This window comes from Bombus pascuorum, unplaced genomic scaffold, assembly GCF_905332965.1.
Source record: "Bombus pascuorum unplaced genomic scaffold, iyBomPasc1.1, whole genome shotgun sequence".
Lineage (NCBI taxonomy): Eukaryota > Metazoa > Arthropoda > Insecta > Hymenoptera > Apidae > Bombus > Bombus pascuorum.
Window position 1 is genome coordinate 253,766 of NW_026869729.1, and position 72,089 is coordinate 325,854.

At 37.5% G+C, this 72,089-nt stretch overlaps 2 protein-coding genes and 6 pseudogenes across 2 annotated transcripts; 7 read left to right on the forward strand and 1 right to left on the reverse strand.

The window, feature by feature from the left end:
* Nucleotides 1-10,613: 10,613 nt before the first annotated feature.
* On the reverse strand, nucleotides 10,614-11,368 carry LOC132915580 (conserved oligomeric Golgi complex subunit 4-like). Its single transcript, XM_060975426.1, has 3 exons — nucleotides 11,249-11,368; nucleotides 10,980-11,165; nucleotides 10,614-10,913 (listed from the first exon to the last, which is right to left on the reverse strand). Exons 1-3 carry the CDS (start codon nucleotides 11,366-11,368, stop codon nucleotides 10,656-10,658), a joined length of 564 nt encoding a protein of 187 aa, XP_060831409.1. The 3' UTR covers nucleotides 10,614-10,655.
* A 5,879-nt stretch (nucleotides 11,369-17,247) lies between these two features.
* On the forward strand, nucleotides 17,248-18,534 carry LOC132915581 (uncharacterized). The gene has a single exon (XM_060975428.1). The coding sequence runs from the start codon at nucleotides 17,248-17,250 to the stop codon at nucleotides 18,532-18,534; it is 1,287 nt and encodes a 428-aa protein (XP_060831411.1).
* Nucleotides 18,535-24,479: 5,945 nt separating this feature from the next.
* On the forward strand, nucleotides 24,480-24,598 carry LOC132915590 (5S ribosomal RNA; annotated as a pseudogene).
* An 8,104-nt stretch (nucleotides 24,599-32,702) lies between these two features.
* Nucleotides 32,703-32,821, forward strand: LOC132915591 (5S ribosomal RNA; annotated as a pseudogene).
* Nucleotides 32,822-40,925: 8,104 nt separating this feature from the next.
* On the forward strand, nucleotides 40,926-41,044 carry LOC132915592 (5S ribosomal RNA; annotated as a pseudogene).
* Nucleotides 41,045-49,133: 8,089 nt separating this feature from the next.
* On the forward strand, nucleotides 49,134-49,252 carry LOC132915593 (5S ribosomal RNA; annotated as a pseudogene).
* An 8,104-nt stretch (nucleotides 49,253-57,356) lies between these two features.
* Nucleotides 57,357-57,475, forward strand: LOC132915594 (5S ribosomal RNA; annotated as a pseudogene).
* An 8,103-nt stretch (nucleotides 57,476-65,578) lies between these two features.
* LOC132915595 (5S ribosomal RNA) lies at nucleotides 65,579-65,697 on the forward strand (annotated as a pseudogene).
* The last annotated feature ends 6,392 nt before the right edge of the window (nucleotides 65,698-72,089 follow it).

The following is a 72,089-nucleotide window of genomic DNA, read 5'->3' on the forward strand; positions in this document are numbered from 1 at the left end:
TATACTGAGAATTAATATTAAAATAATGATATATTTATTTCATGGACGATGTCTCCTATATTCATCGATACACACTTGCGCGCGTCTCAGCACTTTCTTCTATACCCGACTGTTAACCGACTGAAAAGTTTACTTTCCTTTTTTCGGACGCTGCACACACATACATACATCAACACACTGATATTCGCATAAAGTATCTCTACTACGCATTTAACCCAGTCCAGCACAGAAAATTATATATATCTCAACACACCTTCTTAATTTTTTGTGCTGCATATTCATTTCCTTTTATAAATCAATCAAACCATTCTTAAAAATAATCCAAAATTTTCAAATTTGTTTCTCCCTAGAGCCTTAGTTAAAATATCAGCTACATTATTTTTTGAATCTACTTTTATAATGTCAATCTCTTTGTTTTCGTAACTTTCATTCACAAAATGGAAGTGAACTTCAATGTACTTAGAATTTTTTGTTAAGTTTCCAAATTTCGATATCGCAATCGCTCCAGAATTATCTTCGTAAATTTTTATTGGTGCCTCGATCATTATTTTGAAATCTTTCAACAATTTTCTTACATATTTAATTTCGCTCACAGCTTCCGATAAAGCTACATACTCGGCGGCTGTTGATGATTTCGTCATGCTACTTCGCTTTCTCGATTTCCAGTAAATTGCGTTTCCGAAAAATCTCATGATAAAGCCCGTAGTGGATTTTCTATCTACTTTATCTCCAGTCCAATCAGCGTCAACAAAACAATCAATAACTTCAGCATTCAAATTTCTTTTATAAGTTAATTTTAATTTCCTAGTTAAATATAAGTATTTCAAAATTCTCAATGCATATTTATAGTGGGTCTGGTTGTAATTGTTTTGGAATCGACTTAAGTAGTTTACGCTATAGCTAACGTCTAATGTTGTTCTACTACTAGTAGTATTAGTACTAACATATAATAAAGCTCCTATGAGATTTCTATATCTTATATCATCTGAAGCTGATTGTGCGGGTTCTAAACTTAAGTTTTGTTCCATTAGTGTAAAATATAGTTTACTATTTTCAATAATACATTGTTTCGCTAATAACTCTATATAACTACTTTGATCTAATTTCATCTCACCCTTCTTATTATCGTATTCAATATTTATTCCTAAGTAAGTTTTTACTTCACTTAAGTCCTTCATCGCAAATTTGTTTGACAATTTGTTTTTAATTTCATCGATTTTTCTTTCGTTTTTTCCACATATTAATAAGTCGTCTACAAATAGAATAAATATATAACATCATCGCTCTCATACTTCATATACAGACAATAATAGCTCTTACTTCTTTGAAATCCTAATTTTCTCATATACTCGTCGAAACATTCATATCAAGCTCTTGAACTTTCACGCAATCCATATAATGCTTTTGATAATTTACATACTTTCCCGCTTTTATCGTCGTAACTTATAGGTTGTTTTACAAATACTTCCGATTTTATAGTTCCGTTTCGGAATGCTGTTTCTACATCCATTTGCATGATCGTCATACCATATTGACAACAATAGGATAGTAATAACTTCAATGTTTGCATTTTTGCCACTGGAGAGTATAAATCTTCCAGTACTTCCTTTTGTTGGAAGCCTCGAACAACTAGTCGCGCTTTCTTACAATTATCAGATTTATTTGTATATACCCATTTCAAGTCTAATACTTTTTTGTCCTTTGGTTCCTCTACTAATTGCCAGGTCTTATATTCGATTAAACTATTCATTTCTCGATCCATTGCTACTTTTCATCAAACGCTGTTGTCACAGGTTAAATTCAAGCAGCTATATGATAAACTAAAATTCCGAGCGCCTTATCACGTGTGACCGTCCGGTCAGCATCCGTTCTCAGCCGCCTGGGTGGCATTCGGTCACTCTAGCCCTTCTCCGAAATACATGATAAGTACGACCAAAGACTTCTCCCACTCCAACGAATAAAAGAATATAAATGCTCCCTTCCAAATCATCCAGTTCAGTCTAAAAGAAAATTTCTTAACTAACTTAAGGACTAAAAAAAAAAATTGTATCATCGCGAACCGAAAACGGTATTGTATAAATTGAGGAAAAAAAAATAATAAAGAACTCGATCTCCTGTTCACAAAAAACAAGTTTCTTGTTTTTTTGTTAATTTTTACGTGGTATTTTAGCGATCCTACCAGGATCCATTCGCTTCAGTGTAAACGAAATAACGATTTCGGCGTACGCGCATCATTGAAGATCGAAGGATCAGCGGACCACTACGAATCTTTGGTACTACGAGGCCCTACAGCAACTTTCAACGTTTCGCTACAACGAAACCAGACGAGAGGACCACGGTCAGCGCAGAGCAAGGGTGCGAATAAGATTCGGAATCCAGAAGCAACCAGAGAGGAAAAACCCCAGAGACTCCTCAACGGCTATAGCTACTACGGTAAGCTAGAAATCTGGATTCAATTGTACATTACCGTACGAGAAAACCAAGTTTCTCAAGCGTTTCGAGGCCAAGAAGTAACGATAGTTCAGACTCGTTAAGTTCTATTAAAATCATGTCTACATCGCGAAAAGACAAAACCGAGACCGTTTCCGCAACCGGAGTTACGGATAATTCGATTCGTAGCATACTCGACGCGATACAAAAGCAAAGCGAGAACTTTACCAAACAAATTGAACTTCTTACGCGACGTATAGAAGAGACACAACGGATAGCCGACAGTGAAAATAAGAAGCGTACAGCGGAAATAGAACTATTAGGCAAAAATATCTCCAAAATAAAAACAGGACACGACGTTACTACAGAGGTAGGATCCTTTATTACCATGGACGAATCTGTTGCCGCGAGAGATAGAATTTCCCCACCATGCGCTCCGATTCGAACAGAAGCAGACAATCATCCCGCTTACGAAGATCGTCAATCGCAATTCCCCTCTCCGAGCTTACGGGCCAAAGACGCGATAACATGCATTCCACAGTTAAACGGCGAAAACGATATCGGAGTAGAGGAATTCATACGCGAAGTGCGTGAAATACGAGTCATGTGTAGCGAACCAACGCTATTATTAAAAATGATCAAAATCGGGAAAATCACGGGTAAAGCCGCAATGGCCATAAACCGACAACGATATGCTTTATCAATGGTGGTGAGTGCCCAGCCAAAATAACCAATTTTATCGAAAATTCAAACACGTACGATCAAGTCTCCACATTCAAAGATTTAGTCAGACTTTCGCATATAGAGAAAACTCTTCGTGAACCAATCGAAAAGATATTGCTGTTTTACCTCGACGTATTCAATTTAGAGACCGACTTGTTACCATGCACTAACCTTGTCAAACACACAATAACGTTAAAAGAAAATAAAATCATTAACACAAAATCTTACCGACCGCCTGAATGCCACAAAGAAGAAATCAAACGACAAATTGACGAAATGCTACAAAAGAACATCATAGAACCATCCGATTCTCCTTACAATTCACCAGTCTGGGTAGTACCAAAAAAGGCAGACGCCTCAGGGAAACAGAAATGGCGAATTGTAATAGACTTTAGAAAAATAAACGAGCTAACTGACCAAGACGCATATCCATTACCTGACATAGACGACATACTATCCCAACTAGGCAACGCAAAATTCTTCTCAGCCCTTGATTTATCCTCCGGATTCCACCAAATCCCAATGAACACAGACTCCAAGAAATACACAGCATTCTCCACACCACAAGGACACTATCATTACAATAGAATGCCATTCGGTTTAAAGAATGCACCTGCAACATTTCAACGCATGATGGATACCGCGCTAAGAGGACTCATAAATAAACATTGCTTCGTACATTTAGACGACATTATAATATTCGGACAGTCTATTGAAGAGCACAATAGTGACCTCGCGATAGTATTGCAACGCTTACGCGAACTCGGACTCAAAATACAGCCTGACAAAAGCGAATTTCTTAAACCAGAATTAGAATATCTCGGACATATAGTAACCGCCGAAGGTGTAAAGCCAAATCCCAAAAAATTAGAAGCCGTTAGCAATTTCAAATAGCCACGTAATCCCACAGACATCAAATCTTTCCTAGGATTAGCAGGTTATTACCGCAAGTTCATCAGAAACTTTTCCAAAATCGCGAAACCATTGACCGAACTTACAGAAAAGGAGACACCTTTCATTGGACAGACAAAATCCAGGAAGCATTGCAGACATTAAAAGACAAACTCTGTTCATCACCCGTACTAAAATTCCCAGACTTTGCAAAACAATTCACATTAACGACTGACGCCAGTAACGAAGGTATAGGTGCGATCTTATCACAGGACGGACATCCATGTTGTTATATCTCGCGAACTCTAAACCCACCGGAACGAAATTATTCCACTACTGAAAAAGAACTTTTGGCAATAGTATGGGCCGTGAAACGCCTCCGACAATATCTGTTAGGCCGTAAATTCCTCATCCGAACCGATCACCAAGCGCTAAAATGGCTACAGAACTGCAAAGACCCTTCATCACGGTTGATGAGATGGCGATTAAAGTTAGAAGAATATGAATACGACATAGAATATACGAAAGGAAAAGATAACACTGCAGCTGACGCACTATCTAGAATACATGTTTTGACCAGACAACGCGAAGATTCAAACATAGAACTCGATAAAAAGTATCACGATTGGGAAAAATCTACCGACGTGTTACCGAAAATCCTCAAAATGACTCCGAACCGTAAATCTTTCTACCAATTATCCAAAACAGAGTTAGGAAATTACGACAGAATCGAGTGGTTAACTAAATTAAACGAAATTATTCGTACAAACGAGAAGATAGGTACAGGCGACGACAGTTTCACAGAGACCGAAAAGAACGAGATCAAACGAATTTTATTATTCCTGAACGACACCGTAAAAGAATTAAATTTTGCATGGGAATCAATCCAAACATATAGTAACGAGGAAATAGACGAATTATTAAAAGAAAATCACGATTTAGTAGGACACCCCGTTATACAAAAGACATACGACCGTATTCGCGAATGGCACAGAGTACCAGATTTGATGAAAAGCATACAACAACATATAGAATCATGTGACACCTGCCAAACGTCTAAAACTACACGTATCAGACCGCACGAAGAACTTTGTATCACCGACACACCCTTCGAACCAAACGATAAAATTGCTATGGACTTACTAGGCCCACTGAAAAAAAACGAAGAAAGGCAATCAGTACATTCTATCCATACATGACGAACTGACAAAATACTTAATACTCGTGCCACTAAAAACTCAGCAAACGGAAACAATTTGGAACGCACTTTTGAATCACTACATTTACATCTTTTCCGCTACAAAAAAGATACTAACCGACCGCGGACAAAATTTTATATCTAGTTTGATGCAACAGTACGAAGACGCGTTCAAAATCAAACATATCAAAACGACATCCTTCCACCCACAAAGTAACGGATCATTAGAGCGAACACACGCAGTAGTAACAGACATGTTAAAATCGATACAGCGAAATTCGGACGAAGAATGGCACGATCAACTTAACTTTGTATGCCTTGCATATAACACAATGATACACGACTCCACTGGTTACACGCCGTTCGAACTCACATTCGGACACCAAGCCAATCTTCCCTCCACGATATCCAAGAATCCCCAACGCACATACGCAGACGAAGTCACGTTCCGCAAAAAAGAATGGGACTCTAGACTCCAACACGTTCGCGAAACGTTGATCAAAAGTAAACAGCGATATCAGCGCGATCAAAAACGTAAAATTATAAAACCTCAATCAATTTTCAAAGAAGGAGACTCCGTCTTAATACATAACGATCATAAAGGGTATAAACTTGATGTGGAATGGTTAGGACCGTACACGATTGATAAAGTATGTACTCCATACTATTTGATTCAAAACAACAAAATACACGGTAATCGTTTAAAACCTTACTTTCCAGGTCGACGCTCCTCTTTGCCGGAATAGTATCCGCGCAAATAAATATTACCCAATTGGAAAGAAACTCTGTATTCGTAGAAAACATAGGAAAAGTATATTTGTACAGCGATATTGCCAATGTTATAGTAGGATTAGACACTAGCGACATATACGAGCAGATAAGCACAATAGAATCACATAAATTAACAATAGACGCACGTGCAACCAGCAAAGAATACGCTGAACAGTTAGACGGATTACAAAATCGTATCAATAATCTAAAACAACTCGCAAAACACTTAAAAGCGTTAACACATACCCGAAGCAAACGAGGTTTACTCAACATCATAGGTTCCGTATCGAAAAGTTTGTTCGGAACTCTCGACGATACCGATCTTACGCTCATAAACGAGAATATGGACAAACTATTCGATGACAATAATAAAATCAAGACGATAATAGCGAATCAAACAGCACTTAATAGAAAAATTGTAAAGTCAGAAAATCTAAACCACTTAGAAAAATCACATAGCGATATATTAAAACAACAATGGCAGGCAAATATCGATAGATTTATACTTAAGATGATCATGAAACTCGACACCGCGATGCAAACTTTACACTTCCAATTAGATGAAATACTTAACGTCATGATATTAGGCAAACAAGGAATAATTAGTCCACAAATACCCGACTCGGATGAATTTCTAGAAAATTACGCCAAGACAATAGGTAACCAGATGTACAACACCGCGATCTCTGCCAAAACCGAACATTTTCAGTTTATACTCGACATCAGTGATCTTCAAATCTTCACAATAGGTGACAAAATATTCTTCAAAATCATAGTACCTTTAGTCTCTAACACAGAATGGAACATATTACAGATATATCCTATCCCGAGTAAGAGAAATGGAGTACTTTTGGCTCCAGTAGTCGAACATCAGATATATTTAACCTCAGGTCTTTCATTTATAAACACTGATATCGAATACCTCAACAAACTTTGTAAGAATCAAACCGGAACCACTATACGCAAACAAACACTACCAATTCATGACAGAAACTCGAAAACCGATTGTCGCAGCGAAATAATAAACTTCAAACCTCACATTGAACATTGCCAAATAACTGTACTTAAGATCGAAGACATTAGCTTTATACAACTCAAAACTAGCAACTGTTACATTGCGATACCGGCAAATCCGATAGAAATAGACACAATTTTCCAAACGAAACACACTTTGCAAAAACTTGACAAGCCTTCTATCATCTTGCGATATACTGTACAAAGACGAACACATGCGTATAGGCGAAACAAAAAACGAAGTCAAATACGAAATCAAAACAAAAACCCTAGCGCTCAAAACAAACGATAGTTTCACTCATCTGTTAGATAAACTCGAGCGAGCACCAAAGGTAATAGACAATTTACAAGGCTATAAAACCACGATCGATAAAATAGGCGACGAGATAGAAACCCTTAATTTCGAACACAGAATCAAAGATATACAGTATTGGGGACTAACCACGCTCCAGACATTAGGGTACATAGCATTATGCATACTAGGTATATATGGATTAAACAAAATAGGGGTATTCGAATGCATCAGGAAATGTATACCGAACAAATTATGTATCAATCTATTGCGCTGCCGAAATGAAACCGTAATCAACAGCCACAATGCGACAGCCCCGCCAGTACCAAGCACCCTGGCCTCGACACCCAACATCCATATTCCAACCGATACATAATTCCTCTTGAGGAAGAGGAGGAATCAGCTGTAATTTTCAAGCCACGTCAAGTCCGATTCAACGAAAGTCTTCTGAAGACAACTTGAGGGACCAAGTTCAATCTAGGAAGGGGGGAATGTCACAGGTGCAAATCAAGCAGCTATATGATAAACCAGCATCCGTTCTCAGGCGCCTGGACGGCAGATATGTACGACCAAAGACTGCTCCCACTCCAACGAATAAAAGAATATAAATGCTTCGTTCCAAATCATCCAGTCAGTCTAAAAAAAAATTTCTTAACTAACTCAAGTACCAAAAAATTGTATCATGGCGAAACGAAAACAGTATTGTACAAATTGAGAAAAAAAAATAAAGAACTCGGTCTCCTGTTCACAAAAAAAACAAGTTTCTTGTTTTTTTTCTTAATTTTTATGTGACAAATGCTCGATAGATACTTGTAAATAGTGCTCGATAACTCTAGATAACTCGATAGATGAGTGATTCGCTTGCGATGCTGGTCGGGTGTTCGGTATTTTGAGTGGCCGTCAGTTTATGGCACGGACAAGCTCATTCCCTTTTTTAAGAAATTCCGAATTGCATGTTCTCCCCTTGCTGTAAACCTAACGACTCTGAGGTCAGGTAAAAAAACTCCAGGAAAGGATCAGCCGGAAGATAAGCTCGTTGTATTGGAAGTACCATTTACGGTGTGCTTGTGCGCGTCCACCCGTTCTTGCACATTATAATTTCCTGCTATATGACCCGTCTTGAATCAATTAAAATGCCGAATCTGGCCGGAAAAGGCCGAATATGTACAAAAGAGGATTCAGCCTATGCTCGTTGTAATGGAAGTACCATTTTTCGGGGATTGGCAGCGTGCAACGAGTTCTCACATATCATAATATCCTGCTATACGGCCCATTTTGAAACTATTAAAAAGCCGGAAATGTCCGGAATAGGCCGAAAGTGTACATAACAAGATTATCCATAATCTCGTTGTAATGGAAGTGCCATTCTTGTGGGTTTGGCAGCGCGCAACGAGTTCCTACACATCATAATATCCTGCTATTCGGCCAGTTTTGAAACAATTACAAAGCCGGAGAAGGCTAAAGAGGCCGTACATGTATAGTAGAGGATTCTCCGTATGCTCGTTGTATTGGCACTACCATTCTTCGAAGGGTTCCTGCGTGCAACCCGTTCTTGCACATCATAATTTCCTGCTATATGACCCGTTTTAAATCAATTAAAATGCCGGAAGTGGCCGGAAAAGGCCGAAAGTGTACAGAACAAGATTATCCGTAAGCTCGTTATAATGGAAGTGCCATTTTTGGGGGATTGGCAGCGAGCAACGATTCTTACACATCATAATATCCTTCTATACGGCCCATTTTGAAACAATTACAAAGCCGGAGAAGGCTAAAAAGGCCGTACATGTATAGAACAGGATTCTCCGTATGCTCGTTGTATTGGCACTACCATTCTTCGAAGGGTTCCTGCGTGCAACCCGTTCTTGCACATCATAATTTCCAGCTATATGACCCGTTGTGAATCAATTAAAACGCCGGAAGTGGCCGGAAAAGGCCGAATATGTACAAAACAGGATTCTCCGTATGCTCGTTGTAATGGAAGTACCATTATTCGGGGATTGGCAGTGTGCAACGAGTTCTCACTCATCATAATATCCTCCTATACGGCCCATTTTGAAACAATTCGGACAACCACGGCAAAACCATTCGGCATTCATCAGGGCTCTCCTTGTATTGGCCCGTGTTATTTCCTTCTCCGTGCTGCTCCTAGTCTAGTCCTTCCTTGGCCAGTTCAGCATGCTACGTTGTCGTCCTTCTGCGGCACGTGGCTGTCTTGCAGCTCCTCTTCCACTGCTCCGCGTAGTTGGCATATGACGGTCTTACAGAACAGGCTGAACTTGTTCCAGTTCTCGTCCTTGGCGGTCACCGTGGCCATAAAGTTGTCCACGTCTATCTTCTCGCCAAGACCGCTTTCCAGCTCGGTTCTTCTGTCAGTCCACTTGGGGCACGTGAAGAGGACGTGCTCCGCGTCGTCGTTGTGATCTCCGCAATCTAAACATTGGCTGTCAGTGTCCTTCCCGATTCTTCTCCTGTAGACACTGAAGATTCCATGCCAGGTTAGCAGCTGCATCGTATGGTGATCTATTTCTTTTTTCTCCTTGGCAAAAAGGAGCGCGTTCGGTATTAATTTCTTGGTGCTATTATCCCTCCTATATGCTTCCCATTCCTTTTGCCATTCGTCCTTTGTCTCCTTCCGGATCATCTCCAGCTCGTCCTTCAGTGCGCTGCCGTCTCCTACGCAGATCCTGGTCTTGTGGATCCTGGTTCTATCATATGCTTCTTTTAGTTGCTTCACCTTGATGTAGATCGGTAGATTACCGGTCAAGACGCAAAGCGCTGCGTGAGAGACAGTACGGTATGACGTAGTTGTAATGCACAGGGCAGTTCTTTGCGCCCTTTTCAACATCCTCCTTATTTCGGCTGGGCCCGCCCACACTGCTGCACCACAGGTTACGATAGACTCCCATGCGTTGTAGTAGAGCCTACGAGCCAAGCAGAGCGGCCCGTTGATTTTCGGCAGGATGCCCCTGAGTGCTCTGACCATCTTGTCGGCGCTACTACAAACCGTTTCTATGTGCTTGTCGAAACTCCTGTGTGTGCCGATCGAGACACCGAGGTATTTATCCGCTCGAATGTTTCGATGTCCGAGGTACCTAATTTGATTCCGATCACTCTCGGCACCCGCATCCCAGTGATGAGCATTATTTCCGTCTTCTCTCTCGCCAGCGTGAGTATTATATGTATTAATAATAATTAAGTTATACTAATAACGCTGTTGATTATTAAGCCAAAATAGTATTTTAACTTTGTATAATTTATGCATTAATCAGAAATAAAAATATAAAAAAAAATTGACTGTTTCTTATTATTTATTATACCAATATAATTCAACAAAAATTACGGTGTCAATCTCTTTATATCCTCGGGACGAAAATCTATCCTCATAGAAGCAATACGTCGAACTTCAGCAGGTGTTAATCTCCATGCAATCGCATCTGCACCACAATAATTTACTAGTTCTTCTACTTTTTCAACGCTTAATATGGTAGCTATTTGCGTTAATCGTGCAAATTTATCACGTACAGACCATGAGGTAACAGCGGCTAAGTAACTTGCTAATGACCTTACTTCTTTATCAAGTATAAGATCTACCGCCTAAAAAATTATTGATTATGATGGAATAAATATTAAAATTATAATAAATTCATAAAATATACATACTCTGTTAAAAGTAGACTTTAATACAACTTTTTCTAAACGAGCTGTTACTTCAGCAGTAAGAAGACCAATTAAAGCATCATAATTAGGTGCTGTTAAACTTCCCTTAAAACTTTGAAGTAAAAATTCTAAATTCATAATTAAAGATTGTACGAAAGGTCCATCTGTTTCATTTCTTAATAAGTCATCCTACGGATATTGACGAATCGTTACGAGTTTTTTATTTCCTTAACTCATTTTAATCATTTCTTATGATTATATACTTTGTTTACCTCGTTCATATGATGATGCACTGATAAGAATGCATCGACCCAAAGTGTGACCCTCGGTTTGACAGCGCTTACTCGTAACTGTTCTAGAGCATAATCATTAACCGCTCGTAAAATCGACATAATTCTGGAAATAATACCACTAATGCCAAATTTAAAGTTGGGAATGCCTGAATATTTAGTACAAGATGGAAGTAGCTGCAGTTACGAATAACAAAGTTTGGAAGACAGTTCGCTAAATAAGATTGGCATAGAAGATACATCATCTAATACTCCTGATCATGATCAGCAACCTGACATTTTATTCGAGCAATCAGTCTACTTCAGATAGCTTGGATCTCAAACATCAAACAACTGATGTTGGTAAGATCTTTATTATTTTATTCTATTTTTAAAGCGTAGGGGGATATGTTGCATAATCTTGTTTGTTAACTAGGGCACTTGCGTTCGAAACCTAGTACTTCTGGAGAAAGATTAGCACAAGAAGCAGTGCAGGGTAAGTGTTTCCCTAATCAGTATTTACTTTACCTTACTATGACACACGATATAATCTTTTATTCCTCTAATCTTTTAATCTTTTAAAATAAATGTTAACAATTACCAGAACTGTATTAAGAAGTTATTATCAATAAAGCGTACATAATATAATAGAATCTGTAATTCCTAGTGTTTTATATGTACAACAATTTGAATCAGATATGATGATATTTGATATTTATATCGAAGATTTAATTAAGAGAAATGGCATTGTAAACTAACTTTAAGTTTTGCACCCATATATTGCTGATGCTAATGATTCCTAATTGTTAAGGTTATTCAGTGGATGGAATTAAAGAAATGCGTGAGCAAACTGCAAGGTATTGAAAGTGTATATATTGTGAATAGTAAATTACAAAATATGTGGTACTATGTAAGCCGATCCAGATCCTCTCGCTAGCAACGTTACCCTGAGACTGAAACAACTGTCTAAACCAACGTCGGACGTGTACCGCTTATGGTCTTTCCTCGACGCATTCTTTTGTCTATGCGCTTTCGAAGACCTTAGGCGGTTGAGAAACCGAAAACCAGATGTAGAGTTTTCTCAGAAGTGACGATCACTTCAACACCCTCCCTAAAACTCTACATCGGTCTATACAATTATCTCTTTGTAAATATTCGAAGCTTAATTTCGTCAATACCTTTCTCTTTATTATTCAAATTAATTTATTACTCAAAATACTACAAGAAGACTTAACAGATCATGTAGAGTTTTTCCTTTTTTTTTTTTCATGTAATAACCACTTCGATACCCTCCCTAAAAACTCTACATCTTTACAAAAATTACCTCTTAATATCTCTTTTATTTTTCAAACCTAATTTCTGTCTCAAATAGTCAAATCTTGGTTTTGGCAACGCCTTTGTATATATATCTGCCAGTTGTTCTTCGCTTGTTACGTACGTTACATCAATTTCGCCTCTATTGTATAAATCTCGCAAGAAATGATATCTTACATCAATATGCTTACTTCTTTGATGGAATTCCGGATTCTTAATTAATTTCGCGGCACTAGTATTGTCTACATATAGCGTATACTTGAGGATATCTATTTTACATTCAAGAAATATTTTCTTCAGCCACATAATTTCTTTCGCTCCTGAGGCTGCACTGACATACTCAGCTTCTGTCGTAGATAAAGCTATACATTGTTGTCGCTTACATTGCCATGTAATGGCCACATTCGCATACTTACATACAACGCCTGATGTCGACTTTCTTGTGTCTTTGTCGCCTGCATAGTCAGCATCGCTGAAGGTTTCGAGACTACCTGCTTTTGTATATAAGAGTCCCATGTCCGCGGTCCCTTTTATGTAGCGTAAAATTCGTTTGACTAATTTCCACTGTTGCTTATTTGGATTTTCTAAATGTCTCGACGCTATATTTATTGCAAAGCTAATGTCTGGCCTACTTACGGTTTGTAGAAACATTAAGTTTCCTACAGCTTCTCTGTATGGTGCGTTACAATCATTATTGCCTATGTTACTTTCATTCCAATTAGTCTCAATAGGTGTAGAAACACTGTTTGTCTCATTCATATTAAATTTCTCTAATATGCTTTCGATATACCTACTCTGATGAATAAATATCGAACCATCTTCTAGTCTATTAATTTCAAGTCCAAGAAAACTCTTTACTTCTTTCGAACTCGTAATTTTGAATTCTTTATTTAAATTGCTAAAAAATTTATCGATTAGAGATTCGTCTGAGGCTGCTACCAGTCCATCGTCTACGTATATGGTCATCAACATTAATTTGTCATCTTCTCTATAAATATAAAAGCAATTATCTGCGTTACTCTGATAAAATTTTAAATCTGAGATAAATTTTGTGAAACGTTCCGTCCAACATCTTGGAGACTGCTTTAAGCCATATAGGCTTTTTAGCAATTTACAAACGCGATTTGGACCATCATCAAAACCTTTAGGTTGTTTCATATAAATGTCTTCTTTCAGACTTCCATATAAAAATGCGGTTTTAATGTCAAACTGTCCAAGGTGTAAATTATTTTTGGCAGCCATACTAAGCATTAATCTAATTGTGTCAAACCGAGCAACGGGACTATAGGTTTCCTTATAGTCTATGCCTTCTTTCTGTGAACACCCTTTAATCACAAGTCGCGCTTTATATCGTTCCGAATTGTCCGGATTTTGCTTTATCGTTAAAACCCACCAATTGCTAAGTATCTTTTGATCTTTTCGTTTTTCTACAAGGATCCACGTCTTATTTTCATGGTGCGATTTCATTTCATCACTCATAGCCGCTTTCCATAATTCTTTCTTTTCGGATCTCATCGCTTCGTTAAAATCCACCGGTAATTTTTCCGCTACGTACGTTACTGGACTACCATAAAAATCGGTTCGTTTTATTTTGTCTCTATCTCTCAATTGTCTCACATTCTCGTTGGTTACATGAGGTTGTTTTTCATGTTCACTCACTGCGCTTTCATACGTACATGCTCTATCGTTCTGCGTACACACATCTTCGCGCTCGACAATTTTCGGTAAATTTATACTAACGAATTTTGCAGTTTCTAGTTCGGGCTTAAATATTACGTCACGGCTTAATATTACATTTCTTACGGTCGGCACGTATATTCGATACCCTCGTCCGTCATCTAAATAGCCTACCCAATATCCTTTGTTAGCCTTTTTGTCAAGTTTACTTCTCTTTTCCGCAGGTATGTGTGCAAAGCATTCAGTACCGAAAACTCTAAACTTTTCTACATCTGAGGATTTCCCGTACCATAGTTCATATGGTGTTTTATTGTCTTGTCCTGTTGGCCCTGTCTTATTTATGACATGCACTGCTGTGTTCATGGCTTCGGCCCATAAAAACAACGGTAGGATTGGTTTCGAATGTAGCATTGACCGGCCTGCCTCTACTATTGTTCTATTTTCTCTTTCTGCAACGCCATTCTGTTCAGGAGTGTATGGGACGTTAACCGTGTGCCTAATTCCCTGACTTCTTAAAAATTCTTTAACCTCTTTATTTTTGAATTCTTTCCCTCCGTCACTATGAATTTCTTTGATCTTACTATTGAATTGGTTTTCGACTTCTAAACAAAAAGTTTTTAGCTTTTCGATTACTTCTGACTTATGTCGTAAGAAGTAAATCTTCGTGAATTTCGAAAAATCGTCTTTAAATATCAAAAAATACAGTTTCTTTCCTAATGACTCGACTTCCATAGGTCCACATACATCCGTATAAATAATTTCGCGAGGTTTAGTCGCACGCTTGATTTTCTCGTGAAAACTCGATCTATGATGTTTCCCGTATGCGCAACTTTCACAGAAAAAGCTACTATCCTCTACAACTTTTATATTTAAATTCTTTAAGAAATCCTTAACGTGTCTGATGTTTTGATGACATAGCCGTTCGTGCCATAATTGCAACGTATCCGCGTTTGATTCCGCTCTATTGCTAAGATTGCAAACTGACGGTACGATAACTCGCATATCGACCTTATATAAATTTCCGATAACCGAACCTCTTGCTATTACCTTCTTGTTTTGTAGAAATATACATTTTTCCCCATCCTTTAAAATACAAAAGTCTATACCCCTCCTTGCGACAGATCTAATGGAAAACAGATTTCTTTTCATACCTGGTACATATAATACATCCTTCATTGTACATGCTACCCATTTGTCATCCACAAAAGCCTCTACTTTGATTTTTCCTCTGCCGCATGCTTCCATGAATGTACCATCGCCGATCTCTATCTTCACCGTGTTATCGAATTTTTCGAAAACGCTGAACCATTCTTTTCGTCCTGTCATGTGATCCGTAGCTCCTGAGTCGATTATCCAAACATCGTGGTTTGCCGCATGTATCGTTGAGGTGCTTCCTAATAGGCTAATTCCGTTGTCATCACGATTTTGATTTCTGGGTTCCTGGTTGTCTCTACTGTTGTTTCCTTTATTATTTTTGAAGCAATTTTTGCTGATGTGGCCTTTCCTTTTACATATATAGCATCTAAAACAATCTCTTTTTAGATATCCAACTTTTCCACAGTTGAAACAGCTTCGTCCTTGTTTCTCGTATTCAATTTTATTTGATCGCTTCTGCTGTTCCCTTTTACAATTATTACTTTTTGTTACCAGCGCCACCGATGTTTCCTGGTCGTCTTTCTTCCATCTGCTTTCTTCTGTCATCAGTCTGGTACTAAGCCTGTCTAGGGTCATCTTTTCTTCTTCCATTGAATCCCATGCACTGTGAAAGTGATCAAATTTACTCGGTAACGCCGATAAAATGCGTGTTATCAGCATTTTCTCGGCAATTTCACTTCCAAGGGCTTTCATCTTCGCTGCTATTAGTTCCAACTTCGACAAGTTGTGGGACACATTTTCAGATTCCTCCCATTTAAAATTGAAGAACTGCTTCTAGACCATATTTAGATTCTCATTCGACTTCATATTATATACTGCGTTTAATTTTTTCCACATTTCATGTGCTGTTGTGCAGCATAAAAGAAGATCCAACGGTTTTCTTCCTACCGAGGTCACAATTAATTTCCTCGCTAACCGATCTGCCTTCAAAAATCTTTCACGGGCGATTCCCTTTTCTGTACTGTTACCTGGATGACACAGATTCCCTTCACACACGTTGATCAGGTCGTCATCTTCCTCCAAAAGTGTGCGCATAATAAAACGCCACTGGAGCCAATTTTCTTCGCCACGTAACATCTCGATCTTCGCACTTGCTGATTCCATTTTAGCACTATCACTTACTTTACTAAGCACAACACTTCAACACTTTATTCACTTCGCGTTGCTACCTTACAATTTACAGCCCTGGGCCCATAACCTGTTAGGGTTATTCAGTGGATGGAATTAAAGAAATGCGCGAGCAAACTACAAGGTATTGAAAGTGTATATATTGTGAATAATAAATTACAAAATATGTAGTACTATGTAAGCCGATCCAGATCCTCTCGCTAGTGTCACGACCGGCTCACTTTAAAATCGGAGATAAAGATGTGGCGGCACTCGGCGACAATGTATATCGCTGAAGTGCCTAATGAACCATCAACATCCCAACGGTCCTTCCACCGAAGGCTCTAGAAGAAAGAGCGCGTGGCAACGGCCGCGGACGCCTGGCAAATGCGTGGACGGTGGGGATGTTGAGGGATAACAAAAGAAAGCGATCGGATCCGATCGAAAGTAAAAAATCATAAGAGCTTCAGTCTTAAAAGGTCACGCTTAGAGCTCGGAAGTAGATTGTAAAACCAAGTGTTAGAAGAAAAATAAAGTTTCTTTTTTTTATTCTTTTTTGTTGTTCTTTTGCATAATTTTACATGACATTTTGGCGATCCTGCCAGGATAGTGAAAAGTGTTTGTTCGGAAACCAAAAGACATTCATCATCTACGGAAGATAGAATTATTTGGGACTACGGTCATCCGCAACAACAAAGTAACTATCACGAACCAAGCGAAGTGACAATAAAAGTGAAATCAGCGCAATAATGTCTGAGGCAACCGAATCTCAAACTTCAACCTCAACTGACCCAATGTTGCGAGCAATATGGGACAGTATTCAAAAACAGAATGAGAATATTGCCCTTTTACGAGAGGAAATGTTACGTTTGTCTATGCAAAATGACGAAGAGAACAGACACAGGACAGCAGAAATCGAGAATCTCGGGAAAACCGTCGCAGCGCTACGGACTGGGTTCGGATCCCCTGCGACCGATGACTTTGCTTCCATTATCACCGAAGACAATGAAAGTGCGTCGACAGCAATCAATCTCACCGGGAATATGGCAGAAGCACGCAAACTGTCAGGGTTAGCAGCTCCAGACATCCCACCTGTTCACCTCAACATCGAACAACCCGAGGTGGAAGAAAGAGGCTATTTTCCGCCCTCTTCTCCCACTCTACGAGCTAAGGATGCAATACGCTACATCCCAACGCTCAACGGAGATGATGATGTAGGAGTTGAAGACTTCATCAAAGAAGTGAGAAGTATGAAGGATCGCTGTATGGAGCAAGATCTGTTGCTAAAAGCAATAAAAGTGGAAAAAATCGTGGGAAAAGCAGCCCAAAGTATTCGCAACATTCCTATTGAGTGTTACAGTGATCTGTACGACGCACTGAGAAATAACTTAGCAGCACAAGTGACTTCGGATGAGTACCAAGAACAATTACGAGAGTTGAGACAGGGGCGCGAGGAATCAGTGCAAAGTTTTAATATTCGGTTTAGAAGAATACTCAACCGTTTGCTGTACGCAGTAACCAATGAGTACCCACAACCACTGACACGTAAAATTATGACCGAAGAAATCACGAAGAAGACTGTTCGTGTGTACCTAAAGGGACTCAGACGCGACATAGGGCGAATATTATTAAGCAGTGAACCCTTGAATCTTCCGGAAGCTGAAAAAAAGGCAGCCGATGTAGAACGCTACTTGCGAGAAGAACGACAACCTAATTGGTCATGTAATCGCTTACCTTCCGCTAGTAATCGCGCAAACAACCAGCCAATGCAGATGAAGTGCTTCAAGTGCGGAAAGCTGGGACATATTGCCAACAAGTGTCAAAATTTTCTACCACCGAGCCAGCGCGATCGACCACCCGCAAGGATTCAGGCAGTCCAGGAAAGGGACGAAATACAAGGAACAACATCGAACCAGGAGATGGACGAACCGTACGAGACATACGAGTCAACATCGCCACGGGAAGACTACTCGCAATACCTTTGTCAACCCGAACCGAAGAGCGAGTATTTCTGGTCGACACAGGAGCAGGCATAAACCTGGTGAAACGTAACAAAACTGTCAACGCGATACAAATAGGGCCTAAACAAAAATTTTCTATGGGACGAGACAAATACGAAACTAACGAATACGTAACGAAACGAATTTTTGGACAAAATCACATTTTTCACATAGTACCGAACAACTTCCCTATTATCGAAGATGGAATCATTGGGCTACCATGTTTAGAGAAGTATAACTATTCAATATCCAATGACAAAATCCGACTAAACGACAAAACCATTTTATTTCAGAAACCAATACACTTAACTCCTGGAGAAAACAGAGTTCAAACAATCTATCTGGAAGGCAAACCAACTAAAGTATGTTTTATCAACACTGGTGAGCAAAACATTGAAATTTCTAGCAATGTTCAAAATTCTCATGACTTTTCCAACGTATCAAAACTAAAAAGCCTAGTGAGAACAGATCACATTGAAAAACCAATCCGTGAATCCATCGAAAAGATTATTCTCCATTATATTGACATCTTTAATTTAGAAACCGATCTTTTGCCCTGTACTAATTTAACTCAGCACACAATTTCGTTAACTAAAGACAAAATCATTAACACACGATCGTATAGACCACCGGAATGTCACCGTGACGAGATTTCACGACAAATAGGAGACATGTTGAAGAAAAATATTATAGAAGAATCCGAATCTCCTTATAACTCTCCGGTATGGGTAGTTCCAAAAAAATTAGACGCCTCAGGAAAGCAGAAATGGAGGATAGTTATCGATTTCAGGAAACTAAATGAACTCACAGAACAAGACGCTTACCCTTTACCCGATATAGACGACATTTTAACACAATTAGGAAACGCAAAATTCTTTTCGGCACTTGATTTATCCTCAGGATTCCACCAAATTCCAATGAACGAGAAATCTAAAAAATATACCGCTTTTTCGACACCACAAGGGCATTTTCAGTTCAATCGAATGCCATTCGGACTTAAAAACGCACCCGCTACCTTTCAAAGATTAATGGACAGAGCCTTGACTGGACTTGTAGGAAAATACTGCTTTGTTTATTTGGACGACATAGTGATATTCGGAAAAACGATTCAAGAACATAACGAAAACCTCGCGATAGTATTTCAGAGACTCAGAGAATTAGGACTTAAATTGCAACCGGACAAATGTGAATTCGTAAAACTGGAACTAGAATACTTAGGCCATGTAGTTTCATCCGAAGGAGTTAAACCAAACCCCAAGAAATTAGACGCTGTAAAAAACTTTCGATTACCCCGCAATGCCACGGACGTGAAATCATTCTTAGGTTTAGCAGGTTATTACCGCAAATTCATTCGAAACTTTTCCAAAATCGCGAAAAGCCTTACAGACTTAACAAAAAAGGACACACCATTTCATTGGACTGACAAACTCCAGACTAGCTTTGATACTTTAAAAGACAAACTCTGTAATTTCCCAATATTAGCTTATCCAGACTTTAACAAAACCTTTACCTTAACTACCGACGCAAGTAACGAAGGACTAGGAACAATACTGTCACAGGACGGTCATCCTTGTTGTTACATTTCAAGAACACTGAATCCACCCGAACGAAACTATACCACGACAGAAAAAGAACTTCTAGCCATCGTATGGGCCGTGAAAAGATTAAGACAATACTTGTTAGGACGACGCTTCATTATTCGAACCGACCACCAAGCTCTTAAGTGGTTGCACAGTTGCAAAGACCCTTCTAGCAGACTGATCCGTTGGAGACTTAAACTCGAAGAATATGACTATGAAATTGAATATACAAAAGGTAAAGATAACACAGCTGCAGATGCTTTATCCAGAGTTCACGCGGTAACTCGCGACGAAGTAGTTAACCTCGATCTAGTAATTGATCACACTAATTCATTCAACGCATGGAAAGAGAACAACGAAAATCCGAAACTCTTAGAAATTAAACCGAATGACCAAACATTTTACCAATTAACTCGAAACGACTTAGGAGAATACGACGAGACACTTTGGATCAGAAGACTTTACAAAATTCTTAAAGATACAACAAAAATCGGCATAGGAAATAACGATTTCACTGAATTAGAGAAAACGCAGATTAAACTCATGCTAATATATTTTAACGACACGTACAAGAAAATTACTTATGCACCTAATCCCATCTTAAAACTAGACGAAAACGAAATACTACAAGCAATAAAGGAAAACCATAACGACACCGTAGGACATTTAGGGATACAAAAAACGTATCAACGGATCAAGGATAAATTCAAAATTTCCGGACTTTTAGAAAGAGTAGAAAACTTTGTGAAAACATGCGACACATGTCAAAAGGAGAAACTAACACGTATCAGGCCCAAAGAATCCCCACAAATCTCAGACACGCCACTTAACCCTAACGACAAAATCGTTATGGACATCATAGGACCGATGACGAAAACCAAACGCGGAAACCAATACATACTTTCAATTCACGATGAACTTACGAAATATCTGATACTAGTTCCCCTTAAAACGCAACGAACTGAATCCATAATTAATGCGCTCATTGAACACTATATTTACATATTTTCGGCACCAAAAACGATCCTAACAGACCAGGGACAAAATTTTGTTAGCGATTTAATGACGAAATTTGAAGAAGCTTTTAAAATCAAACACATCAAAACAACTTCATTTCACCCACAGAGTAACGGATCTCTCGAAAGAACGCATGCCTCAGTTAAAGATTTAATTCGTACTGCATTACACGACAATGACAAAGAATGGGACGAAGTACTTAATTTTATTTGTTTAGGGTACAACACCGCGAAACATGAAGGAACAGGATTCTCTCCCTTTGAATTGACCTTTGGGCGAAAAGCTAACTTACCTTCCGCAATATCCAAATTCCCCACACTTACGTATGATGATATGTACTCACTTTGGCAAAAACAACTGAATAAATATTGGGAAACAGCTCACAAAACGCTTATTCAGAATAAGCAACGATACAAGCGAGACCAAGAAAGAAAGATTGTTAAAACTCAGACCTTGTTTAGAAAAGGAGACTTTGTTTTAATTCACAACGACCATAAAAGAGATAAGTTGCACATTGAATGGTTAGGACCTTACAGGATTAACGATGTGAAAACTCCTTATTACATTATTTCTATCGACAATGCTAAGAAAAAGATACATGGTAACCGACTGAAAGCGTACTTTTTTCAGGATAATGCTGACCCTAGCACTAGTAATAATACCCTTAATTAGATGCCTTGAATTCACGGGATAGGAATTACGCTTTGTAAACAAACCCAACCAATTCACGATCGAAAACTACAACATGATTACGCCTCTGAAATTGTTAGCTTCCCGAACACTAACAAATATTGTAAAATTGCTATATTTAAGATTAACGAAATAACTTTTGTACCATTACATGCAGAAAACCAATTCATAATGATCCCTAAAAAAAAAGGGGGGTAAACATATCCTTCGATCTACATTTAAATAATTCCATTCTACTAAGATCTTAGAGGACCAAGATCAATCTAACCAGGGGGGTATGTCACGACCGGCTCACTTTAAAATCGGAGATAAAGATGTGGCGGCACTCGGCGACAATGTATATCGCTGAAGTGCCTAATGAACCATCAACATCCCAACGGTCCTTCCACCGAAGGCTCTAGAAGAAAGAGCGCGTGGCAACGGCCGCGGACGCCTGGCAAATGCGTTGACGGTGGGGATGTTGAGGGATAACAAAAGAAAGCGATCGGATCCGATCGAAAGTAAAAAATCATAAGAGCTTCAGTCTTAAAAGGTCACGCTTAGAGCTCGGAAGTAGATTGTAAAACCAAGTGTTAGAAGAAAAATAAAGTTTCTTTTTTTTATTCTTTTTTGTTGTTCTTTTGCATAATTTTACGTGACACTAGCAACGTTACCCTGAGACTGAAACAACTGCCTAAACCAACGTCGGACGTGTACCGCTTATGGTCTTTCCTCGACGCATTCCTTTGTATATGCGCTTTCGAAGACCTTAGGCGGTTGAGAAACCGAAGACCAGATGTAGAGTTTTCTCAGAAGTGACGATCACTTCAACACTAATTAATTTTAAAATGATACTTAATTATCGATAGATAGTGCATTTTATGTTTATAAACGTGAAAAAAACAATTTTCGTTTCACCGAACTATGGTTATCCCACAATATATGTATCATTAATATATTATAAGGAACTATTCGAATATACGTACAAAATCGTTTTTATGCGTATTTTTACATACAACTTTTATTTACTTTAAATTATTCCAAATTTGAGGATAAAATTATGCAGACTATATACACAGAAGAAAGGGGATTAATTTTACCATATACTTCATTTGAAAGAAAGTTGCGTGAACTTCTCATGACGTAAAGTGTAAAAATTTAATAGAATGTAGATACAGTTTTCTATTATCGTTACAGATAAGAAATTTGTTAAACACTGATAAAGTTAAAGCCATTAATAGTGGTTGCAGCAAAGATTTGTTATTAATTCAAGATGAATAGGTTTCAAACAAAAAATTCCAGTTACTACTTATAGATTTGATTTTATAAAAAAAAACAAGAAATTAAAAATTTTATAAAAAAGTTTATTCGCATTAAAAATATTATATTTTATCGCATATCAGAATTTTAGATCTTACGTTTAAAATAGTTTTTTTTTACCTTTTTTTGCTTGTAAAGTTATTACATTAATAAAAATGTCAGGATCGGGTTAACTGAATTGATCGTGTAGTAAAATATCGATCCAAATATCTTGGAATCATTAAAAAAAATGCTTTTTTTATTGTGAAAAAATGATACTTTATTACCGTTAATCATTTAACTGTAATATTGGCTATAATATTTAACAATAATATTTCTAGTACATCAACATTAATATACGTTCTAAATAATATGTGAAGAAATTTGAGGTTAGGTTGGAAGATATCTACACCGGAAATGACGCCTGCAAAATGGCGCACGTGATTGGTTAGAAATTAACCGCAGAACATCTTCATACGCTATTGATTATTTCCTGTAAATGAGGAATTTTAATATAATGTACAAAGTATATAAGATTTTGCATTAAAATTGTCGCAAATATTTTTAAAAATTAATTGGATTGTAGTATTTTTCAAAAATCATAATAATGTAAGATTCTATATGGAATTACTTTCTATCGTTCGCGCATAAGACCAGTACGTAACGACAAGCTTGAGGGTATATAAAGCCACCATCAGACGCGCAACGTAGGCATTTGTCGAGTCGTCTGCAAGCGGAGAGGATCTTATTTTGCTCGACAGTTTCAAACATTTTGTTTGTTGTGTGAACCTGTTCTATCTTGTTCTACAACAATCACGAGCCATATACAGGTTAGTGTACTTATTATTATAATTTATTCATTAATTAGGTGAAATAGTTTAGGAAACAATAAGAAAACAATATCGTAACATCGACACTGTGTTAACCTCGAAAAAGAGGACATTTGCATTCCTGCAAATTAAGAAAATTACGAAGCCGTCGTCATGGCAAAGTCTAAGAAGAGAGTTTGTGATATTGACGCCAAGCCAAGTAGTACTAAACGATTAGCATCTTGGATCAGAAGAATCCGCAGTAAAAAATCAAGGTATTGCCGAAATCGCAGACGCGATTTACGGATTGAAGCAATGCTGACGTGTGCTCTCTTCAAAGCTGAAAATGAATTACGCATCAAGCAATCATCTAAAGCTTTAAAATTGCAGAAACTTAAAGAAAAATTATTGAAGAAGGAAAATTGTATAAATTACGAACGCTGCGATGATGAAGGCACGTCTCAGCAGAGCAATCCCTGGAAAGAGCCTGATTTGTGTCCTGAATTGAGAAGTTTAGACGATTTCATGTCTAAGCTATCAGAAGTAAAAGTACCAGTACGACGCTGAAGTAGTGGGAAAAATGCAAACCTTCAGGTTATGAAGACCGGCCAACGCCCAAGACGCGTTGAGTGCACTCGTTCCCGTCCGATCACGAAAGTTAAGCAACGCCGGGCACGGATAGTACTAAGATCGGTGACCGCTTGGGAACTCCGCGTGGTGTTGGTTTTTTTCAGAAGGAGATCAGCCCAGTATTTGAACTGTCTAAGAAGATGACGCGAGCAGTAACTGCCCGAAGAGGAAGATACAGCGGGGCATGAAAGGACAACCCTGATGACTGCCGCCTGGTATTACCGGGGTTGTCTGCCCTCAAAGCAGAGGAAGAAGGAGGAGTGGTTTTTTTAGTGGGTATGGCAACAACATCCGCGCGAGTCCCACATAACCCAGTGATTCGGGTCACTGGGCATGCGTAACAGCATTTTCCCCTACTCATGCAAAAAAAAAAAGGTTATGAAGACCTGGAAGCTTATGTGACTACTTTTACAAGAGGATAATTTCTCGCAACGTTTTATCCACCAAATGCATAGAGATCTCTACAACAACTATATGCAATCTGGAGCGATTATGGAGCACCGTGTATCACGTCGGTGCTGCAGGAATAGAAATCGCATTACTATTCTGATGTATATAAGGATTTTTTTAATTTACAGCTTCACCGTTTGAGATGACATTTGGACAGACGGAGGGAGGGAGTTGGTGTTGTCAACGATGCTGAAGCGTACCACACGATTGGGGACCCTATGTTCTCTAGTCTCTGCACCTTTCATTGGTTTGGTTTGTAAACTGTATCGTGACCGATGCATTCGGGACCTTTACAATTTTTTGTGGTAATATAATTTTGTAGTAATATAATTTTGTAGTAATATAATTTTGTAGTAATATAATTTTGTAGTAATATAATTTTGTAGTAATATAATTTTGTAGAAGTATAATTTTGTAGTAATATAATTTTGTAGTAATATAATTTTGTAGTAAAATAATTTTGTAGTAATATAATTTTGTAGTAATATAATTTTGTAGTAAAATAATTTTGTAGTAATATAATTTTGTAGTATTAATGAGCGTTCGAAATATATTTGAAGAATGTTTGATTCGATATTTTTTATTTTCAAAAGTATGGCAATTTACACAAAACATTACGTATTTTGTATGTCTTAGCGTTTAAAGAAAATTTGTATTGCATGGTAACTTATAGATTTAATAGTACCGTTTCGAATATTCTCTCCATTATTCTGAACGTCGAGATTTTGTATATATTTCCTTAATGTTAATTAACAGTTTTGTAGACTTTTGAATAAATAAAAAGGAATTGATAAAATTTGGAAAATGTCAAAAATTTTCCTGCGATCTTCTAATTCGCCATATTAGTCCTTTTCAGTCCAGCATACTACACATAACAAAATTCTGTCGCAGGCAAGAGATCCGCACATGTGTCCAGGCTGTTGGCCGTCATCGGCGACATTATTTCGCCTGTCTGTGTATGAGATAAGGAGTGACGACAGACGATTGGTAGGGGATAAACAAAGGGGAAAATTGTTTGTTTTTAGCAAATCGTGCATGAAGTTTTCTGACTGACGATGAGTCGCACCATAATCACTTTGTACATAAACGTCTCATCACTCCGTGTTTCCGTATCTTGAACATCCAAGCATCAACTAATTCCAAAATCGTCTGACGCGCGATACACATAGGCTTATTGTGACAAGCTACAGCAAATTATAGCAAGTTTTATTTGGTGAGCTCTAATCTCTTTTGTTCGTTACCTGTGCACATGTGTTTTCTCAGGTCCAGAAAAGTTTTTTCAACGCTTGTACCACCAAGTTGTATGTGAGTTACTCTGGCTTGTCAATATGCCTTGTTCAAAGTTGAGAGCTGGATACTGTCACAGCTCTCTATCTTCCCATGTAATTATGATAATAGGAGCTTTATGAGGTATGGAGTAAATTGAATGCGTCTTTGTTGAATCTAGATGATCCAGAATGGCGAATTGTTACAAGTAGAACAACTAATCAAAGTAATAGACATACACATATATGAAATATGTTTCATATGGATAGGAAATTACTTTGAAATTTGACAAGCATTGCAATAAATATGTTGGTTCGGAAGTAATATTACTAGATACTTATTTTTACAGATTGCAATATTCTCTTCACTAATTCATAGATTGATCTTAGAACAAATGAAGAACTTTACATGTTATTGGATTAACAAATAAAATGTATTGTTCCTCACAAATGGTATGCAGAGGAGTAATGAAAATAAAAGACAGGTGTATATTACAGTTCAAGTGACGCGAGAGACTGAAATACTATTTATACAAATTGCGGATGGATGGATACTGTGAAAAATCTTTCACATACTGATTGTAGGAAAGCAGAGATGGAAAATGAAGCAACGTATTTTAAAATTGAATCCCTAAGTATAGCATGTAGATAATATTTTGAGTGTTGATGGAGGACAAAATTATGCACATTCCTTTTTCAATTCCAAGGAATTGCATCATCGATGAGTCGGTTGTCAAAACATGATGGAAATAGCTCATTGTTAATTGAACAAGTTTGATATAATTACACAACCTAAAGATTTAACTTGAAATTTGTTCGAAGAAATTTACTTTTACTTATACGTGATGTCAAGTGCGGTATTAAGTATCATGCTTTCATAACTATTGTTTTAAATATTTTTGTGTTGAAATATTGTCGTTTCGGTGTCTGTTCTGTACTACAGGAGTACCCGAAATAATTTTACTCGTCGTGTACAGTTAAACAACTACAGGCAGTTGATTCTATTCCTGGAACGCGTTGGATTCGTGTTTACGTGGTACGTTGATTAGAATGATTTAGAGGTGGTTTACTGATGCCAAGCAAGGTAGATATCATTTCCGAACTACCACTGGAGGTTTCGCACTTGTTACTTCGAAAATTGGATCCCTCCTCCCTGCAGAGCGCCGCGCTTGTCTCGCGCAAATGGTTGAACATATGCAGATCCGACAAGTGTCTTCGGCGGACAGCAAGAAGTCACATCCGGCGTACGAGAAAGGGGTTCAGGATGGGGTTCCTCGGAACCACAGCCGCTAAAGCTGCCGAACAACAATCAAGGAGTAGAGTACGAGGTGCGAGGAACCTACGACACGAAGTAGGCTTATCCACTGCTCGTACGACGGTCATCGTTCGAAGGTTACGTGGTCCTCCGAAAATTTCGATGCGAAATCGTCCTATCGATGTTGAACCGCTAAAATGTATTAGACTGTAATTGATAGTATGTACCTTAATTCGACAGTTTGATTTTGCGAGAACACGAAACTGCCTTGTCCTACGAAAATGATTCAGAACTGTAGCGCAAAGCTTGAAATAAAATGGTGCCATTGAGACGGCAATTTGTTTCAGCCGCGGCAGTTTTCTACAGAAATATCGACAATGTAACTCACATTGACGCTCAGTCGTGTACCGCGTTACACTCTATCTGTGGACTAGAAAGGGTCTTGGCCGCCTTCGTGAGAAAGCCGTACCGTCTTTCGTGTTAACGGTGCACTCGCTCTGACAAGTGGGTTTCAGGACGGGCGGCGAAGTTTCCTTCGAAGAGCTTGCCCACTTCATTACATAAGAGCATCGGGCGATACGAGGACGACGAGAACGTCGGTCGTGCCGCCCTTCAGAAGCTGTACCAGCCTCACCATGCGCTTTATCCGACGAGAGGCTCCCTCCCACTGACACCGTGAAATAAGTGTCGTAGCTTGGGGGCAATTATCCGCGTCCTCTCCGCTAATACCCGTCCGGAGATACCGTCCGTACCAGGCGCTACGTCACGGCAGGCTATCCTCGTCGTCCTGCATCTCCCCGCATGTTTATAGACTGACGGAGCGTCATACTCGATTTTGTGATGGCGTGAACGTTATTCAAATATGTAATAACGTTACCAAACCCACTATAACTATAAATTACTTTCCCACAGAACTTCGACTCATTCTATATCTTGGATAGTTCACAAGTACGTATGCGCGAGATATATATTTCATTATAGAAGCCCTGAATCAAGTATTGAATTTAAGAGGTAATGGTTTGTAGCCTTAAGTACTGAAACTTATTCTATAATGGGAGCAACTGCCACAAATAGGAATCTAATCATTCTAACTAAAGACAAATTCTATCGACGAAATATTTAGTATGTAATTATAATATAAATTATACAATCATATAGTATAGTTTAATGTCATCATTAATTTCTATATTCATACAATACCGCATATCATTTGCAAATGTATATTTTATACCAAGTAGTATTGCAATTGTGCCACTCGGAAGACAAACTTATTAATTCCATCTTCCGATATTACCTGTACTTATATAGAAATATAATACTAAATACTAAAATATATCATAAGTATTTCATATTTGAAACAACAGTAAACCGAACGGAATTAATCTGTTTGACTTCTATGCGGCTCAAGTCACGTATCAATATATGTACATTATTCTGTAGTTTTAATATTTTAAGCGTGCATTGTGCACAGGACAATTGTCTTCAATAAATTTTGCAAATCTGTTTATAGTAAGTGAGGGATCATTAGGCCAAAGAAAAATAAGGCGACTTTTAAAAGATGCAATGAAACTTGCTTCTGCTGAACATGGACTATGAAGGTCGAACATCTTCCCGTTTATTTTGCAATTAAATACATATTCGCCTTCCGCATTCTGGCCTGTGTGCCTGCTGGATCAGGCTGGCAAGCTGTTGGAGAGGATTGTGGCTGCCCGACTCGAGTCACATCTGTATGGACGTGCTCCGTCGATCGAAATATCTGATACTAGTTCCCCTTAAAACGCAACGAACTGAATCCATAATTAATGCGCTCATTGAACACTATATTTACATATTTTCGGCACCAAAAACGATCCTAACAGACCAGGGACAAAATTTTGTTAGCGATTTAATGACGAAATTTGAAGAAGCTTTTAAAATCAAACACATCAAAACAACTTCATTTCACCCACAGAGTAACGGATCTCTCGAAAGAACGCATGCCTCGGTTAAAGATTTAATTCGTACTGCATTACACGACAATGACAAAGAATGGGACGAAGTACTTAATTTCATTTGTTTAAGGTACAACACCGCGAAACATGAAGGAACAGGATTCTCTCCCTTTGAATTGACCTTTGGGCGAAAAGCTAACTTACCTTCCGCAATATCCAAATTCCCCACATTTACGTATGATGATATGTACTCACTTTGGCAAAAACAACTGAATAAATATTGGGAAACAGCTCACAAAACGCTTATTCAGAATAAGCAACGATACAAGCGAGACCAAGAAAGAAAGATTGTTAAAACTCAGACCGTGTTTAGAAAAGGAGACTTTGTTTTAATTCACAACGACCATAAAAGAGATAAGTTGCACATTGAATGGTTAGGACCTTACAGGATTAACGATGTGAAAACTCCTTATTACATTATTTCTATCGACAATGCTAAGAAAAAGATACATGGTAACCGACTGAAAGCGTACTTTTTTCAGGATAATGCTGACCCTAGCACTAGTAATAATACCCTTAATTAGATGCCTTGAATTCACGGGATAGGAATTACGCTTTGTAAACAAACCCAACCAATTCACGATCGAAAACTACAACGTGATTACGCCTCTGAAATTGTTAGCTTCCCGAACACTAACAAATATTGTAAAATTGCTATATTTAAGATTAACGAAATAACTTTTGTACCATTACATGTAGAAAACCAATTCATAATGATCCCTAAAAAAAAGGGGGGGGGGTAAACATATCCTTCGATCTACATTTATATAATTCCATTCTACTAAGATCTTAGAGGACCAAGATCAATCTAACCAGGGGGGTATGTCACGACCGGCTCACTTTAAAATCGGAGATAAAGATGTGGCGGCACTCGGCGACAATGTATATCGCTGAAGTGCCTAATGAACCATCAACATCCCAACGGTCCTTCCACCGAAGGCTCTAGAAGAAAGAGCGCGTGGCAACGGCCGCGGACGCCTGGCAAATGCGTTGACGGTGGGGATGTTGAGGGATAACAAAAGAAAGCGATCGGATCCGATCGGAAGTAAAAAATCATAAGAGCTTCAGTCTTAAAAGGTCACGCTTAGAGCTCGGAAGTAGATTGTAAAACCAAGTGTTAGAAGAAAAATAAAGTTTCTTTTTTTTATTCTTTTTTGTTGTTCTTTTGCATAATTTTACGTGACACTAGCAACGTTACCCTGAGACTGAAGCAACTGCCTAAACCAACGTCGGACGTGTACCGCTTATGGTCTTTCCTCGACGCATTCCTTTGTATATGCGCTTTCGAAGACCTTAGGCGGTTGAGAAACCGAAGACCAGATGTAGAGTTTTCTCAGAAGTGACGATCACTTCAACACTAATTAATTTTAAAATGATACTTAATTATCGATAGATAGTGCATTTTATGTTTATAAACGTGAAAAAAACAATTTTCGTTTCACCGAACTATGGTTATCCCACAATATATGTATCATTAATATATTATAAGGAACTATTCGAATATACGTACAAAATCGTTTTTATGCGTATTTTTACATACAACTTTTATTTACTTTAAATTATTCCAAATTTGAGGATAAAATTATGCAGACTATATACACAGAAGAAAGGGGATTAATTTTACCATATACTTCATTTGAAAGAAAGTTGCGTGAACTTCTCATGACGTAAAGTGTAAAAATTTAATAGAATGTAGATACAGTTTTCTATTATCGTTACAGATAAGAAATTTGTTAAACACTGATAAAGTTAAAGCCATTAATAGTGGTTGCAGCAAAGATTTGTTATTAATTCAAGATGAATAGGTTTCAAACAAAAAATTCCAGTTACTACTTATAGATTTGATTTTATAAAAAAAAACAAGAAATTAAAAATTTTATAAAAAAGTTTATTCGCATTAAAAATATTATATTTTATCGCATATCAGAATTTTAGATCTTACGTTTAAAATAGTTTTTTTTTACCTTTTTTTGCTTGTAAAGTTATTACATTAATAAAAATGTCAGGATCGGGTTAACTGAATTGATCGTGTAGTAAAATATCGATCCAAATATCTTGGAATCATTAAAAAAAATGCTTTTTTTATTGTGAAAAAATGGTACTTTATTACCGTTAATCATTTAACTGTAATATTGGCTATAATATTTAACAATAATATTTCTAGTACATCAACATTAATATACGTTCTAAATAATATGTGAAGAAATTTGAGGTTAGGTTGGAAGATATCTACACCGGAAATGACGCCTGCAAAATGGCGCACGTGATTGGTTAGAAATTAACCGCAGAACATCTTCATACGCTATTGATTATTTCCTGTAAATGAGGAATTTTAATATAATGTACAAAGTATATAAGATTTTGCATTAAAATTGTCGCAAATATTTTTAAAAATTAATTGGATTGTAGTATTTTTCAAAAATCATAATAATGTAAGATTCTATATGGAATTACTTTCTATCGTTCGCGCATAAGACCAGTACGTAACGACAAGCCTGAGGGTATATAAAGCCACCATCAGACGCGCAACGTAGGCATTTGTCGAGTCGTCTGCAAGCGGAGAGGATCTTATTTTGCTCGACAGTTTCAAACATTTTGTTTGTTGTGTGAACCTGTTCTAGCTTGTTCTACAACAATCACGAGCCATATACAGGTTAGTGTACTTATTATTATAATTTATTCATTAATTAGGTGAAATAGTTTAGGAAACAATAAGAAAACAATATCGTAACATCGACACTGTGTTAACCTCGAAAAAGAGGACATTTGCATTCCTGCAAATTAAGAAAACTACGAAGCCGTCGTCATGGCAAAGTCTAAGAAGAGAGTTTGTGATATTGACGCCAAGCCAAGTAGTACTAAACGATTAGCATCTTGGATCAGAAGAATCCGCAGTAAAAAATCAAGGTATTGCCGAAATCGCAGACGCGATTTACGGATTGAAGCAATGCTGACGTGTGCTCTCTTCAAAGCTGAAAATGAATTACGCATCAAGCAATCATCTAAAGCTTTAAAATTGCAGAAACTTAAAGAAAAATTATTGAAGAAGGAAAATTGTATAAATTACGAACGCTGCGATGATGAAGGCACGTCTCAGCAGAGCAATCCCTGGAAAGAGCCTGATTTGTGTCCTGAATTGAGAAGTTTAGACGATTTCATGTCTAAGCTATCAGAAGTAAAAGTACCAGTACGACGCTGAAGTAGTGGGAAAAATGCAAACCTTCAGGTTATGAAGACCGGCCAACGCCCAAGACGCGTTGAGTGCACTCGTTCCCGTCCGATCACGAAAGTTAAGCAACGCCGGGCACGGATAGTACTAAGATCGGTGACCGCTTGGGAACTCCGCGTGGTGTTGGTTTTTTTCAGAAGGAGATCAGCCCAGTATTTGAACTGTCTAAGAAGATGACGCGAGCAGTAACTGCCCGAAGAGGAAGATACAGCGGGGCATGAAAGGACAACCCTGATGACTGCCGCCTGGTATTACCGGGGTTGTCTGCCCTCAAAGCAGAGGAAGAAGGAGGAGTGGTTTTTTTAGTGGGTATGGCAACAACATCCGCGCGAGTCCCACATAACCCAGTGATTCGGGTCACTGGGCATGCGTAACAGCATTTTCCCCTACTCATGCAAAAAAAAAAAGGTTATGAAGACCTGGAAGCTTATGTGACTACTTTTACAAGAGGATAATTTCTCGCAACGTTTTATCCACCAAATGCATAGAGATCTCTACAACAACTATATGCAATCTGGAGCGATTATGGAGCACCGTGTATCACGTCGGTGCTGCAGGAATAGAAATCGCATTACTATTCTGATGTATATAAGGATTTTTTTAATTTACAGCTTCACCGTTTGAGATGACATTTGGACAGACGGAGGGAGGGAGTTGGTGTTGTCAACGATGCTGAAGCGTACCACACGATTGGGGACCCTATGTTCTCTAGTCTCTGCACCTTTCATTGGTTTGGTTTGTAAACTGTATCGTGACCGATGCATTCGGGACCTTTACAATTTTTTGTGGTAATATAATTTTGTAGTAATATAATTTTGTAGTAATATAATTTTGTAGTAATATAATTTTGTAGTAATATAATTTTGTAGTAATATAATTTTGTAGAAGTATAATTTTGTAGTAATATAATTTTGTAGTAATATAATTTTGTAGTAAAATAATTTTGTAGTAATATAATTTTGTAGTAATATAATTTTGTAGTAAAATAATTTTGTAGTAATATAATTTTGTAGTATTAATGAGCGTTCGAAATATATTTGAAGAATGTTTGATTCGATATTTTTTATTTTCAAAAGTATGGCAATTTACACAAAACATTACGTATTTTGTATGTCTTAGCGTTTAAAGAAAATTTGTATTGCATGGTAACTTATAGATTTAATAGTACCGTTTCGAATATTCTCTCCATTATTCTGAACGTCGAGATTTTGTATATATTTCCTTAATGTTAATTAACAGTTTTGTAGACTTTTGAATAAATAAAAAGGAATTGATAAAATTTGGAAAATGTCTACAATTTTCCTGCGATCTTCTAATTCGCCATATTAGTCCTTTTCAGTCCAGCATACTACACATAACAAAATTCTGTCGCAGGCAAGAGATCCGCACATGTGTCCAGGCTGTTGGCCGTCATCGGCGACATTATTTCGCCTGTCTGTGTATGAGATAAGGAGTGACGACAGACGATTGGTAGGGGATAAACAAAGGGGAAAATTGTTTGTTTTTAGCAAATCGTGCATGAAGTTTTCTGACTGACGATGAGTCGCACCATAATCACTTTGTACATAAACGTCTCATCACTCCGTGTTTCCGTATCTTGAACATCCAAGCATCAACTAATTCCAAAATCGTCTGACGCGCGATACACATAGGCTTATTGTGACAAGCTACAGCAAATTATAGCAAGTTTTATTTGGTGAGCTCTAATCTCTTTTGTTCGTTACCTGTGCACATGTGTTTTCTCAGGTCCAGAAAAGTTTTTTCAACGCTTGTACCACCAAGTTGTATGTGAGTTACTCTGGCTTGTCAATATGCCTTGTTCAAAGTTGAGAGCTGGATACTGTCACAGCTCTCTATCTTCCCATGTAATTATGATAATAGGAGCTTTATGAGGTATGGAGTAAATTAAATGCGTCTTTGTTGAATCTAGATGATCCAGAATGGCGAATTGTTACAAGTAGAACAACTAATCAAAGTAATAGACATACACATATATGAAATATGTTTCATATGGATAGGAAATTACTTTGAAATTTGACAAGCATTGCAATAAATATGTTGGTTCGGAAGTAATATTACTAGATACTTATTTTTACAGGTTGCAATATTCTCTTCACTAATTCATAGATTGATCTTAGAACAAATGAAGAACTTTACATGTTATTGGATTAACAAATAAAATGTATTGTTCCTCACAAATGGTATGCAGAGGAGTAATGAAAATAAAAGACAGGTGTATATTACAGTTCAAGTGACGCGAGAGACTGAAATACTATTTATACAAATTGCGGATGGATGGATACTGTGAAAAATCTTTCACATACTGATTGTAGGAAAGCAGAGATGGAAAATGAAGCAACGTATTTTAAAATTGAATCCCTAAGTATAGCATGTAGATAATATTTTGAGTGTTGATGGAGGACAAAATTATGCACATTCCTTTTTCAATTCCAAGGAATTGCATCATCGATGAGTCGGTTGTCAAAACATGATGGAAATAGCTCATTGTTAATTGAACAAGTTTGATATAATTACACAACCTAAACATTTAACTTGAAATTTGTTCGAAGAAATTTACTTTTACTTATACGTGATGTCAAGTGCGGTATTAAGTATCATGCTTTCATAACTATTGTTTTAAATATTTTTGTGTTGAAATATTGTCGTTTGGGTGTCTGTTCTGTACTACAGGAGTACCCGAAATAATTTTACTCGTCGTGTACAGTTAAACAACTACAGGCAGTTGATTCTATTCCTGGAACGCGTTGGATTCGTGTTTACGTGGTACGTTGATTAGAATGATTTAGAGGTGGTTTACTGATGCCAAGCAAGGTAGATATCATTTCCGAACTACCACTGGAGGTTTCGCACTTGTTACTTCGAAAATTGGATCCCTCCTCCCTGCAGAGCGCCGCGCTTGTCTCGCGCAAATGGTTGAACATATGCAGATCCGACAAGTGTCTTCGGCGGACAGCAAGAAGTCACATCCGGCGTACGAGAAAGGGGTTCAGGATGGGGTTCCTCGGAACCACAGCCGCTAAAGCTGCCGAACAACAATCAAGGAGTAGAGTACGAGGTGCGAGGAACCTACGACACGAAGTAGGCTTATCCACTGCTCGTACGACGGTCATCGTTGGAAGGTTACGTGGTCCTCCGAAAATTTCGATGCGAAATCGTCCTATCGATGTTGAACCGCTAAAATGTATTAGACTGTAATTGATAGTATGTACCTTAATTCGACAGTTTGATTTTGCGAGAACACGAAACTGCCTTGTCCTACGAAAATGATTCAGAACTGTAGCGCAAAGCTTGAAATAAAATGGTGCCATTGAGACGGCAATTTGTTTCAGCCGCGGCAGTTTTCTACAGAAATATCGACAATGTAACTCACATTGACGCTCAGTCGTGTACCGCGTTACACTCTATCTGTGGACTAGAAAGGGTCTTGGCCGCCTTCGTGAGAAAGCCGTACCGTCTTTCGTGTTAACGGTGCACTCGCTCTGACAAGTGGGTTTCAGGACGGGCGGCAAAGTTTCCTTCGAAGAGCTTGCCCACTTCATTACATAAGAGCATCGGGCGATACGAGGACGACGAGAACGTCGGTCGTGCCGCCCTTCAGAAGCTGTACCAGCCTCACCATGCGCTTTATCCGACGAGAGGCTCCCTCCCACTGACACCGTGAAATAAGTGTCGTAGCTTGGGCGCAATTATCCGCGTCCTCTCCGCTAATACCCGTCCGGAGATACCGTCCGTACCAGGCGCTACGTCACGGCAGGCTATCCTCGTCGTCCTGCATCTCCCCGCATGTTTATAGACTGACGGAGCGTCATACTCGATTTTGTGATGGCGTGAACGTTATTCAAATATGTAATAACGTTACCAAACCCACTATAACTATAAATTACTTTCCCACAGAACTTCGACTCATTCTATATCTTGGATAGTTCACAAGTACGTATGCGCGAGATATATATTTCATTATAGAAGCCCTGAATCAAGTATTGAATTTAAGAGGTAATGGTTTGTAGCCTTAAGTACTGAAACTTATTCTATAATGGGAGCAACTGCCACAAATAGGAATCTAATCATTCTAACTAAAGACAAATTCTATCGACGAAATATTTAGTATGTAATTATAATATAAATTATACAATCATATAGTATAGTTTAATGTCATCATTAATTTCTATATTCATACAATACCGCATATCATTTGCTAATGTATATTTTATACCAAGTAGTATTGCAATTGTGCCACTCGGAAGACAAACTTATTAATTCCATCTTCCGATATTACCTGTACTTATATAGAAATATAATACTAAATACTAAAATATATCATAAGTATTTCATATTTGAAACAACAGTAAACCGAACGGAATTAATCTGTTTGACTTCTATGCGGCTCAAGTCACGTATCAATATATGTACATTATTCTGTAGTTTTAATATTTTAAGCGTGCATTGTGCACAGGACAATTGTCTTCAATAAATTTTGCAAATCTGTTTATAGTAAGTGAGGGATCATTAGGCCAAAGAAAAATAAGGCGACTTTTAAAAGATGCAATGAAACTTGCTTCTGCTGAACATGGACTATGAAGGTCGAACATCTTCCCGTTTATTTTGCAATTAAATACATACTCGCCTTCCGCATTCTGGCCTGTGTGCCTGCTGGATCAGGCTGGCAAGCTGTTGGAGAGGATTGTGGCTGCCCGACTCGAGTCACATCTGTATCGACGTGCTCCGTCGATCGAAATATCTGATACTAGTTCCCCTTAAAACGCAACGAACTGAATCCATAATTAATGCGCTCATTGAACACTATATTTACATATTTTCGGCACCAAAAACGATCCTAACAGACCAGGGACAAAATTTTGTTAGCGATTTAATGACGAAATTTGAAGAAGCTTTTAAAATCAAACACATCAAAACAACTTCATTTCACCCACAGAGTAACGGATCTCTCGAAAGAACGCATGCCTCGGTTAAAGATTTAATTCGTACTGCATTACACGACAATGACAAAGAATGGGACGAAGTACTTAATTTCATTTGTTTAAGGTACAACACCGCGAAACATGAAGGAACAGGATTCTCTCCCTTTGAATTGACCTTTGGGCGAAAAGCTAACTTACCTTCCGCAATATCCAAATTCCCCACATTTACGTATGATGATATGTACTCACTTTGGCAAAAACAACTGAATAAATATTGGGAAACAGCTCACAAAACGCTTATTCAGAATAAGCAACGATACAAGCGAGACCAAGAAAGAAAGATTGTTAAAACTCAGACCGTGTTTAGAAAAGGAGACTTTGTTTTAATTCACAACGACCATAAAAGAGATAAGTTGCACATTGAATGGTTAGGACCTTACAGGATTAACGATGTGAAAACTCCTTATTACATTATTTCTATCGACAATGCTAAGAAAAAGATACATGGTAACCGACTGAAAGCGTACTTTTTTCAGGATAATGCTGACCCTAGCACTAGTAATAATACCCTTAATTAGATGCCTTGAATTCACGGGATAGGAATTACGCTTTGTAAACAAACCCAACCAATTCACGATCGAAAACTACAACGTGATTACGCCTCTGAAATTGTTAGCTTCCCGAACACTAACAAATATTGTAAAATTGCTATATTTAAGATTAACGAAATAACTTTTGTACCATTACATGTAGAAAACCAATTCATAATGATCCCTAAAAAAAAGGGGGGGGGGTAAACATATCCTTCGATCTACATTTATATAATTCCATTCTACTAAGATCTTAGAGGACCAAGATCAATCTAACCAGGGGGGTATGTCACGACCGGCTCACTTTAAAATCGGAGATAAAGATGTGGCGGCACTCGGCGACAATGTATATCGCTGAAGTGCCTAATGAACCATCAACATCCCAACGGTCCTTCCACCGAAGGCTCTAGAAGAAAGAGCGCGTGGCAACGGCCGCGGACGCCTGGCAAATGCGTTGACGGTGGGGATGTTGAGGGATAACAAAAGAAAGCGATCGGATCCGATCGAAAGTAAAAAATCATAAGAGCTTCAGTCTTAAAAGGTCACGCTTAGAGCTCGGAAGTAGATTGTAAAACCAAGTGTTAGAAGAAAAATAAAGTTTCTTTTTTTTATTCTTTTTTGTTGTTCTTTTGCATAATTTTACGTGACACTAGCAACGTTACCCTGAGACTGAAGCAACTGCCTAAACCAACGTCGGACGTGTACCGCTTATGGTCTTTCCTCGACGCATTCCTTTGTATATGCGCTTTCGAAGACCTTAGGCGGTTGAGAAACCGAAGACCAGATGTAGAGTTTTCTCAGAAGTGACGATCACTTCAACACTAATTAATTTTAAAATGATACTTAATTATCGATAGATAGTGCATTTTATGTTTATAAACGTGAAAAAAACAATTTTCGTTTCACCGAACTATGGTTATCCCACAATATATGTATCATTAATATATTATAAGGAACTATTCGAATATACGTACAAAATCGTTTTTATGCGTATTTTTACATACAACTTTTATTTACTTTAAATTATTCCAAATTTGAGGATAAAATTATGCAGACTATATACACAGAAGAAAGGGGATTAATTTTACCATATACTTCATTTGAAAGAAAGTTGCGTGAACTTCTCATGACGTAAAGTGTAAAAATTTAATAGAATGTAGATACAGTTTTCTATTATCGTTACAGATAAGAAATTTGTTAAACACTGATAAAGTTAAAGCCATTAATAGTGGTTGCAGCAAAGATTTGTTATTAATTCAAGATGAATAGGTTTCAAACAAAAAATTCCAGTTACTACTTATAGATTTGATTTTATAAAAAAAAACAAGAAATTAAAAATTTTATAAAAAAGTTTATTCGCATTAAAAATATTATATTTTATCGCATATCAGAATTTTAGATCTTACGTTTAAAATAGTTTTTTTTTACCTTTTTTTGCTTGTAAAGTTATTACATTAATAAAAATGTCAGGATCGGGTTAACTGAATTGATCGTGTAGTAAAATATCGATCCAAATATCTTGGAATCATTAAAAAAAATGCTTTTTTTATTGTGAAAAAATGGTACTTTATTACCGTTAATCATTTAACTGTAATATTGGCTATAATATTTAACAATAATATTTCTAGTACATCAACATTAATATACGTTCTAAATAATATGTGAAGAAATTTGAGGTTAGGTTGGAAGATATCTACACCGGAAATGACGCCTGCAAAATGGCGCACGTGATTGGTTAGAAATTAACCGCAGAACATCTTCATACGCTATTGATTATTTCCTGTAAATGAGGAATTTTAATATAATGTACAAAGTATATAAGATTTTGCATTAAAATTGTCGCAAATATTTTTAAAAATTAATTGGATTGTAGTATTTTTCAAAAATCATAATAATGTAAGATTCTATATGGAATTACTTTCTATCGTTCGCGCATAAGACCAGTACGTAACGACAAGCCTGAGGGTATATAAAGCCACCATCAGACGCGCAACGTAGGCATTTGTCGAGTCGTCTGCAAGCGGAGAGGATCTTATTTTGCTCGACAGTTTCAAACATTTTGTTTGTTGTGTGAACCTGTTCTAGCTTGTTCTACAACAATCACGAGCCATATACAGGTTAGTGTACTTATTATTATAATTTATTCATTAATTAGGTGAAATAGTTTAGGAAACAATAAGAAAACAATATCGTAACATCGACACTGTGTTAACCTCGAAAAAGAGGACATTTGCATTCCTGCAAATTAAGAAAACTACGAAGCCGTCGTCATGGCAAAGTCTAAGAAGAGAGTTTGTGATATTGACGCCAAGCCAAGTAGTACTAAACGATTAGCATCTTGGATCAGAAGAATCCGCAGTAAAAAATCAAGGTATTGCCGAAATCGCAGACGCGATTTACGGATTGAAGCAATGCTGACGTGTGCTCTCTTCAAAGCTGAAAATGAATTACGCATCAAGCAATCATCTAAAGCTTTAAAATTGCAGAAACTTAAAGAAAAATTATTGAAGAAGGAAAATTGTATAAATTACGAACGCTGCGATGATGAAGGCACGTCTCAGCAGAGCAATCCCTGGAAAGAGCCTGATTTGTGTCCTGAATTGAGAAGTTTAGACGATTTCATGTCTAAGCTATCAGAAGTAAAAGTACCAGTACGACGCTGAAGTAGTGGGAAAAATGCAAACCTTCAGGTTATGAAGACCGGCCAACGCCCAAGACGCGTTGAGTGCACTCGTTCCCGTCCGATCACGAAAGTTAAGCAACGCCGGGCACGGATAGTACTAAGATCGGTGACCGCTTGGGAACTCCGCGTGGTGTTGGTTTTTTTCAGAAGGAGATCAGCCCAGTATTTGAACTGTCTAAGAAGATGACGCGAGCAGTAACTGCCCGAAGAGGAAGATACAGCGGGGCATGAAAGGACAACCCTGATGACTGCCGCCTGGTATTACCGGGGTTGTCTGCCCTCAAAGCAGAGGAAGAAGGAGGAGTGGTTTTTTTAGTGGGTATGGCAACAACATCCGCGCGAGTCCCACATAACCCAGTGATTCGGGTCACTGGGCATGCGTAACAGCATTTTCCCCTACTCATGCAAAAAAAAAAGGTTATGAAGACCTGGAAGCTTATGTGACTACTTTTACAAGAGGATAATTTCTCGCAACGTTTTATCCACCAAATGCATAGAGATCTCTACAACAACTATATGCAATCTGGAGCGATTATGGAGCACCGTGTATCACGTCGGTGCTGCAGGAATAGAAATCGCATTACTATTCTGATGTATATAAGGATTTTTTTAATTTACAGCTTCACCGTTTGAGATGACATTTGGACAGACGGAGGGAGGGAGTTGGTGTTGTCAACGATGCTGAAGCGTACCACACGATTGGGGACCCTATGTTCTCTAGTCTCTGCACCTTTCATTGGTTTGGTTTGTAAACTGTATCGTGACCGATGCATTCGGGACCTTTACAATTTTTTGTGGTAATATAATTTTGTAGTAATATAATTTTGTAGTAATATAATTTTGTAGTAATATAATTTTGTAGTAATATAATTTTGTAGAAGTATAATTTTGTAGTAATATAATTTTGTAGTAAAATAATTTTGTAGTAATATAATTTTGTAGTAAAATAATTTTGTAGTAATATAATTTTGTAGTAATATAATTTTGTAGTAAAATAATTTTGTAGTAATATAATTTTGTAGTATTAATGAGCGTTCGAAATATATTTGAAGAATGTTTGATTCGATATTTTTTATTTTCAAAAGTATGGCAATTTACACAAAACATTACGTATTTTGTATGTCTTAGCGTTTAAAGAAAATTTGTATTGCATGGTAACTTATAGATTTAATAGTACCGTTTCGAATATTCTCTCCATTATTCTGAACGTCGAGATTTTGTATATATTTCCTTAATGTTAATTAACAGTTTTGTAGACTTTTGAATAAATAAAAAGGAATTGATAAAATTTGGAAAATGTCTACAATTTTCCTGCGATCTTCTAATTCGCCATATTAGTCCTTTTCAGTCCAGCATACTACACATAACAAAATTCTGTCGCAGGCAAGAGATCCGCTGTTGGCCGTCATCGGCGACATTATTTCGCCTGTCTGTGTATGAGATAAGGAGTGACGACAGACGATTGGTAGGGGATAAACAAAGGGGAAAATTGTTTGTTTTTAGCAAATCGTGCATGAAGTTTTCTGACTGACGATGAGTCGCACCATAATCACTTTGTACATAAACGTCTCATCACTCCGTGTTTCCGTATCTTGAACATCCAAGCATCAACTAATTCCAAAATCGTCTGACGCGCGATACACATAGGCTTATTGTGACAAGCTACAGCAAATTATAGCAAGTTTTATTTGGTGAGCTCTAATCTCTTTTGTTCGTTACCTGTGCACATGTGTTTTCTCAGGTCCAGAAAAGTTTTTTCAACGCTTGTACCACCAAGTTGTATGTGAGTTACTCTGGCTTGTCAATATGCCTTGTTCAAAGTTGAGAGCTGGATACTGTCACAGCTCTCTATCTTCCCATGTAATTATGATAATAGGAGCTTTATGAGGTATGGAGTAAATTAAATGCGTCTTTGTTGAATCTAGATGATCCAGAATGGCGAATTGTTACAAGTAGAACAACTAATCAAAGTAATAGACATACACATATATGAAATATGTTTCATATGGATAGGAAATTACTTTGAAATTTGACAAGCATTGCAATAAATATGTTGGTTCGGAAGTAATATTACTAGATACTTATTTTTACAGGTTGCAATATTCTCTTCACTAATTCATAGATTGATCTTAGAACAAATGAAGAACTTTACATGTTATTGGATTAACAAATAAAATGTATTGTTCCTCACAAATGGTATGCAGAGGAGTAATGAAAATAAAAGACAGGTGTATATTACAGTTCAAGTGACGCGAGAGACTGAAATACTATTTATACAAATTGCGGATGGATGGATACTGTGAAAAATCTTTCACATACTGATTGTAGGAAAGCAGAGATGGAAAATGAAGCAACGTATTTTAAAATTGAATCCCTAAGTATAGCATGTAGATAATATTTTGAGTGTTGATGGAGGACAAAATTATGCACATTCCTTTTTCAATTCCAAGGAATTGCATCATCGATGAGTCGGTTGTCAAAACATGATGGAAATAGCTCATTGTTAATTGAACAAGTTTGATATAATTACACAACCTAAACATTTAACTTGAAATTTGTTCGAAGAAATTTACTTTTACTTATACGTGATGTCAAGTGCGGTATTAAGTATCATGCTTTCATAACTATTGTTTTAAATATTTTTGTGTTGAAATATTGTCGTTTGGGTGTCTGTTCTGTACTACAGGAGTACCCGAAATAATTTTACTCGTCGTGTACAGTTAAACAACTACAGGCAGTTGATTCTATTCCTGGAACGCGTTGGATTCGTGTTTACGTGGTACGTTGATTAGAATGATTTAGAGGTGGTTTACTGATGCCAAGCAAGGTAGATATCATTTCCGAACTACCACTGGAGGTTTCGCACTTGTTACTTCGAAAATTGGATCCCTCCTCCCTGCAGAGCGCCGCGCTTGTCTCGCGCAAATGGTTGAACATATGCAGATCCGACAAGTGTCTTCGGCGGACAGCAAGAAGTCACATCCGGCGTACGAGAAAGGGGTTCAGGATGGGGTTCCTCGGAACCACAGCCGCTAAAGCTGCCGAACAACAATCAAGGAGTAGAGTACGAGGTGCGAGGAACCTACGACACGAAGTAGGCTTATCCACTGCTCGTACGACGGTCATCGTTCGAAGGTTACGTGGTCCTCCGAAAATTTCGATGCGAAATCGTCCTATCGATGTTGAACCGCTAAAATGTATTAGACTGTAATTGATAGTATGTACCTTAATTCGACAGTTTGATTTTGCGAGAACACGAAACTGCCTTGTCCTACGAAAATGATTCAGAACTGTAGCGCAAAGCTTGAAATAAAATGGTGCCATTGAGACGGCAATTTGTTTCAGCCGCGGCAGTTTTCTACAGAAATATCGACAATGTAACTCACATTGACGCTCAGTCGTGTACCGCGTTACACTCTATCTGTGGACTAGAAAGGGTCTTGGCCGCCTTCGTGAGAAAGCCGTACCGTCTTTCGTGTTAACGGTGCACTCGCTCTGACAAGTGGGTTTCAGGACGGGCGGCAAAGTTTCCTTCGAAGAGCTTGCCCACTTCATTACATAAGAGCATCGGGCGATACGAGGACGACGAGAACGTCGGTCGTGCCGCCCTTCAGAAGCTGTACCAGCCTCACCATGCGCTTTATCCGACGAGAGGCTCCCTCCCACTGACACCGTGAAATAAGTGTCGTAGCTTGGGCGCAATTATCCGCGTCCTCTCCGCTAATACCCGTCCGGAGATACCGTCCGTACCAGGCGCTACGTCACGGCAGGCTATCCTCGTCGTCCTGCATCTCCCCGCATGTTTATAGACTGACGGAGCGTCATACTCGATTTTGTGATGGCGTGAACGTTATTCAAATATGTAATAACGTTACCAAACCCACTATAACTATAAATTACTTTCCCACAGAACTTCGACTCATTCTATATCTTGGATAGTTCACAAGTACGTATGCGCGAGATATATATTTCATTATAGAAGCCCTGAATCAAGTATTGAATTTAAGAGGTAATGGTTTGTAGCCTTAAGTACTGAAACTTATTCTATAATGGGAGCAACTGCCACAAATAGGAATCTAATCATTCTAACTAAAGACAAATTCTATCGACGAAATATTTAGTATGTAATTATAATATAAATTATACAATCATATAGTATAGTTTAATGTCATCATTAATTTCTATATTCATACAATACCGCATATCATTTGCAAATGTATATTTTATACCAAGTAGTATTGCAATTGTGCCACTCGGAAGACAAACTTATTAATTCCATCTTCCGATATTACCTGTACTTATATAGAAATATAATACTAAATACTAAAATATATCATAAGTATTTCATATTTGAAACAACAGTAAACCGAACGGAATTAATCTGTTTGACTTCTATGCGGCTCAAGTCACGTATCAATATATGTACATTATTCTGTAGTTTTAATATTTTAAGCGTGCATTGTGCACAGGACAATTGTCTTCAATAAATTTTGCAAATCTGTTTATAGTAAGTGAGGGATCATTAGGCCAAAGAAAAATAAGGCGACTTTTAAAAGATGCAATGAAACTTGCTTCTGCTGAACATGGACTATGAAGGTCGAACATCTTCCCGTTTATTTTGCAATTAAATACATACTCGCCTTCCGCATTCTGGCCTGTGTGCCTGCTGGATCAGGCTGGCAAGCTGTTGGAGAGGATTGTGGCTGCCCGACTCGAGTCACATCTGTATCGACGTGCTCCGTCGATCGAAATATCTGATACTAGTTCCCCTTAAAACGCAACGAACTGAATCCATAATTAATGCGCTCATTGAACACTATATTTACATATTTTCGGCACCAAAAACGATCCTAACAGACCAGGGACAAAATTTTGTTAGCGATTTAATGACGAAATTTGAAGAAGCTTTTAAAATCAAACACATCAAAACAACTTCATTTCACCCACAGAGTAACGGATCTCTCGAAAGAACGCATGCCTCAGTTAAAGATTTAATTCGTACTGCATTACACGACAATGACAAAGAATGGGACGAAGTACTTAATTTTATTTGTTTAGGGTACAACACCGCGAAACATGAAGGAACAGGATTCTCTCCCTTTGAATTGACCTTTGGGCGAAAAGCTAACTTACCTTCCGCAATATCCAAATTCCCCACACTTACGTATGATGATATGTACTCACTTTGGCAAAAACAACTGAATAAATATTGGGAAACAGCTCACAAAACGCTTATTCAGAATAAGCAACGATACAAGCGAGACCAAGAAAGAAAGATTGTTAAAACTCAGACCGTGTTTAGAAAAGGAGACTTTGTTTTAATTCACAACGACCATAAAAGAGATAAGTTGCACATTGAATGGTTAGGACCTTACAGGATTAACGATGTGAAAACTCCTTATTACATTATTTCTATCGACAATGCTAAGAAAAAGATACATGGTAACCGACTGAAAGCGTACTTTTTTCAGGATAATGCTGACCCTAGCACTAGTAATAATACCCTTAATTAGATGCCTTGAATTCACGGGATAGGAATTACGCTTTGTAAACAAACCCAACCAATTCACGATCGAAAACTACAACGTGATTACGCCTCTGAAATTGTTAGCTTCCCGAACACTAACAAATATTGTAAAATTGCTATATTTAAGATTAACGAAATAACTTTTGTACCATTACATGTAGAAAACCAATTCATAATGATCCCTAAAAAAAAGGGGGGGGGGTAAACATATCCTTCGATCTACATTTATATAATTCCATTCTACTAAGATCTTAGAGGACCAAGATCAATCTAACCAGGGGGGTATGTCACGACCGGCTCACTTTAAAATCGGAGATAAAGATGTGGCGGCACTCGGCGACAATGTATATCGCTGAAGTGCCTAATGAACCATCAACATCCCAACGGTCCTTCCACCGAAGGCTCTAGAAGAAAGAGCGCGTGGCAACGGCCGCGGACGCCTGGCAAATGCGTTGACGGTGGGGATGTTGAGGGATAACAAAAGAAAGCGATCGGATCCGATCGGAAGTAAAAAATCATAAGAGCTTCAGTCTTAAAAGGTCACGCTTAGAGCTCGGAAGTAGATTGTAAAACCAAGTGTTAGAAGAAAAATAAAGTTTCTTTTTTTTATTCTTTTTTGTTGTTCTTTTGCATAATTTTACGTGACACTAGCAACGTTACCCTGAGACTGAAGCAACTGCCTAAACCAACGTCGGACGTGTACCGCTTATGGTCTTTCCTCGACGCATTCCTTTGTATATGCGCTTTCGAAGACCTTAGGCGGTTGAGAAACCGAAGACCAGATGTAGAGTTTTCTCAGAAGTGACGATCACTTCAACACTAATTAATTTTAAAATGATACTTAATTATCGATAGATAGTGCATTTTATGTTTATAAACGTGAAAAAAACAATTTTCGTTTCACCGAACTATGGTTATCCCACAATATATGTATCATTAATATATTATAAGGAACTATTCGAATATACGTACAAAATCGTTTTTATGCGTATTTTTACATACAACTTTTATTTACTTTAAATTATTCCAAATTTGAGGATAAAATTATGCAGACTATATACACAGAAGAAAGGGGATTAATTTTACCATATACTTCATTTGAAAGAAAGTTGCGTGAACTTCTCATGACGTAAAGTGTAAAAATTTAATAGAATGTAGATACAGTTTTCTATTATCGTTACAGATAAGAAATTTGTTAAACACTGATAAAGTTAAAGCCATTAATAGTGGTTGCAGCAAAGATTTGTTATTAATTCAAGATGAATAGGTTTCAAACAAAAAATTCCAGTTACTACTTATAGATTTGATTTTATAAAAAAAAACAAGAAATTAAAAATTTTATAAAAAAGTTTATTCGCATTAAAAATATTATATTTTATCGCATATCAGAATTTTAGATCTTACGTTTAAAATAGTTTTTTTTTACCTTTTTTTGCTTGTAAAGTTATTACATTAATAAAAATGTCAGGATCGGGTTAACTGAATTGATCGTGTAGTAAAATATCGATCCAAATATCTTGGAATCATTAAAAAAAATGCTTTTTTTATTGTGAAAAAATGGTACTTTATTACCGTTAATCATTTAACTGTAATATTGGCTATAATATTTAACAATAATATTTCTAGTACATCAACATTAATATACGTTCTAAATAATATGTGAAGAAATTTGAGGTTAGGTTGGAAGATATCTACACCGGAAATGACGCCTGCAAAATGGCGCACGTGTGATTGGTTAGAAATTAACCGCAGAACATCTTCATACGCTATTGATTATTTCCTGTAAATGAGGAATTTTAATATAATGTACAAAGTATATAAGATTTTGCATTAAAATTGTCGCAAATATTTTTAAAAATTAATTGGATTGTAGTATTTTTCAAAAATCATAATAATGTAAGATTCTATATGGAATTACTTTCTATCGTTCGCGCATAAGACCAGTACGTAACGACAAGCCTGAGGGTATATAAAGCCACCATCAGACGCGCAACGTAGGCATTTGTCGAGTCGTCTGCAAGCGGAGAGGATCTTATTTTGCTCGACAGTTTCAAACATTTTGTTTGTTGTGTGAACCTGTTCTAGCTTGTTCTACAACAATCACGAGCCATATACAGGTTAGTGTACTTATTATTATAATTTATTCATTAATTAGGTGAAATAGTTTAGGAAACAATAAGAAAACAATATCGTAACATCGACACTGTGTTAACCTCGAAAAGAGGACATTTGCATTCCTGCAAATTAAGAAAACTACGAAGCCGTCGTCATGGCAAAGTCTAAGAAGAGAGTTTGTGATATTGACGCCAAGCCAAGTAGTACTAAACGATTAGCATCTTGGATCAGAAGAATCCGCAGTAAAAAATCAAGGTATTGCCGAAATCGCAGACGCGATTTACGGATTGAAGCAATGCTGACGTGTGCTCTCTTCAAAGCTGAAAATGAATTACGCATCAAGCAATCATCTAAAGCTTTAAAATTGCAGAAACTTAAAGAAAAATTATTGAAGAAGGAAAATTGTATAAATTACGAACGCTGCGATGATGAAGGCACGTCTCAGCAGAGCAATCCCGGAAAGAGCCTGATTTGTGTCCTGAATTGAGAAGTTTAGACGATTTCATGTCTAAGCTATCAGAAGTAAAAGTACCAGTACGACGCTGAAGTAGTGGGAAAAATGCAAACCTTCAGGTTATGAAGACCGGCCAACGCCCAAGACGCGTTGAGTGCACTCGTTCCCGTCCGATCACGAAAGTTAAGCAACGCCGGGCACGGATAGTACTAAGATCGGTGACCGCTTGGGAACTCCGCGTGGTGTTGGTTTTTTTCAGAAGGAGATCAGCCCAGTATTTGAACTGTCTAAGAAGATGACGCGAGCAGTAACTGCCCGAAGAGGAAGATACAGCGGGGCATGAAAGGACAACCCTGATGACTGCCGCCTGGTATTACCGGGGTTGTCTGCCCTCAAAGCAGAGGAAGAAGGAGGAGTGGTTTTTTTAGTGGGTATGGCAACAACATCCGCGCGAGTCCCACATAACCCAGTGATTCGGGTCACTGGGCATGCGTAACAGCATTTTCCCCTCCTCATGCAAAAAAAAAAGGTTATGAAGACCTGGAAGCTTATGTGACTACTTTTACAAGAGGATAATTTCTCGCAACGTTTTATCCACCAAATGCATAGAGATCTCTACAACAACTATATGCAATCTGGAGCGATTATGGAGCACCGTGTATCACGTCGGTGCTGCAGGAATAGAAATCGCATTACTATTCTGATGTATATAAGGATTTTTTTAATTTACAGCTTCACCGTTTGAGATGACATTTGGACAGACGGAGGGAGGGAGTTGGTGTTGTCAACGATGCTGAAGCGTACCACACGATTGGGGACCCTATGTTCTCTAGTCTCTGCACCTTTCATTGGTTTGGTTTGTAAACTGTATCGTGACCGATGCATTCGGGACCTTTACAATTTTTTGTGGTAATATAATTTTGTAGTAATATAATTTTGTAGTAATATAATTTTGTAGTAATATAATTTTGTAGTAATATAATTTTGTAGAAGTATAATTTTGTAGTAATATAATTTTGTAGTAAAATAATTTTGTAGTAATATAATTTTGTAGTAAAATAATTTTGTAGTAATATAATTTTGTAGTAATATAATTTTGTAGTAAAATAATTTTGTAGTAATATAATTTTGTAGTATTAATGAGCGTTCGAAATATATTTGAAGAATGTTTGATTCGATATTTTTTATTTTCAAAAGTATGGCAATTTACACAAAACATTACGTATTTTGTATGTCTTAGCGTTTAAAGAAAATTTGTATTGCATGGTAACTTATAGATTTAATAGTACCGTTTCGAATATTCTCTCCATTATTCTGAACGTCGAGATTTTGTATATATTTCCTTAATGTTAATTAACAGTTTTGTAGACTTTTGAATAAATAAAAAGGAATTGATAAAATTTGGAAAATGTCTACAATTTTCCTGCGATCTTCTAATTCGCCATATTAGTCCTTTTCAGTCCAGCATACTACACATAACAAAATTCTGTCGCAGGCAAGAGATCCGCACATGTGTCCAGGCTGTTGGCCGTCATCGGCGACATTATTTCGCCTGTCTGTGTATGAGATAAGGAGTGACGACAGACGATTGGTAGGGGATAAACAAAGGGGAAAATTGTTTGTTTTTAGCAAATCGTGCATGAAGTTTTCTGACTGACGATGAGTCGCACCATAATCACTTTGTACATAAACGTCTCATCACTCCGTGTTTCCGTATCTTGAACATCCAAGCATCAACTAATTCCAAAATCGTCTGACGCGCGATACACATAGGCTTATTGTGACAAGCTACAGCAAATTATAGCAAGTTTTATTTGGTGAGCTCTAATCTCTTTTGTTCGTTACCTGTGCACATGTGTTTTCTCAGGTCCAGAAAAGTTTTTTCAACGCTTGTACCACCAAGTTGTATGTGAGTTACTCTGGCTTGTCAATATGCCTTGTTCAAAGTTGAGAGCTGGATACTGTCACAGCTCTCTATCTTCCCATGTAATTATGATAATAGGAGCTTTATGAGGTATGGAGTAAATTAAATGCGTCTTTGTTGAATCTAGATGATCCAGAATGGCGAATTGTTACAAGTAGAACAACTAATCAAAGTAATAGACATACACATATATGAAATATGTTTCATATGGATAGGAAATTACTTTGAAATTTGACAAGCATTGCAATAAATATGTTGGTTCGGAAGTAATATTACTAGATACTTATTTTTACAGGTTGCAATATTCTCTTCACTAATTCATAGATTGATCTTAGAACAAATGAAGAACTTTACATGTTATTGGATTAACAAATAAAATGTATTGTTCCTCACAAATGGTATGCAGAGGAGTAATGAAAATAAAAGACAGGTGTATATTACAGTTCAAGTGACGCGAGAGACTGAAATACTATTTATACAAATTGCGGATGGATGGATACTGTGAAAAATCTTTCACATACTGATTGTAGGAAAGCAGAGATGGAAAATGAAGCAACGTATTTTAAAATTGAATCCCTAAGTATAGCATGTAGATAATATTTTGAGTGTTGATGGAGGACAAAATTATGCACATTCCTTTTTCAATTCCAAGGAATTGCATCATCGATGAGTCGGTTGTCAAAACATGATGGAAATAGCTCATTGTTAATTGAACAAGTTTGATATAATTACACAACCTAAAGATTTAACTTGAAATTTGTTCGAAGAAATTTACTTTTACTTATACGTGATGTCAAGTGCGGTATTAAGTATCATGCTTTCATAACTATTGTTTTAAATATTTTTGTGTTGAAATATTGTCGTTTGGGTGTCTGTTCTGTACTACAGGAGTACCCGAAATAATTTTACTCGTCGTGTACAGTTAAACAACTACAGGCAGTTGATTCTATTCCTGGAACGCGTTGGATTCGTGTTTACGTGGTACGTTGATTAGAATGATTTAGAGGTGGTTTACTGATGCCAAGCAAGGTAGATATCATTTCCGAACTACCACTGGAGGTTTCGCACTTGTTACTTCGAAAATTGGATCCCTCCTCCCTGCAGAGCGCCGCGCTTGTCTCGCGCAAATGGTTGAACATATGCAGATCCGACAAGTGTCTTCGGCGGACAGCAAGAAGTCACATCCGGCGTACGAGAAAGGGGTTCAGGATGGGGTTCCTCGGAACCACAGCCGCTAAAGCTGCCGAACAACAATCAAGGAGTAGAGTACGAGGTGCGAGGAACCTACGACACGAAGTAGGCTTATCCACTGCTCGTACGACGGTCATCATTGGAAGGTTACGTGGTCCTCCGAAAATTTCGATGCGAAATCGTCCTATCGATGTTGAACCGCTAAAATGTATTAGACTGTAATTGATAGTATGTACCTTAATTCGACAGTTTGATTTTGCGAGAACACGAAACTGCCTTGTCCTACGAAAATGATTCAGAACTGTAGCGCAAAGCTTGAAATAAAATGGTGCCATTGAGACGGCAATTTGTTTCAGCCGCGGCAGTTTTCTACAGAAATATCGACAATGTAACTCACATTGACGCTCAGTCGTGTACCGCGTTACACTCTATCTGTGGACTAGAAAGGGTCTTGGCCGCCTTCGTGAGAAAGCCGTACCGTCTTTCGTGTTAACGGTGCACTCGCTCTGACAAGTGGGTTTCAGGACGGGCGGCAAAGTTTCCTTCGAAGAGCTTGCCCACTTCATTACATAAGAGCATCGGGCGATACGAGGACGACGAGAACGTCGGTCGTGCCGCCCTTCAGAAGCTGTACCAGCCTCACCATGCGCTTTATCCGACGAGAGGCTCCCTCCCACTGACACCGTGAAATAAGTGTCGTAGCTTGGGCGCAATTATCCGCGTCCTCTCCGCTAATACCCGTCCGGAGATACCGTCCGTACCAGGCGCTACGTCACGGCAGGCTATCCTCGTCGTCCTGCATCTCCCCGCATGTTTATAGACTGACGGAGCGTCATACTCGATTTTGTGATGGCGTGAACGTTATTCAAATATGTAATAACGTTACCAAACCCACTATAACTATAAATTACTTTCCCACAGAACTTCGACTCATTCTATATCTTGGATAGTTCACAAGTACGTATGCGCGAGATATATATTTCATTATAGAAGCCCTGAATCAAGTATTGAATTTAAGAGGTAATGGTTTGTAGCCTTAAGTACTGAAACTTATTCTATAATGGGAGCAACTGCCACAAATAGGAATCTAATCATTCTAACTAAAGACAAATTCTATCGACGAAATATTTAGTATGTAATTATAATATAAATTATACAATCATATAGTATAGTTTAATGTCATCATTAATTTCTATATTCATACAATACCGCATATCATTTGCAAATGTATATTTTATACCAAGTAGTATTGCAATTGTGCCACTCGGAAGACAAACTTATTAATTCCATCTTCCGATATTACCTGTACTTATATAGAAATATAATACTAAATACTAAAATATATCATAAGTATTTCATATTTGAAACAACAGTAAACCGAACGGAATTAATCTGTTTGACTTCTATGCGGCTCAAGTCACGTATCAATATATGTACATTATTCTGTAGTTTTAATATTTTAAGCGTGCATTGTGCACAGGACAATTGTCTTCAATAAATTTTGCAAATCTGTTTATAGTAAGTGAGGGATCATTAGGCCAAAGAAAAATAAGGCGACTTTTAAAAGATGCAATGAAACTTGCTTCTGCTGAACATGGACTATGAAGGTCGAACATCTTCCCGTTTATTTTGCAATTAAATACATATTCGCCTTCCGCATTCTGGCCTGTGTGCCTGCTGGATCAGGCTGGCAAGCTGTTGGAGAGGATTGTGGCTGCCCGACTCGAGTCACATCTGTATGGACGTGCTCCGTCGATCGAAATATCTGATACTAGTTCCCCTTAAAACGCAACGAACTGAATCCATAATTAATGCGCTCATTGAACACTATATTTACATATTTTCGGCACCAAAAACGATCCTAACAGACCAGGGACAAAATTTTGTTAGCGATTTAATGACGAAATTTGAAGAAGCTTTTAAAATCAAACACATCAAAACAACTTCATTTCACCCACAGAGTAACGGATCTCTCGAAAGAACGCATGCCTCGGTTAAAGATTTAATTCGTACTGCATTACACGACAATGACAAAGAATGGGACGAAGTACTTAATTTCATTTGTTTAAGGTACAACACCGCGAAACATGAAGGAACAGGATTCTCTCCCTTTGAATTGACCTTTGGGCGAAAAGCTAACTTACCTTCCGCAATATCCAAATTCCCCACATTTACGTATGATGATATGTACTCACTTTGGCAAAAACAACTGAATAAATATTGGGAAACAGCTCACAAAACGCTTATTCAGAATAAGCAACGATACAAGCGAGACCAAGAAAGAAAGATTGTTAAAACTCAGACCGTGTTTAGAAAAGGAGACTTTGTTTTAATTCACAACGACCATAAAAGAGATAAGTTGCACATTGAATGGTTAGGACCTTACAGGATTAACGATGTGAAAACTCCTTATTACATTATTTCTATCGACAATGCTAAGAAAAAGATACATGGTAACCGACTGAAAGCGTACTTTTTTCAGGATAATGCTGACCCTAGCACTAGTAATAATACCCTTAATTAGATGCCTTGAATTCACGGGATAGGAATTACGCTTTGTAAACAAACCCAACCAATTCACGATCGAAAACTACAACGTGATTACGCCTCTGAAATTGTTAGCTTCCCGAACACTAACAAATATTGTAAAATTGCTATATTTAAGATTAACGAAATAACTTTTGTACCATTACATGTAGAAAACCAATTCATAATGATCCCTAAAAAAAAGGGGGGGGGGGTAAACATATCCTTCGATCTACATTTATATAATTCCATTCTACTAAGATCTTAGAGGACCAAGATCAATCTAACCAGGGGGGTATGTCACGACCGGCTCACTTTAAAATCGGAGATAAAGATGTGGCGGCACTCGGCGACAATGTATATCGCTGAAGTGCCTAATGAACCATCAACATCCCAACGGTCCTTCCACCGAAGGCTCTAGAAGAAAGAGCGCGTGGCAACGGCCGCGGACGCCTGGCAAATGCGTTGACGGTGGGGATGTTGAGGGATAACAAAAGAAAGCGATCGGATCCGATCGGAAGTAAAAAATCATAAGAGCTTCAGTCTTAAAAGGTCACGCTTAGAGCTCGGAAGTAGATTGTAAAACCAAGTGTTAGAAGAAAAATAAAGTTTCTTTTTTTTATTCTTTTTTGTTGTTCTTTTGCATAATTTTACGTGACACTAGCAACGTTACCCTGAGACTGAAGCAACTGCCTAAACCAACGTCGGACGTGTACCGCTTATGGTCTTTCCTCGACGCATTCCTTTGTATATGCGCTTTCGAAGACCTTAGGCGGTTGAGAAACCGAAGACCAGATGTAGAGTTTTCTCAGAAGTGACGATCACTTCAACACTAATTAATTTTAAAATGATACTTAATTATCGATAGATAGTGCATTTTATGTTTATAAACGTGAAAAAAACAATTTTCGTTTCACCGAACTATGGTTATCCCACAATATATGTATCATTAATATATTATAAGGAACTATTCGAATATACGTACAAAATCGTTTTTATGCGTATTTTTACATACAACTTTTATTTACTTTAAATTATTCCAAATTTGAGGATAAAATTATGCAGACTATATACACAGAAGAAAGGGGATTAATTTTACCATATACTTCATTTGAAAGAAAGTTGCGTGAACTTCTCATGACGTAAAGTGTAAAAATTTAATAGAATGTAGATACAGTTTTCTATTATCGTTACAGATAAGAAATTTGTTAAACACTGATAAAGTTAAAGCCATTAATAGTGGTTGCAGCAAAGATTTGTTATTAATTCAAGATGAATAGGTTTCAAACAAAAAATTCCAGTTACTACTTATAGATTTGATTTTATAAAAAAAAACAAGAAATTAAAAATTTTATAAAAAAGTTTATTCGCATTAAAAATATTATATTTTATCGCATATCAGAATTTTAGATCTTACGTTTAAAATAGTTTTTTTTTACCTTTTTTTGCTTGTAAAGTTATTACATTAATAAAAATGTCAGGATCGGGTTAACTGAATTGATCGTGTAGTAAAATATCGATCCAAATATCTTGGAATCATTAAAAAAAATGCTTTTTTTATTGTGAAAAAATGGTACTTTATTACCGTTAATCATTTAACTGTAATATTGGCTATAATATTTAACAATAATATTTCTAGTACATCAACATTAATATACGTTCTAAATAATATGTGAAGAAATTTGAGGTTAGGTTGGAAGATATCTACACCGGAAATGACGCCTGCAAAATGGCGCACGTGATTGGTTAGAAATTAACCGCAGAACATCTTCATACGCTATTGATTATTTCCTGTAAATGAGGAATTTTAATATAATGTACAAAGTATATAAGATTTTGCATTAAAATTGTCGCAAATATTTTTAAAAATTAATTGGATTGTAGTATTTTTCAAAAATCATAATAATGTAAGATTCTATATGGAATTACTTTCTATCGTTCGCGCATAAGACCAGTACGTAACGACAAGCCTGAGGGTATATAAAGCCACCATCAGACGCGCAACGTAGGCATTTGTCGAGTCGTCTGCAAGCGGAGAGGATCTTATTTTGCTCGACAGTTTCAAACATTTTGTTTGTTGTGTGAACCTGTTCTAGCTTGTTCTACAACAATCACGAGCCATATACAGGTTAGTGTACTTATTATTATAATTTATTCATTAATTAGGTGAAATAGTTTAGGAAACAATAAGAAAACAATATCGTAACATCGACACTGTGTTAACCTCGAAAAAGAGGACATTTGCATTCCTGCAAATTAAGAAAACTACGAAGCCGTCGTCATGGCAAAGTCTAAGAAGAGAGTTTGTGATATTGACGCCAAGCCAAGTAGTACTAAACGATTAGCATCTTGGATCAGAAGAATCCGCAGTAAAAAATCAAGGTATTGCCGAAATCGCAGACGCGATTTACGGATTGAAGCAATGCTGACGTGTGCTCTCTTCAAAGCTGAAAATGAATTACGCATCAAGCAATCATCTAAAGCTTTAAAATTGCAGAAACTTAAAGAAAAATTATTGAAGAAGGAAAATTGTATAAATTACGAACGCTGCGATGATGAAGGCACGTCTCAGCAGAGCAATCCCTGGAAAGAGCCTGATTTGTGTCCTGAATTGAGAAGTTTAGACGATTTCATGTCTAAGCTATCAGAAGTAAAAGTACCAGTACGACGCTGAAGTAGTGGGAAAAATGCAAACCTTCAGGTTATGAAGACCGGCCAACGCCCAAGACGCGTTGAGTGCACTCGTTCCCGTCCGATCACGAAAGTTAAGCAACGCCGGGCACGGATAGTACTAAGATCGGTGACCGCTTGGGAACTCCGCGTGGTGTTGGTTTTTTTCAGAAGGAGATCAGCCCAGTATTTGAACTGTCTAAGAAGATGACGCGAGCAGTAACTGCCCGAAGAGGAAGATACAGCGGGGCATGAAAGGACAACCCTGATGACTGCCGCCTGGTATTACCGGGGTTGTCTGCCCTCAAAGCAGAGGAAGAAGGAGGAGTGGTTTTTTTAGTGGGTATGGCAACAACATCCGCGCGAGTCCCACATAACCCAGTGATTCGGGTCACTGGGCATGCGTAACAGCATTTTCCCCTCCTCATGCAAAAAAAAAAGGTTATGAAGACCTGGAAGCTTATGTGACTACTTTTACAAGAGGATAATTTCTCGCAACGTTTTATCCACCAAATGCATAGAGATCTCTACAACAACTATATGCAATCTGGAGCGATTATGGAGCACCGTGTATCACGTCGGTGCTGCAGGAATAGAAATCGCATTACTATTCTGATGTATATAAGGATTTTTTTAATTTACAGCTTCACCGTTTGAGATGACATTTGGACAGACGGAGGGAGGGAGTTGGTGTTGTCAACGATGCTGAAGCGTACCACACGATTGGGGACCCTATGTTCTCTAGTCTCTGCACCTTTCATTGGTTTGGTTTGTAAACTGTATCGTGACCGATGCATTCGGGACCTTTACAATTTTTTGTGGTAATATAATTTTGTAGTAATATAATTTTGTAGTAATATAATTTTGTAGTAATATAATTTTGTAGTAATATAATTTTGTAGAAGTATAATTTTGTAGTAATATAATTTTGTAGTAAAATAATTTTGTAGTAATATAATTTTGTAGTAAAATAATTTTGTAGTAATATAATTTTGTAGTAATATAATTTTGTAGTAATATAATTTTGTAGTAATATAATTTTGTAGTATTAATGAGCGTTCGAAATATATTTGAAGAATGTTTGATTCGATATTTTTTATTTTCAAAAGTATGGCAATTTACACAAAACATTACGTATTTTGTATGTCTTAGCGTTTAAAGAAAATTTGTATTGCATGGTAACTTATAGATTTAATAGTACCGTTTCGAATATTCTCTCCATTATTCTGAACGTCGAGATTTTGTATATATTTCCTTAATGTTAATTAACAGTTTTGTAGACTTTTGAATAAATAAAAAGGAATTGATAAAATTTGGAAAATGTCTACAATTTTCCTGCGATCTTCTAATTCGCCATATTAGTCCTTTTCAGTCCAGCATACTACACATAACAAAATTCTGTCGCAGGCAAGAGATCCGCACATGTGTCCAGGCTGTTGGCCGTCATCGGCGACATTATTTCGCCTGTCTGTGTATGAGATAAGGAGTGACGACAGACGATTGGTAGGGGATAAACAAAGGGGAAAATTGTTTGTTTTTAGCAAATCGTGCATGAAGTTTTCTGACTGACGATGAGTCGCACCATAATCACTTTGTACATAAACGTCTCATCACTCCGTGTTTCCGTATCTTGAACATCCAAGCATCAACTAATTCCAAAATCGTCTGACGCGCGATACACATAGGCTTATTGTGACAAGCTACAGCAAATTATAGCAAGTTTTATTTGGTGAGCTCTAATCTCTTTTGTTCGTTACCTGTGCACATGTGTTTTCTCAGGTCCAGAAAAGTTTTTTCAACGCTTGTACCACCAAGTTGTATGTGAGTTACTCTGGCTTGTCAATATGCCTTGTTCAAAGTTGAGAGCTGGATACTGTCACAGCTCTCTATCTTCCCATGTAATTATGATAATAGGAGCTTTATGAGGTATGGAGTAAATTAAATGCGTCTTTGTTGAATCTAGATGATCCAGAATGGCGAATTGTTACAAGTAGAACAACTAATCAAAGTAATAGACATACACATATATGAAATATGTTTCATATGGATAGGAAATTACTTTGAAATTTGACAAGCATTGCAATAAATATGTTGGTTCGGAAGTAATATTACTAGATACTTATTTTTACAGGTTGCAATATTCTCTTCACTAATTCATAGATTGATCTTAGAACAAATGAAGAACTTTACATGTTATTGGATTAACAAATAAAATGTATTGTTCCTCACAAATGGTATGCAGAGGAGTAATGAAAATAAAAGACAGGTGTATATTACAGTTCAAGTGACGCGAGAGACTGAAATACTATTTATACAAATTGCGGATGGATGGATACTGTGAAAAATCTTTCACATACTGATTGTAGGAAAGCAGAGATGGAAAATGAAGCAACGTATTTTAAAATTGAATCCCTAAGTATAGCATGTAGATAATATTTTGAGTGTTGATGGAGGACAAAATTATGCACATTCCTTTTTCAATTCCAAGGAATTGCATCATCGATGAGTCGGTTGTCAAAACATGATGGAAATAGCTCATTGTTAATTGAACAAGTTTGATATAATTACACAACCTAAACATTTAACTTGAAATTTGTTCGAAGAAATTTACTTTTACTTATACGTGATGTCAAGTGCGGTATTAAGTATCATGCTTTCATAACTATTGTTTTAAATATTTTTGTGTTGAAATATTGTCGTTTGGGTGTCTGTTCTGTACTACAGGAGTACCCGAAATAATTTTACTCGTCGTGTACAGTTAAACAACTACAGGCAGTTGATTCTATTCCTGGAACGCGTTGGATTCGTGTTTACGTGGTACGTTGATTAGAATGATTTAGAGGTGGTTTACTGATGCCAAGCAAGGTAGATATCATTTCCGAACTACCACTGGAGGTTTCGCACTTGTTACTTCGAAAATTGGATCCCTCCTCCCTGCAGAGCGCCGCGCTTGTCTCGCGCAAATGGTTGAACATATGCAGATCCGACAAGTGTCTTCGGCGGACAGCAAGAAGTCACATCCGGCGTACGAGAAAGGGGTTCAGGATGGGGTTCCTCGGAACCACAGCCGCTAAAGCTGCCGAACAACAATCAAGGAGTAGAGTACGAGGTGCGAGGAACCTACGACACGAAGTAGGCTTATCCACTGCTCGTACGACGGTCATCATTGGAAGGTTACGTGGTCCTCCGAAAATTTCGATGCGAAATCGTCCTATCGATGTTGAACCGCTAAAATGTATTAGACTGTAATTGATAGTATGTACCTTAATTCGACAGTTTGATTTTGCGAGAACACGAAACTGCCTTGTCCTACGAAAATGATTCAGAACTGTAGCGCAAAGCTTGAAATAAAATGGTGCCATTGAGACGGCAATTTGTTTCAGCCGCGGCAGTTTTCTACAGAAATATCGACAATGTAACTCACATTGACGCTCAGTCGTGTACCGCGTTACACTCTATCTGTGGACTAGAAAGGGTCTTGGCCGCCTTCGTGAGAAAGCCGTACCGTCTTTCGTGTTAACGGTGCACTCGCTCTGACAAGTGGGTTTCAGGACGGGCGGCAAAGTTTCCTTCGAAGAGCTTGCCCACTTCATTACATAAGAGCATCGGGCGATACGAGGACGACGAGAACGTCGGTCGTGCCGCCCTTCAGAAGCTGTACCAGCCTCACCATGCGCTTTATCCGACGAGAGGCTCCCTCCCACTGACACCGTGAAATAAGTGTCGTAGCTTGGGCGCAATTATCCGCGTCCTCTCCGCTAATACCCGTCCGGAGATACCGTCCGTACCAGGCGCTACGTCACGGCAGGCTATCCTCGTCGTCCTGCATCTCCCCGCATGTTTATAGACTGACGGAGCGTCATACTCGATTTTGTGATGGCGTGAACGTTATTCAAATATGTAATAACGTTACCAAACCCACTATAACTATAAATTACTTTCCCACAGAACTTCGACTCATTCTATATCTTGGATAGTTCACAAGTACGTATGCGCGAGATATATATTTCATTATAGAAGCCCTGAATCAAGTATTGAATTTAAGAGGTAATGGTTTGTAGCCTTAAGTACTGAAACTTATTCTATAATGGGAGCAACTGCCACAAATAGGAATCTAATCATTCTAACTAAAGACAAATTCTATCGACGAAATATTTAGTATGTAATTATAATATAAATTATACAATCATATAGTATAGTTTAATGTCATCATTAATTTCTATATTCATACAATACCGCATATCATTTGCAAATGTATATTTTATACCAAGTAGTATTGCAATTGTGCCACTCGGAAGACAAACTTATTAATTCCATCTTCCGATATTACCTGTACTTATATAGAAATATAATACTAAATACTAAAATATATCATAAGTATTTCATATTTGAAACAACAGTAAACCGAACGGAATTAATCTGTTTGACTTCTATGCGGCTCAAGTCACGTATCAATATATGTACATTATTCTGTAGTTTTAATATTTTAAGCGTGCATTGTGCACAGGACAATTGTCTTCAATAAATTTTGCAAATCTGTTTATAGTAAGTGAGGGATCATTAGGCCAAAGAAAAATAAGGCGACTTTTAAAAGATGCAATGAAACTTGCTTCTGCTGAACATGGACTATGAAGGTCGAACATCTTCCCGTTTATTTTGCAATTAAATACATATTCGCCTTCCGCATTCTGGCCTGTGTGCCTGCTGGATCAGGCTGGCAAGCTGTTGGAGAGGATTGTGGCTGCCCGACTCGAGTCACATCTGTATGGACGTGCTCCGTCGATCGAAATATCTGATACTAGTTCCCCTTAAAACGCAACGAACTGAATCCATAATTAATGCGCTCATTGAACACTATATTTACATATTTTCGGCACCAAAAACGATCCTAACAGACCAGGGACAAAATTTTGTTAGCGATTTAATGACGAAATTTGAAGAAGCTTTTAAAATCAAACACATCAAAACAACTTCATTTCACCCACAGAGTAACGGATCTCTCGAAAGAACGCATGCCTCGGTTAAAGATTTAATTCGTACTGCATTACACGACAATGACAAAGAATGGGACGAAGTACTTAATTTCATTTGTTTAAGGTACAACACCGCGAAACATGAAGGAACAGGATTCTCTCCCTTTGAATTGACCTTTGGGCGAAAAGCTAACTTACCTTCCGCAATATCCAAATTCCCCACATTTACGTATGATGATATGTACTCACTTTGGCAAAAACAACTGAATAAATATTGGGAAACAGCTCACAAAACGCTTATTCAGAATAAGCAACGATACAAGCGAGACCAAGAAAGAAAGATTGTTAAAACTCAGACCGTGTTTAGAAAAGGAGACTTTGTTTTAATTCACAACGACCATAAAAGAGATAAGTTGCACATTGAATGGTTAGGACCTTACAGGATTAACGATGTGAAAACTCCTTATTACATTATTTCTATCGACAATGCTAAGAAAAAGATACATGGTAACCGACTGAAAGCGTACTTTTTTCAGGATAATGCTGACCCTAGCACTAGTAATAATACCCTTAATTAGATGCCTTGAATTCACGGGATAGGAATTACGCTTTGTAAACAAACCCAACCAATTCACGATCGAAAACTACAACGTGATTACGCCTCTGAAATTGTTAGCTTCCCGAACACTAACAAATATTGTAAAATTGCTATATTTAAGATTAACGAAATAACTTTTGTACCATTACATGTAGAAAACCAATTCATAATGATCCCTAAAAAAAAGGGGGGGGGGTAAACATATCCTTCGATCTACATTTATATAATTCCATTCTACTAAGATCTTAGAGGACCAAGATCAATCTAACCAGGGGGGTATGTCACGACCGGCTCACTTTAAAATCGGAGATAAAGATGTGGCGGCACTCGGCGACAATGTATATCGCTGAAGTGCCTAATGAACCATCAACATCCCAACGGTCCTTCCACCGAAGGCTCTAGAAGAAAGAGCGCGTGGCAACGGCCGCGGACGCCTGGCAAATGCGTTGACGGTGGGGATGTTGAGGGATAACAAAAGAAAGCGATCGGATCCGATCGGAAGTAAAAAATCATAAGAGCTTCAGTCTTAAAAGGTCACGCTTAGAGCTCGGAAGTAGATTGTAAAACCAAGTGTTAGAAGAAAAATAAAGTTTCTTTTTTTTATTCTTTTTTGTTGTTCTTTTGCATAATTTTACGTGACACTAGCAACGTTACCCTGAGACTGAAGCAACTGCCTAAACCAACGTCGGACGTGTACCGCTTATGGTCTTTCCTCGACGCATTCCTTTGTATATGCGCTTTCGAAGACCTTAGGCGGTTGAGAAACCGAAGACCAGATGTAGAGTTTTCTCAGAAGTGACGATCACTTCAACACTAATTAATTTTAAAATGATACTTAATTATCGATAGATAGTGCATTTTATGTTTATAAACGTGAAAAAAACAATTTTCGTTTCACCGAACTATGGTTATCCCACAATATATGTATCATTAATATATTATAAGGAACTATTCGAATATACGTACAAAATCGTTTTTATGCGTATTTTTACATACAACTTTTATTTACTTTAAATTATTCCAAATTTGAGGATAAAATTATGCAGACTATATACACAGAAGAAAGGGGATTAATTTTACCATATACTTCATTTGAAAGAAAGTTGCGTGAACTTCTCATGACGTAAAGTGTAAAAATTTAATAGAATGTAGATACAGTTTTCTATTATCGTTACAGATAAGAAATTTGTTAAACACTGATAAAGTTAAAGCCATTAATAGTGGTTGCAGCAAAGATTTGTTATTAATTCAAGATGAATAGGTTTCAAACAAAAAATTCCAGTTACTACTTATAGATTTGATTTTATAAAAAAAAACAAGAAATTAAAAATTTTATAAAAAAGTTTATTCGCATTAAAAATATTATATTTTATCGCATATCAGAATTTTAGATCTTACGTTTAAAATAGTTTTTTTTTACCTTTTTTTGCTTGTAAAGTTATTACATTAATAAAAATGTCAGGATCGGGTTAACTGAATTGATCGTGTAGTAAAATATCGATCCAAATATCTTGGAATCATTAAAAAAAATGCTTTTTTTATTGTGAAAAAATGGTACTTTATTACCGTTAATCATTTAACTGTAATATTGGCTATAATATTTAACAATAATATTTCTAGTACATCAACATTAATATACGTTCTAAATAATATGTGAAGAAATTTGAGGTTAGGTTGGAAGATATCTACACCGGAAATGACGCCTGCAAAATGGCGCACGTGATTGGTTAGAAATTAACCGCAGAACATCTTCATACGCTATTGATTATTTCCTGTAAATGAGGAATTTTAATATAATGTACAAAGTATATAAGATTTTGCATTAAAATTGTCGCAAATATTTTTAAAAATTAATTGGATTGTAGTATTTTTCAAAAATCATAATAATGTAAGATTCTATATGGAATTACTTTCTATCGTTCGCGCATAAGACCAGTACGTAACGACAAGCCTGAGGGTATATAAAGCCACCATCAGACGCGCAACGTAGGCATTTGTCGAGTCGTCTGCAAGCGGAGAGGATCTTATTTTGCTCGACAGTTTCAAACATTTTGTTTGTTGTGTGAACCTGTTCTAGCTTGTTCTACAACAATCACGAGCCATATACAGGTTAGTGTACTTATTATTATAATTTATTCATTAATTAGGTGAAATAGTTTAGGAAACAATAAGAAAACAATATCGTAACATCGACACTGTGTTAACCTCGAAAAAGAGGACATTTGCATTCCTGCAAATTAAGAAAACTACGAAGCCGTCGTCATGGCAAAGTCTAAGAAGAGAGTTTGTGATATTGACGCCAAGCCAAGTAGTACTAAACGATTAGCATCTTGGATCAGAAGAATCCGCAGTAAAAAATCAAGGTATTGCCGAAATCGCAGACGCGATTTACGGATTGAAGCAATGCTGACGTGTGCTCTCTTCAAAGCTGAAAATGAATTACGCATCAAGCAATCATCTAAAGCTTTAAAATTGCAGAAACTTAAAGAAAAATTATTGAAGAAGGAAAATTGTATAAATTACGAACGCTGCGATGATGAAGGCACGTCTCAGCAGAGCAATCCCTGGAAAGAGCCTGATTTGTGTCCTGAATTGAGAAGTTTAGACGATTTCATGTCTAAGCTATCAGAAGTAAAAGTACCAGTACGACGCTGAAGTAGTGGGAAAAATGCAAACCTTCAGGTTATGAAGACCGGCCAACGCCCAAGACGCGTTGAGTGCACTCGTTCCCGTCCGATCACGAAAGTTAAGCAACGCCGGGCACGGATAGTACTAAGATCGGTGACCGCTTGGGAACTCCGCGTGGTGTTGGTTTTTTTCAGAAGGAGATCAGCCCAGTATTTGAACTGTCTAAGAAGATGACGCGAGCAGTAACTGCCCGAAGAGGAAGATACAGCGGGGCATGAAAGGACAACCCTGATGACTGCCGCCTGGTATTACCGGGGTTGTCTGCCCTCAAAGCAGAGGAAGAAGGAGGAGTGGTTTTTTTAGTGGGTATGGCAACAACATCCGCGCGAGTCCCACATAACCCAGTGATTCGGGTCACTGGGCATGCGTAACAGCATTTTCCCCTCCTCATGCAAAAAAAAAAGGTTATGAAGACCTGGAAGCTTATGTGACTACTTTTACAAGAGGATAATTTCTCGCAACGTTTTATCCACCAAATGCATAGAGATCTCTACAACAACTATATGCAATCTGGAGCGATTATGGAGCACCGTGTATCACGTCGGTGCTGCAGGAATAGAAATCGCATTACTATTCTGATGTATATAAGGATTTTTTTAATTTACAGCTTCACCGTTTGAGATGACATTTGGACAGACGGAGGGAGGGAGTTGGTGTTGTCAACGATGCTGAAGCGTACCACACGATTGGGGACCCTATGTTCTCTAGTCTCTGCACCTTTCATTGGTTTGGTTTGTAAACTGTATCGTGACCGATGCATTCGGGACCTTTACAATTTTTTGTGGTAATATAATTTTGTAGTAATATAATTTTGTAGTAATATAATTTTGTAGTAATATAATTTTGTAGTAATATAATTTTGTAGAAGTATAATTTTGTAGTAATATAATTTTGTAGTAAAATAATTTTGTAGTAATATAATTTTGTAGTAAAATAATTTTGTAGTAATATAATTTTGTAGTAATATAATTTTGTAGTAAAATAATTTTGTAGTAATATAATTTTGTAGTATTAATGAGCGTTCGAAATATATTTGAAGAATGTTTGATTCGATATTTTTTATTTTCAAAAGTATGGCAATTTACACAAAACATTACGTATTTTGTATGTCTTAGCGTTTAAAGAAAATTTGTATTGCATGGTAACTTATAGATTTAATAGTACCGTTTCGAATATTCTCTCCATTATTCTGAACGTCGAGATTTTGTATATATTTCCTTAATGTTAATTAACAGTTTTGTAGACTTTTGAATAAATAAAAAGGAATTGATAAAATTTGGAAAATGTCTACAATTTTCCTGCGATCTTCTAATTCGCCATATTAGTCCTTTTCAGTCCAGCATACTACACATAACAAAATTCTGTCGCAGGCAAGAGATCCGCACATGTGTCCAGGCTGTTGGCCGTCATCGGCGACATTATTTCGCCTGTCTGTGTATGAGATAAGGAGTGACGACAGACGATTGGTAGGGGATAAACAAAGGGGAAAATTGTTTGTTTTTAGCAAATCGTGCATGAAGTTTTCTGACTGACGATGAGTCGCACCATAATCACTTTGTACATAAACGTCTCATCACTCCGTGTTTCCGTATCTTGAACATCCAAGCATCAACTAATTCCAAAATCGTCTGACGCGCGATACACATAGGCTTATTGTGACAAGCTACAGCAAATTATAGCAAGTTTTATTTGGTGAGCTCTAATCTCTTTTGTTCGTTACCTGTGCACATGTGTTTTCTCAGGTCCAGAAAAGTTTTTTCAACGCTTGTACCACCAAGTTGTATGTGAGTTACTCTGGCTTGTCAATATGCCTTGTTCAAAGTTGAGAGCTGGATACTGTCACAGCTCTCTATCTTCCCATGTAATTATGATAATAGGAGCTTTATGAGGTATGGAGTAAATTAAATGCGTCTTTGTTGAATCTAGATGATCCAGAATGGCGAATTGTTACAAGTAGAACAACTAATCAAAGTAATAGACATACACATATATGAAATATGTTTCATATGGATAGGAAATTACTTTGAAATTTGACAAGCATTGCAATAAATATGTTGGTTCGGAAGTAATATTACTAGATACTTATTTTTACAGGTTGCAATATTCTCTTCACTAATTCATAGATTGATCTTAGAACAAATGAAGAACTTTACATGTTATTGGATTAACAAATAAAATGTATTGTTCCTCACAAATGGTATGCAGAGGAGTAATGAAAATAAAAGACAGGTGTATATTACAGTTCAAGTGACGCGAGAGACTGAAATACTATTTATACAAATTGCGGATGGATGGATACTGTGAAAAATCTTTCACATACTGATTGTAGGAAAGCAGAGATGGAAAATGAAGCAACGTATTTTAAAATTGAATCCCTAAGTATAGCATGTAGATAATATTTTGAGTGTTGATGGAGGACAAAATTATGCACATTCCTTTTTCAATTCCAAGGAATTGCATCATCGATGAGTCGGTTGTCAAAACATGATGGAAATAGCTCATTGTTAATTGAACAAGTTTGATATAATTACACAACCTAAAGATTTAACTTGAAATTTGTTCGAAGAAATTTACTTTTACTTATACGTGATGTCAAGTGCGGTATTAAGTATCATGCTTTCATAACTATTGTTTTAAATATTTTTGTGTTGAAATATTGTCGTTTGGGTGTCTGTTCTGTACTACAGGAGTACCCGAAATAATTTTACTCGTCGTGTACAGTTAAACAACTACAGGCAGTTGATTCTATTCCTGGAACGCGTTGGATTCGTGTTTACGTGGTACGTTGATTAGAATGATTTAGAGGTGGTTTACTGATGCCAAGCAAGGTAGATATCATTTCCGAACTACCACTGGAGGTTTCGCACTTGTTACTTCGAAAATTGGATCCCTCCTCCCTGCAGAGCGCCGCGCTTGTCTCGCGCAAATGGTTGAACATATGCAGATCCGACAAGTGTCTTCGGCGGACAGCAAGAAGTCACATCCGGCGTACGAGAAAGGGGTTCAGGATGGGGTTCCTCGGAACCACAGCCGCTAAAGCTGCCGAACAACAATCAAGGAGTAGAGTACGAGGTGCGAGGAACCTACGACACGAAGTAGGCTTATCCACTGCTCGTACGACGGTCATCATTGGAAGGTTACGTGGTCCTCCGAAAATTTCGATGCGAAATCGTCCTATCGATGTTGAACCGCTAAAATGTATTAGACTGTAATTGATAGTATGTACCTTAATTCGACAGTTTGATTTTGCGAGAACACGAAACTGCCTTGTCCTACGAAAATGATTCAGAACTGTAGCGCAAAGCTTGAAATAAAATGGTGCCATTGAGACGGCAATTTGTTTCAGCCGCGGCAGTTTTCTACAGAAATATCGACAATGTAACTCACATTGACGCTCAGTCGTGTACCGCGTTACACTCTATCTGTGGACTAGAAAGGGTCTTGGCCGCCTTCGTGAGAAAGCCGTACCGTCTTTCGTGTTAACGGTGCACTCGCTCTGACAAGTGGGTTTCAGGACGGGCGGCAAAGTTTCCTTCGAAGAGCTTGCCCACTTCATTACATAAGAGCATCGGGCGATACGAGGACGACGAGAACGTCGGTCGTGCCGCCCTTCAGAAGCTGTACCAGCCTCACCATGCGCTTTATCCGACGAGAGGCTCCCTCCCACTGACACCGTGAAATAAGTGTCGTAGCTTGGGCGCAATTATCCGCGTCCTCTCCGCTAATACCCGTCCGGAGATACCGTCCGTACCAGGCGCTACGTCACGGGAGGCTATCCTCGTCGTCCTGCATCTCCCCGCATGTTTATAGACTGACGGAGCGTCATACTCGATTTTGTGATGGCGTGAACGTTATTCAAATATGTAATAACGTTACCAAACCCACTATAACTATAAATTACTTTCCCACAGAACTTCGACTCATTCTATATCTTGGATAGTTCACAAGTACGTATGCGCGAGATATATATTTCATTATAGAAGCCCTGAATCAAGTATTGAATTTAAGAGGTAATGGTTTGTAGCCTTAAGTACTGAAACTTATTCTATAATGGGAGCAACTGCCACAAATAGGAATCTAATCATTCTAACTAAAGACAAATTCTATCGACGAAATATTTAGTATGTAATTATAATATAAATTATACAATCATATAGTATAGTTTAATGTCATCATTAATTTCTATATTCATACAATACCGCATATCATTTGCAAATGTATATTTTATACCAAGTAGTATTGCAATTGTGCCACTCGGAAGACAAACTTATTAATTCCATCTTCCGATATTACCTGTACTTATATAGAAATATAATACTAAATACTAAAATATATCATAAGTATTTCATATTTGAAACAACAGTAAACCGAACGGAATTAATCTGTTTGACTTCTATGCGGCTCAAGTCACGTATCAATATATGTACATTATTCTGTAGTTTTAATATTTTAAGCGTGCATTGTGCACAGGACAATTGTCTTCAATAAATTTTGCAAATCTGTTTATAGTAAGTGAGGGATCATTAGGCCAAAGAAAAATAAGGCGACTTTTAAAAGATGCAATGAAACTTGCTTCTGCTGAACATGGACTATGAAGGTCGAACATCTTCCCGTTTATTTTGCAATTAAATACATATTCGCCTTCCGCATTCTGGCCTGTGTGCCTGCTGGATCAGGCTGGCAAGCTGTTGGAGAGGATTGTGGCTGCCCGACTCGAGTCACATCTGTATGGACGTGCTCCGTCGATCGAAATATCTGATACTAGTTCCCCTTAAAACGCAACGAACTGAATCCATAATTAATGCGCTCATTGAACACTATATTTACATATTTTCGGCACCAAAAACGATCCTAACAGACCAGGGACAAAATTTTGTTAGCGATTTAATGACGAAATTTGAAGAAGCTTTTAAAATCAAACACATCAAAACAACTTCATTTCACCCACAGAGTAACGGATCTCTCGAAAGAACGCATGCCTCGGTTAAAGATTTAATTCGTACTGCATTACACGACAATGACAAAGAATGGGACGAAGTACTTAATTTCATTTGTTTAAGGTACAACACCGCGAAACATGAAGGAACAGGATTCTCTCCCTTTGAATTGACCTTTGGGCGAAAAGCTAACTTACCTTCCGCAATATCCAAATTCCCCACATTTACGTATGATGATATGTACTCACTTTGGCAAAAACAACTGAATAAATATTGGGAAACAGCTCACAAAACGCTTATTCAGAATAAGCAACGATACAAGCGAGACCAAGAAAGAAAGATTGTTAAAACTCAGACCGTGTTTAGAAAAGGAGACTTTGTTTTAATTCACAACGACCATAAAAGAGATAAGTTGCACATTGAATGGTTAGGACCTTACAGGATTAACGATGTGAAAACTCCTTATTACATTATTTCTATCGACAATGCTAAGAAAAAGATACATGGTAACCGACTGAAAGCGTACTTTTTTCAGGATAATGCTGACCCTAGCACTAGTAATAATACCCTTAATTAGATGCCTTGAATTCACGGGATAGGAATTACGCTTTGTAAACAAACCCAACCAATTCACGATCGAAAACTACAACGTGATTACGCCTCTGAAATTGTTAGCTTCCCGAACACTAACAAATATTGTAAAATTGCTATATTTAAGATTAACGAAATAACTTTTGTACCATTACATGTAGAAAACCAATTCATAATGATCCCTAAAAAAAAGGGGGGGGGGTAAACATATCCTTCGATCTACATTTATATAATTCCATTCTACTAAGATCTTAGAGGACCAAGATCAATCTAACCAGGGGGGTATGTCACGACCGGCTCACTTTAAAATCGGAGATAAAGATGTGGCGGCACTCGGCGACAATGTATATCGCTGAAGTGCCTAATGAACCATCAACATCCCAACGGTCCTTCCACCGAAGGCTCTAGAAGAAAGAGCGCGTGGCAACGGCCGCGGACGCCTGGCAAATGCGTTGACGGTGGGGATGTTGAGGGATAACAAAAGAAAGCGATCGGATCCGATCGGAAGTAAAAAATCATAAGAGCTTCAGTCTTAAAAGGTCACGCTTAGAGCTCGGAAGTAGATTGTAAAACCAAGTGTTAGAAGAAAAATAAAGTTTCTTTTTTTTATTCTTTTTTGTTGTTCTTTTGCATAATTTTACGTGACACTAGCAACGTTACCCTGAGACTGAAGCAACTGCCTAAACCAACGTCGGACGTGTACCGCTTATGGTCTTTCCTCGACGCATTCCTTTGTATATGCGCTTTCGAAGACCTTAGGCGGTTGAGAAACCGAAGACCAGATGTAGAGTTTTCTCAGAAGTGACGATCACTTCAACACTAATTAATTTTAAAATGATACTTAATTATCGATAGATAGTGCATTTTATGTTTATAAACGTGAAAAAAACAATTTTCGTTTCACCGAACTATGGTTATCCCACAATATATGTATCATTAATATATTATAAGGAACTATTCGAATATACGTACAAAATCGTTTTTATGCGT

Coding starts and splice junctions, on each gene's coding strand:
- LOC132915580 (XM_060975426.1), bottom strand. CDS start 11,368: ATGTCGATTTTACGAGCGGTTAATGATTATGCTCTAGAACAGTTACGA. Junction 11,166..11,248: donor TGCATCATCATATGAACGAG/GTAAACAAAGTA, acceptor CAATATCCGTAG/GATGACTTATTAAGAAATGA. Junction 10,914..10,979: donor TAAAGTCTACTTTTAACAGA/GTATGTATATTT, acceptor ATAATTTTTTAG/GCGGTAGATCTTATACTTGA.
- LOC132915581 (XM_060975428.1), top strand. CDS start 17,248: ATGTCTGAGGCAACCGAATCTCAAACTTCAACCTCAACTGACCCAATG.